The following is a 71,942-nucleotide window of genomic DNA, read 5'->3' as shown; positions in this document are numbered from 1 at the left end:
CAAAGTTCCAGATACTACTGCCTTCCCCTGGGTCACAGGTTAGTACTCCAGTTCTTTATTACCATCTGGGAGAGGAATTTTACACTTAGTCTTCTTGGACACTGAGGACTAAGCATCATTCTGAAGACAATACATCTGCAGGGGCTGAAATTCTGTCCTGAGCCACCAGTGGCTAAGAAATCTGCACAATTTCTTGAGGACTTTAGTTAAATGCAGTTTAACCTTTCTGTGCCAGCTGGGTGTAAAAACTGCAGTGCTGGTTGCAGCAAGACACACTGGTCATACACTATTTCTATGTCAAGAAAATTCAAAAAACAAGTTGCTTTTAAAAACTTCATATTTTTCCATGGGCTTTATTTTCAGAGAACAAAGACATGTTTGAAGAAATGGCAAAGGTATATATAGCATATATATATATGTATACACATATATATATATATACACACATATATAGTGCATGTCTCTTTAAAGGCATACTGCAATGGGATTTAGGCCCAGCATGTAGCTGGAGCATTGGTCTATTTACAAACTTAATACTCTATAAGGAAAAAATACCTGTTGCATATTTTCTCCATACTATTTCCATGTGTAAAACTGAATGTCACTTCTGTGCTAGTTCTCTTGGTTTATGCTCCTAATCACAGAATTAGCTGGGTCCAAAATTTTTGCTGAAATAATGATGTCAAGGAGGAGTCGATAATACACAGCTCTCAGAAACACAGTCATGCTTGCAAATGCTGCTGGGATGGCAAAATTGTTTTTGGTATTGCTGCTTCTGTTCAGAAAACTGGAACAAGCTCTAGTGGGAAATCACTTTATTTTGGTGCAAGCAGTGATTCTTCATGAGGGTTTGCCAGGATTTCTTTAGAAATAAAAGCCCTCTTCTAGTGTAGACAAAGACTTTGCAGTTGATTTTTTTCCTTTTTGGCTGAGATGTCTTACAATTCCACGTTGTATTTGCATGTCTTGACTCTAATGACATTCTAGTTAAAAGTAAAAAAATTTCTTGTTGCCCGGTTTGATTAAGTGCAGAAATTAGATACAGTTTGTTTTAAAAAGAACTTTTAATTGTAGCTCAAAATAGAGTGAAATGGCATAAAAACTGATGTCACGGTCCAAAAATACTATTCTATTTTGAGCATCTAAACTATGTCTGGTCTTATAAATGTTCAGATTATCATAAAAGTAAAAGAGAATCAGAAGAACGCTGAAAGTGCTCTTTTATAGATTGGGTGAAATCCATAATTTGCGTAACAAAAAGATGCCCTTTGAAGATATGCTTGCTGTTAAAACTGAGATACTGTTGCATACTTGTCTAAAAAGGAGTTAGCAAACATTTTCCTTTTTATCCAGCTGCAGTCAATTAAATAGTGCAAGAAGGCTATCAATTAATATGAATTAAAGTTGTTTGTGGGAAATGTAACACGTGAGTTGAGCATTTTCAGAAACATTATACCTGAGAATGTACTCAGGTCTACGAGCAATTTGTGCACAAATACTTTGTTCCCATGGTCCTTTCAACACGGGTATACTTCTTCCAATGCTGTTTAATGCAGTGACACCAGTGATGTAACATTTATGTCAAAAAGTGGGGGTATCAGCTTTCTGGGAGCACCCCTTGCAAAGGAATCATGTGGACAAGACACAAGTAGCCCTAATCCTCTGCTCCCAGCCAGTGAGCTGATACAGGTGAGAGAGCTTTGGGCATAAGTTGGAGTGTACTCAAGAGCTAGCGCCAGGAGGGAATCCCTTTTTGAAATGTAATAGTGCAGAGCTTCCTGAGTTCAGACCCTTGCTGTGGCTGCTGGAAAGGTAATCCCCTACTATCTCTGACTGTCTGGGGAGCCATCTACACCCCCTCACCTTCTCCTGCCCCAAAGTGCATACTGCTTGATGATGCTCCACTACTGTGCAGTAGATTCAGTGCAGATGAACTGAGAAGAGCATTCCCTGTGTCTCCTTTAGTTTGTCGGTGAAAAAGGAGATGCAATTTATCTCAAACATCTTCTGTAGGAGGAAATTAAATCTATGTGAAACTGCAGCCTAGCTTAAGGGACTGAAAACAGAGGCAATGGCCAGAATTTGCCAGCACTAGAAAACAACTGCTGGGGCTGCAGTGCACAGTGCTCCTCATTGACAGTGGTGTAAATTTAATCAATCCTGTTCTCTACCTCCCTTTTTGTATTACAGTAATACTTCAGCTCAGCTAGTTCCCTGCCTAGATCCACAATGTGGCCCCACAGAGCTCTGCCTAGCACAACGGAGGGGACAGAGCCAAGTAAGTCATAGACAAGGTTGCAGCTTACCGACACCCAGCTACACCCTGTCTCACTGGGTTACAAGCACTCCGAGAGAATGAAGTGTGACAGTGTGCACCAGTGGAGGAATTTACCTACAGATACAGTTCCTAGGCTTGCTGCCTCCACCAGGACATTCTCTTCAACCCGCATCACTGTCAATGGAAGGATGACTGTTCAGGCAAGATACTTTGGGAAGTACAGTGGGATGTTTCAGTGGGAAATGGAGTGAAAGGGCATCTGCAACCCGCAGTCTTTGTCCTGTGTTGGTTTTAATGCAAAGAAAGCAGAGGAGCTTCAGAGAGGAGTGTGTATCTCTGGAAATGCCATGAGGCACATTGGAAATGAATGTAGCACATGCTGGAGATGCTCACAGACTGTTCTGGAAGGCTAATACCTCGCTCTATGTTGCCCTCACTAGCCACAGAACACACAGAAGGTCAGTACACCTTATAGCTGGACACAGCATGGCACAGAGAAACTTCACCAAATTTCTCCAGTGAGGCAGTGCAAGTGGAGTCCAAAATCCCAGTGCCATATGGCAGTTGCAGGTTCCTTTTTTTCCCACTGAGCAAGGAGACTTGCAGACCTGTTTAAGACTGTGCCAGTCACAGCTGAAAGCAGCAAAGGGATATGAAACGTAGCCGGTAGTGATAAAGATCTGGACAGGTCTGTGCTTGTAACTGGGTCTCCATGTCCAAATATTTGGTTAGTTTTGCTTTGGATTTATTTAGAGAGAAAACTCATTGATTGTATTTGTCCACCTTATTGTTTTTTAGACATTTTAAGGAAATGCCTGTTAACCTTTGAGACTAAACAGGACATGCAACTTTCACATAATTTCAGCCACCTAAAAGTGAGATATCTGTCTAAACCAGTTGTCTACATTCCCTTTGAGGAGGAGAAAGACGCCTCCAGAGGACAGTTCATCCTACCTGCAACAGGTTGAGTGACTGTCACTCCAGAGGTGCCCACATTTCTGTACTAGATATAGACAGCAACTAGTTGTCTAGCTTAGACACAGGTGAATCTTAGCCTCAGCTGGCTCATTTTAATGGAGATCCTGTCTTCATTAAGTAACTAAGAGAAGCAAAACTCAATGAGATTTCAATCAATAACATTTTATCCACTGTAGCTGACCACACAGCAATATGACATAAATACAAAATGAATGTGATGCCAAATTGATTTTTGCCTTTTTTCTTTTATCTATTTTCTATATTCTTTACACATACATTTGCAGCTCTGTAGCCTCTCATAGTATTCGTAGCTAGCATTTTACCTACTCTACTAGACAGAAAGACAAACTCGCCAGCACTTCCAAGCTGGAGGTCCAAGGTTAGATTCTCAGGGAAGTCAAGGTTGAAACTAGCTCTCCGAGACACATTTTCATAAACAAAAATTAGATCCTATCTAAAAGAGAGAGAATTCAAAGACGGTTGAACCAGGAGAGAATTGTCTCACCACTCAGTCTCCAATTGCGGATTTTTGTCAGATATGCTAATGTGCTAAAACATATAAAAATTGTATATGCATTATGCTATGGGTGCATATTCAGCGTTTTCCATCTGAATTGTGCACTTAAGGATCCTTATAAAGGTAACCCCTTTTTATCACCTAACAGTGTCTGGCTCATCATTTTAGGACCAGTGAAAAAGCATCAGATGGACAGCTGATTTGCTGATCAAGGACCCTGCTATTGGTTTGAACATAGGCTGCAGTTTTCTCTTGGATCAGCGACTGATAGTATCAGCCAAACTAACCCAAAGGCTGTGATGTGTTGCAAGTTCTGGATACACCCAGTGTTTGTTTGCAGGATTTCTGAAGTGATTGAAAAGGAACTTGACACTTTCATGTTCTTCCAGGCTTGTAAGGGTCAAAATGACATATCCTTGATCATATGATTATGTTAGAGAAACTGAGAAATCATCTGTGAAAGAAGATGAAAGAAAACTTCTAAATATTGTTTATATTTTGTGCAGGTTTCTGCTTATAAGCTGAATAGTGGCTGTGCAGTGAGAATTACTAACATGGCATCAAAGTTCTACAGATAAAAATGCCCCAAGACTCAACCCCAGGTTGAGACTCTGACTCAGATTCAGCTAACAGCACCTCTTAAATTTGCCTTTGAAAGGAGCTACCCTACCGTGTTATTTTGATTTGTCACTGTCATAAATCCAGTGCATGTTGTCATAGACTACTGAGTGGACATTTGCCACAGCCACATCCTAATTACTATATTAATTTTATCTCCAAAGCCCCAAACCAAATGATCCACTTCGAACACAGGAACTTGAGCAAAATCTGGGAGGGAATTGCTGCCTGCTCTCTGAGGTAAGCAAGCTGTTCCTGGGCTGACATCTGTGTTAACAATGGGCCATATGCAGGCTGTACAGAGAGAGCTGGTAACACACCCGAGATCATGCATTTCACAGACTGTACCTATAACTGACATCTTGTATAACACTTAATATAAGGTTAAATAGAGGCAGCAGCCACCTGGACTGGGCACAAAACCATCAACCAGCTGACCTGAGGCAAGGAAAACAACTCCAAGATAACCAAACTAACCACTCCTAGGAGGAGCTGACTGATGCCTTCCATTGTTTCAACCACCCTGGCTATTTAGGTGTGCACCTACAATGGGGAAATTACCTGTAAGTACCTTCACACCTGGCTTCAGACAGAGGCATCATGGCATTTACTTTGGTATTTTGGCTCCTGTAGAAAAAAAGTGTTTGCTTGCGTGAGATGCTGCCTTTAGCAGCAAGCCAGTGTAATTTCCTTCTCACTGCTTGTTCTCATTGCTTTTCCTCCCTCAGTTTGGCAATAGACCAGTTCACAAAGCTGCACAGTAAACCAGATCACAAACCAGATTAGGGTGAAAAGCAGCCTTTTCTGTGGTTCCTCAAAATATCTGTGACAGCAAAACAAAGAGCTAGCACGTTAAAGTGCCTCAAAAGGGGACAGAAATAGGGCAAGAAGGGACAGGAACTTCCTAAGCCTATTTCACGGCCAGTGTCTCACAAACCAGTGTTACAAACATAGGCCTGAATGACACGGGAGTAGTTTGGGATGGACACAGAAACCATGCTATCAGCTGTGAAAACCCAGTCCCAGTGGATGCACCTCCCCTCAGCAAGAAAGGCTGTATGCCTAGAGGGGTAATAGGCTCATAGAATGCAAAGCTGACATTTACATTTGCATTATTTCCAACAAGGAGCAGATGGCAAAGGGATGCTCTGTAATTTCCATCTGAACCCCAAAGAATCCATAATCTCCATTTTAGTTGGGCACTTTCTGGCCCTAAATCAGTGCTGTGCGCTGCCGGGTGACAACGGCTCCCTCCTCAAAGGCAGCTGCCTTTCAGCAGGGGATGGCTCTATGGGCAGTCAATTAACGACCCTGACTTTCAGATATAAATGTCTGTAAGACTTCTAACAGGCAAAAGTGAAATCAGGGCTTTTCCACTGCACGTACAAAAAGCTGGTGAGCTCTGAAAACTCAACTTGGTACAGATGCTGGAAGTTGCCTCCTAATAGGTGAGTGTGGGAACCTGTACACAAATGGGAGCCTGGCACGGGGCCCACAGCTGGGATATGGGCTTTACCAGCAGTGCTCTCAAATTCAGAAGCAGATACAATACACAAGAGGGAACCAACTTAACACACCAGGATAAAACCAGATACGGTCTTTAGATTTTTTTTTTTACACTAATGCAGTTGTTTATACTGCATATCAGGCAGATTTGTAGGGAGAAGTGTTTAGAAGCATCTAGATAAATTCCACACTTAAGTAATCATCATTTTAATATCAACTCCCTAAAAGAACTGAGATAAATTAGGAAAGGGATCACACAAAACATATTCTGAAACTCATTTGTCTGAATTTGAGCATACTGAATTGATATGACCCTAGTAAATATGCTCAAAGTCAGAAGAGGAGGAGAAAAAATGATGAGTAACCATCCTATTTAACAGAATATCCAAATTCACAAACCTTCTACATCTAGATGATTTCATTAGTATCAGCAGGCTTTACAATACCTGTATCACGGGGACAAATATCATTTCTACTGCTGAGCAGCTTCACTAACTGTTTTTTTTTCCTTCTGGTTATCCAGGCAAACTGAGTCATCAAAATGCAAATTTATCAAGGTGCAATCCCTTGGTGTGGGCCTTTCCAGGTGCTGGGCAGTGAGCATTCACTGTGGAGGAAAGTGTCTGCAAAAGCTCACTTATGCTACATAACAGGCTGCTTACTGAAATTTCCATCTCATTGCACCATCCCATTTTGAAAATTCTTATCAAAAAGTCTGAAAAACTTTCTACAGGTGAAAAAAGAGAGGACTGGATGATAAATGTGATGGGCATGACCTTCTTAATGAGGAGGCATCTTTGACAACCCTTAACTCTTCCAATGCTGTGTATGTTTACCAACACTGTGGGCTTGGGTATTATAATATATACTGCATTCACAAATACACAGAGCTGAAAAAAAATAAAAAGATCTCAAAGCCTCTGGCAGCACAAGATAGCTGTAGGAAAATGGAATAAGACTGATAGGAAAATAATCTCTTAGAGACTTTTGGTTACCAAGAACTGTGAAGCCAGACAGTAATGAAAGCCTAAATACATACATACCTGCTGTGTGGCCCCTGAAGACACCGCAGCACTGCCTTGGTAAGGGTCACCTACTCCAGAGAGAGGGGCAACAGCATTTACAGCATTTTACTTTAATACGGATTACTGAAAAAGGTTGCAGGGGCAGAAGTGAGAGGCAAAGTTACCTCTGTGGATACTTGATCCATCTGTAGCAAAGTGCAAGGCTAGCTTTCCCAATGATCGGAGTTGATGGAGATGCTAACTAGTAAGTGTCTTGCTCTCTAATTAGTTCAGCTGCCCATGGTCATCCTGGGAATTGAACAAAACTGAGCTGAAACTGAGACAAGATTTGTGGAGAGGCAGCCAAGGAGACCAAGCTTCTGGGTCTTACTATGAAAAATAGTAAATGGGTCACATGTGCAGTCTGTTTACTGTTCTAAGAACTGTCTTCTCTGAAATAAATAACAGCTGTTTTTAAGGCCAAACACTGATATCCTTGTTCCAGACAAGGTGCTAGGGCTGTGACAAATCCACCTTGCTTTGTACAAGGAGACAGGCAGAGCAGGCACTGCCGATGGGATGAGGAGAGAGCAGGAGGCTCATATGATGCTCTTCTGACAAAGGCTGAAGGCTCTGCAACAGACATGTGAGAGCAGCACTAGCAGGAGGAGTCAAAACAGGCTGCTTGCCCATAAAGTACAACCCAAATTAGTAGCAAATTTTAAAGCTGAATAAGGGGGAACTGACAGATTTCTTCAAACTACGCAAAGCTATAAACAAAATGGTACCCAAAGAGCTTTGAAGATACCTTGCAAAGCTAAAAAGCAGCCAAGCAATTTATGATACACCTAAAGAATGCTTAATTAAAATAGGTTAAAGAAAGACACTTTGAGAGGCAAGGTGACAAACAAGTCATGATAAAAAATCCAAGCTTTTTAGTTCATCTACTCAGGGAACACAGGCTAGAGAAACACTCTCTTCTCCACATCACGCTTTTGACATATATTATCACAATCAAGGCAGCTCCTTTGCTTTTGTTTTAGTTTTCTTCTTATTTGAGCCCCAGATTTATATGCAAAATAGTGCAATTTAGCAAACATGTCAAAGGAGTCAACTGGACCTCACATGGCTTTAATCACCTCAGAGAAAAATGCCTGACAAGCCCCTGTCTAGCCATTTATTTAGATTTCAGATATGGCACAGCACTGTAAGAAAACACAGAAGCACTCTTTATAAACTGCAAAGCAAAGTTAGTTCTTGTCACGAGGTTCAGAGCCTGGATATGTTTTCAGCAACCAAGGCATTAATATCCTGTGGGGAGCAGGCAGAGAGGGCAAGGACAAGGCTCTCTGGGTCTGCAGCCTGAAGCTGCTGTGTATGTGAAGGCCAGGGAAGAATAGGTAGGGCAGCAAGCTGAGAAAGGAGAATGAGTTTGAGGAAGCCACATCAGCTGTTACTCCACAATTCTTTTGATATGCTCAACTCATTAAAAAAAAACCCCAACAACAACCCAGCAACAAAATTAAGTAAGACAAAACAACACTTGAAAAGACCTAGGTTGCTGCATGGAGTCAATTCTCAACAGTGGCCTGTGCAAATAAAGCTGCAAGCGATAAAGGCAAGAACTACATTTGGCAGTTCATAAAGACAAATCTCTTTTCTTAGTAAGATTGCAGGCTATAAACTAACAAAAATGCTATCAAGAAGATTAGAGCCTTTATTTTCCACTTAAGCTTAGACTGATAAAACAGTTTTTACAATAGCGTGCTATGCATGTGATAATACAAGATGTCTTCAAAAACAGCATATATTTCAAGCTTCAATGACGACTCTATCTAGGCTCTTGACATTCAGTGCTGGAAAAATCTTTAATTAACGAGGATGGCAATGCCGGTTTAAGATCACAGGCACAATGGGACTTAGTGAGTGTTCTACACAATTGGATTAAAAGGGAATAAGACACACCTCCTGCTTTAGTAATACTGAATGGATTCAGTTTGAAGATTCATATTCCAGGGAGAATGAGATAAAGGTGTCCACTTTATCTGAATTTATTTTAGTGTCATCCCTCTAAAAATAGCAGAAATTTCATCAGTTAAACTGCATGGAAAACATTATAATCCTGCTGTCTACAGATGAAGTCTTAGGATGTATGCCTATCAAATGCTACCAGTTTTCTCCACTTACCCACCCTAACCTGTCAGCGTGAAGAGCAGAAGACTAGAGATCAATAAAAAAAGTGCAGTGGGATGTCCCAAAATCTCAAGGTTTCTAGAAAATAGGTCCAGATGGATTATACCTTGCTGTACCAACAGTTTAGACCAGCAGATTTCACATACTTTTTATTATTTTTTTAATTAATAAAACAAGATGCTGAGAAAATTCCCAGCTACAGTTTTGTCAATTAGGATCAAGATACAGCAGAGTGCTGAGTATATATTTTTGCACAGTGGTCATATGACATTCCCAACAGCCACTCTTCAGAAATGCTGTTTTAGATGAATGCACAAGGCAGAAATTTAACCACTTTTCACTTTTAAAAAGCTTAACAAACTTTTATGCCCATGATTAGATAGCTTTTACAGCAACATTGGTAAATCAATATGTGTTTCTAACTCTCATAATTTCTAAAAGCCTTCAGGAATCACAGAGGAGTTAATTCTGGAGCTGTCTGGCTTGCTGGGGCTGCCAGTTTATATGAAAGAGCCATGCTCCAGCCTAAAGTCTGTCAATCTGCAATTTAGAAAAAGGAAAGTACAACCCTATAGAAAAAGTTGTTATCACAGGGTTATCAGGAAGGATTCTAGCCAGCATTGATTGGCTATATCAGAAGAGTATTTTCCTCTCTTCTCAATAGATACATTTTGTCACAGATAAAATAGATTCTAAGATTATTTATGCTGCAAAAAAGGTTTTCATAGGTCTGACAAATAAATTGTTTGAAACCATCAAACTAGCTAATTTCTAAATGCATTTCCATTCAGATACAGAAATGACAAGTCCTTCATTAGAGCACCAGTCTTTCAATGACATTAGCTTAATCTTACCAATATTATCGATCTATTCAATGTTTACTTCAGCAAGCACTCCCATGAATGTGTAAAAACAATCTTTTGAATTGACTTTTTAAAGGTGCTTATCCACAAATGTTAAGTCACTTTCAGGATTTCAAGCTGAAGTGAACTTTTCAAATATAATTTCACATATTTCTCCAAGCTTATCATTCTTATCTCCAAATCTGTATCATGTCCAAAGCCTGTAGATCTCTCTTGTCTCTCTTTTCATTCCACACTCCCCCAAATGTCAACCTACTGCAAGTTGTCTCCAGCAGACGATGAGGAGAGATGGCATTACCTGTCCTAACATACTGCCACAGTACCACAGTGACAACCAAAGAGAGGAACATGTGAGGCTGGCTGCAAAGCCAAAGAAGAACCTTTCTAATTTATGCTCACGTATTTTGGACAAAGGTAGGAAAAAGACCTAAGAGAAACCTCCACTGCTTAAGAAACTTTCTTTTGCTTCTATAATGAAAAGAGCATATAGACAAGAGAACTTAGAGCATTCCGTGCAATACGTTGGAAAGGGCAACTGCATTTGTCATTACAATTATTAAAAATAAATGAAGGGGCAAGGTTAAAAGCAATTCACCTTTGTTTCCCAGTGACTGCTGCTATTTATAGTCAGTCAAAGCACGTGAAGAATACTGTTGCCACTTTGATTTTGAGATCTAACGTTGAGCTAATGCTTGTGAAAATGAGGCATATGATGCAGAGCCACGCGGAGTTTGGCTTCATGTGATCAGGGATGTGCAGGACCTAAAGGCAGGCCACTAACTGAAAGAGCACTAATCAAGGAGAACAGGGAGAAACCTGCCACAATAACAACATCACATGTTCCTTGATAATGCTTTAGTGAAAACCTCTTATAGTATACTGTGTGCTGCCTTTGCCTCCTTAAGAAATTAAACTGTAAATGCATCAAGTATTTATATAAAAAAATTCCAGCTCACTTTTTTTCTCCTACAGAAACAAAATCCAGAGACACCTGGAAAATCGGGGAGACAGTAAAAAACTAAGTATTTCAGTTATTTTTTCCTCCCTAAGATTAATTTGATGAGGCTAGCACCTAGTAAAAATTATGATTTTAAAACGTAATTTGATTTTGAAATTGTTGGTGTGCTAACAAAAAAGTATTCCATTTTGCAGCAGAGGAAGGATTCACCCATCAAAAGAGACTGGCTGTCAGAGATGAAAGAGAGTAAAGAAATGGAGAGAGCCATTTAAACATATAAGACAAGACTTTCATCTCATGCTGGACCATGTGGGACAGCGCTATTAACCTTGGAAAAAAATCTGACAGGAGTGAAACAGAAAGGAAGAGGAAGAAAAAAAAAAAAAAGGAATATTTTACCTGCAATAATTTTTTCTGATCTGTACTGACACATTTCAAGAAGTCTACATTTATACTTTTCCTTGGGTGAAAGTTTTGCCATATGTCCTCTACATCTTTCTGTACATCCAGAAGTGTTGTTACGGGTTTTCTGACAGTCTGTGTGTCCTTCGCCCACCTGCCTGTTCAGGTGCTGCCTATGGATACCTTGGGCAGGGCATGGCTGGTGAATGCATGCACGACTCCTTTGCCTGGGTCACCCGTATACCTTTCTTTCGCCTCAGCAGTGTGTGACACTGCCTGCCAAAGCAGTGTTAAAGGTAGACATTTGTGTAGTTTGTGTTATTTCTGCCTGAAGAGCAGCTCCACTCCAGTTCTGCTGCTACAGAAGCGAGTGCTCCCAGATCCTCGTCAGTCGTCTCATCAGTGCTTAAAAAACTCTCTCTGTGGGATTCCACAGCCCCTTCTCCGCAATGCATTTGTAGTCTAAATCCTCCTTGCTCTTCGCAAGTGCCTTCCTTACATTTAAGTGACTTCTTTTCTGTTTTTTTTTTCTCTGAGAATCAAATGGATTACTTTTTATCTTGCCCTTGAGGGACATGAAAAACAATCGCTCACAATCCTTTTCTTAAGGACCCTTTCCACGTTTAAGCTCCCTGTCAGTTTTCTATTTTCCAGGCACTTCTTTCAAGTCTTCGCTTTGTGTCACAGCATATACTTTTAAGTCTCACTCCAGGTGCTCTGGCCCTTAATAGGTGGTGACCCACAGCGGGCTCTCAGCGGTGCGAGCCAGGGCGGAGGCGATCCCCTTGGTGCCTCTAGAAACTGCTATGACACCTCCAGGAGCGATCAGTGAGGACTTCAAAGCTAGGCAAATGGCTTTGTACCTGCCCTTTAAGGGATGCTTTCTCCGTTTCCAGCTCCCGTACCCAGCCCGGCCGCTCCCCCCACCTTTCTCCGGTCCACGTTCCACTTGGGCTTACGCAGCCCCACGGCCCCGATCCCTCGGGTGCTCGGCATGGCAGAATGCTGCCCGTGAGGAGAGCAGCTCTCCCCGAAGACAGCACTGCGCACACATTCGCCCACTGGGCTCTGCCCTTCTTTCTTAAATCATTTTGTTTAGGGCTTCACGGCGAGCCCAAACGAGGCACCGCGGAGCGCGGCCCTTCCCCGGGGGGCGGGGGAGCTCCTCACCTGCGCCCATCCCCGCGGCGCCGGGGCGGGGGCGCGGCGCGGGGCGGGGCGGGGCCGGCTCTACTCCGCTCCCTCCCGCGGGGGCTCGGGCATCTCCGCGCCGGGCGCTGCGAGCGGCAGCCGCGCCGGGATGGAGGGCGCGATCCTCGCCCGGGAGCTGGCACGCACCGTGCTGCTGCTGCTGAGCCTCTTCCCCGCAGGTGGGAGCCGCGGGCGCGGGCGGGCGTGGAGCCCCGCGGGGCCGGGATCGGCACGGGCGGCGGCGGGGAAAACTTCGGCGCTGGCAGCCCCTTCCCACGGGGCAGCGCCGCGCCGGGGGTCGGGCTGTAGCCCGCGGTGTGCCTGACATCGCCCCGCGCTGCCCTTGTGGGACGCCCCGCCGGGGAAAATAAAGTCCTTTGTCTGCCGTGCGCGGGTATCCGGGGCTGGGAGAGGGGCCGGCAGCGAACCCCTCCATCCTCCTCCATCTCCCCGGCCGGGCTGTTTTGACAATAAACTATCTGGGGATCAGTACAAAATGTCCCCGCGCTTAAGTGCTCGTTGAACAATGGGCAGGAACGAGCGGCCGCCGCCAGGTGTCCAGCGTTGTGCAGCGGGGTGCAGCCTCCCCGGGGAGCCAGGTGGGCTCGGTGCCTTCTGCGCCCGCCGGCGGGCCGGTGCCCCGGGTGCGGGGATCGCCGCGGGACAGGGCATCAGGGCTGGTCTGCTCCGGCACTGACGTCCTTCGCGGTGAAGAGGAGGGCGATGGGTGCCTTTCAGGCCTTCGGGTGGTCAGCTGGTGCTAAAACTTTGGTATGTCGTAGGTTCCCTTCCACTCCTTTCTAAAAAAGGGATCTACTTGCCTGACCTCACAGCCCTGGAGCACAGGTCTAATGGTTTTAAATACTGCATCTGGCTGCAGCTCTGGGCAATTTGGCACATGGCTTTCAGAGCCGCCGTGCATCTCCTTGCATCGTTTGTAGGCTTAGGAGGGTTTTTGCGGTGCCCAGGGGAAGGTGCTGTAAGGAGGTCGCTGCTAGACCTGGGGAGGAATTTGGTCCTGGGCACTGAAGTCTGAAAGGAGATAATGTGAAAGGTTCTTCTGCTGCTTAGCTAGGAACGAACTGAGTATCCAGGGAAGCGGTGCACAGCGATAGGTGTTAAACGTCTGCTGCCACCACCAGAGAGAAGCCTTGCAGAGCACCCTCCGTGACAGACGGGGAGGGTTCCGCCATCCTCTGCCCATGGGAGCAAATAGCACTAAAACACCAGGAATTAACAGTAGTGACAATTTACACTTCTTCACTGCAGAGCACTTCACTTCATCATGTCTTAGTGGCTTTGTTTAGGTAACTTTTTGTGTTTGCTGCCTTTTGTTTATTGGTAATCTGTGTAAGTGTGGTATCTGGCAATTTGGACTTTTCTATTTAGAAGTACCCACACAGGGCTGCAAAATGCTGTGGCCACGGGAGTGGGAAAGTCTCCTACCAATAAGTTATTCCTAGAAAGACATTTTTTAAGTGTTGAAATTATTAATACCTGCCAGCTTTCTTTACTTCATGTATTTCTTGCCTGCACTTTAAGGTTATCCTTCGTCATATAGTTAGACTGTCCTTAAGGAAAGCTTGGGAAACAGGTCACACTGGCAGCATCTCCTGTAAGACAGAGGTGCAGTTTCCAGACTACTGGAGAAGCAAGGAGGGAACCTTTCTTATGATCCTTCCTCTCATTCTGGGTTTACACACTTGTGGGAGACTTCAGGGACACATCAGACGAAAACTTGTTGAACAAAAACACACCATGTTGTAAGAAATAACTTGCTGCTGCAAAAGACAGCTGTCCTTGGGTATGTATGTGCATCATCTGTGTATCATGCAGATGTAGGAGTATTCTGGGCTAGTTTTGTGGTGCTGGAGGAGGTATCAGAGTGATGGTTTGTGTCCTGGCAGTGGCATAGGAACATCAGAAGTGACAGGCAGGACAGAGCTGACGTGCTGTTCTGGATTGCTGCAGAGCTACTGTGACCCTGTGCTACTTTTGGTTTTGCCTCAGTGTAGACACTTGGCTGGGATGATCTCCCACAGTCCCTGTTGAGACCTATCCTGTTTATCAGTATACAGATTTATAATAAGTATCTTTCTTTGGCTGTTGGTCAAGAGCTTCTTCCTTTGGTTGCAAACTGGGAAGGAGGATGTAGAAAACAGCTTAACATAGCTTCTCAAAGGGTAAACCATTCATCTCTTCTGTCCATAGTCTGTCCCTACTTTTTCTTTTTCTTGCATCCTAACATACTTACACACTTCCTTCCATTTGGGGCTTGCCTAGTCCTCATTTTGATGGAATATTCTGGAATGAGCTTTTCTCTCTGCTTCTCCTGTCCTCCCTCAAGGCTCACTTTGTCCCCCACCATCCAGTACTCTGCCTGAGTCTCTTGCATTTCCATCTTGTGGTCATGGAAGACTGGACATGGTTCCTTTCAGCATCTATCAGTGCAACTTTTTTTTTTTTCCAATCAGCTGCAGAGTAATAGGAGACTCTTCCTGTGCCCAGAGGGAAGAATGTCTGTTTTCATGATGCTCCGTGCTACCTGTCAGCCATGAAGGAGGAAGATTGAATTTGACGAGGATTCTGATTGCTGTCAGTCACTGGCTTGAGCGCCCTCAAACCATCTGAGTATCCTTCCCTCCCCACTCCTGTTTCCATTTCTGTTCTCTCCTTCTCCTTTTCCTCCCTCCCCTGTGGCAGTGCAGAGTCTCCTGTGCAGAAATATGGCCTAAGGCCACTGTCAGGAGCAGAATGGAAATGTCAAAGATTGCTCAATATTCAGCTCTTTTTCCTTGCATTACCACTGGGAACCCTCTCCCAGCAAGTGCGTAAGTGATTTTTGTTCAGGCTTTATAATAAAGAATGTGACAAATTTGGCAAGAAGTGAGACTCCCATTTGCATCCTGTTTAAATACCATTCATAGAGACTGAAGGCATTTCCATGTGCTTATTTTGCCAGAGAGAGCCTCTTGTCAACAAATGACTGCAGCTGTAGTACTGTTGGGTTGTATTGGCTCTCTGTGGGTTTTCCATCTTGTTTCAGCTCTCCCAGTGATTGTCCAAACAGTAACACTTCTTTGCAGGTGCCTGAATTAAGCAAAGGATCCTGAGTCACCTCCAGAAGGGACATGCTGCACCAGGACACAGGTGGAATTGGAAGGGATATGTCTTTAGCACATGTAAACATGAGCTAGGACAGGTCTTGGGAGGAACATCTGAGTCATATTCCAGTCAGTAAGAGGTTCTCCTAGTGAAGCGTGTCCTTTTTGTTCTCTGGTCTGTTCTGAGAGACTAATGGTATCCTATAGTCTTTGGATTTCTGTCTGAACTATAATTTGTTGTTACTGCAAGCTATTAGAAAGATTTTTAAGGCGTATCTGGAGCTGTCAAACTGAATACCAAATATTAGGCATTTGTAGTTTGAAGGAAAGCTGTTTCCTGGTCTGAACAGTAAACAGTCTGATGGAATCTGAAGGTAAGGAACAAAATCTGGATGAAACAAGAACCACACAGCATCAAAGAGTTTCAACAACATATATGTTTATCTACAATACACAATGACTGATATAATCTCCTATCAGTCTTGTAGAAGAGAGGCAGTAATTGCTCAAGGTTAAGCCACTTTTCAGCTTTATTTCTCTGTCCACAAAGATGAATGCCATTGCAGAGATCAAGTGCTACACATTGTCTTGCTCTATGGATGGTGACACATGATTTTACAGATGTTGTTTTCTTTTTCATCTAGTACAAACATCTTCCAGGATTTTGACTCATTTCCTTAAGTCTCTTTCAGCTGTTCAGAGAATGGCTAGAGGAAATGAGGTCTGATATCCTAATGCATTGCATTTACTGTAAGTACTCTCTCACTTTAAGTACAAAGCTTTACCTTTTTAAAATTTCTGAATGTCTTTCTGACTGCTCCTGTGCACAAGAAACAACTTGCAGATGTTTCTGTCCCTTAGAAACTCAGCTCCCCTGGTTGAGACTTTTCAGCTGTAAAAGGGCTCAAGGTGTTCATTGTAACCTTAGGCAGGAGAGAAGAGCTGATGCTAAGGCATCTAATGAAAGCCTGTTACATCTTTTGGTCATTTATTAAAAAAGTCTGAAGAGAATGCACATAGACATTATGAGACCTTGACATAAAAGGAAATTTAAAAATTACTAATATTCTTCTATATTATGGTATTCTGTAGTATTGTGCTTGGCTTTTTCAGTGGCTTTTAGGAAACTAGAAGGTTTTTTCCCAATAGGACCCTGTTTGACAATGAATCCTGCAAACAGTCATAAATGAACGTAATTTTACGCGTGTGAGCAGTCTCCTTGGCTGGCTGCCAAACCTAATGACAACTGAAGTGTATTGTTTGTCCACTGGCCAAGATTGCTGCCGTTAGTGATAAAAGCGTAAGGAGAGTGTAAACATCTGTGTTTGAGGGGAGAATGTGACTCCTATTTTCTAGGGGATACCAATTAGAAAGCACAGTAAATGTTATTCTCTCAGTGGATTTACTCTTGGGGATTATGTTGATTTATTCTGAAAACACAGGTTTTCAGATTTAATGGACTTTTAATGATATTTTTCATGTTGCAAAAGATTTTTTAACAGCACATAAGGCTCTTGACTTTTAACAGCAAACAGGCATGTAAATAACAGAAAAGTTTCTAATGTTGCTACCATGCTATGCGACTTCTGGGCTGCTCCATAGTGATCATTCCTGGAAATTGAACTAAAATGAAGCCTCACTGGGTAACATTATGAGCTACAGAGGTTTTTTGTTACTGGGGGGGGGGGGGGGGGCTGACTGCATTAAATGTGTATAATTTTAAATGTCATCTTGACAGTTGAATCTGTAATCATGTAACACAATCATTAAATATTTGATGTGGCGAAGAATTCTCTGGTCATCTAGGCACTGACAGTTGTAAATCTAAGTGATAAAGAGGATGCATGGGCTGATTTAAGTTAAGAAGAGATGAAAACTGTGGCAGGCAAATGTGAAAATCAGAGAGATGCATTTCTTACAGGTTCTTTGCAAGCATGGCAAATGCCAGGTTAGTCCTACATCTCCTCTCTTTTCCTATCAGTCATGTTAAACTAAGCAGTGCTCCTCTGCTCATGCTGGGTGGCCATGCTCCTCATGAGGGACCAGAGGGCTGGAGCACATCTCCTGTGAAGACAGGCTGAGAGAGCTGGGGTTGTTCAGCCTGGAGAAGAGAAGGCTGGAGTGGGTTTGTTTTACAGAAAGGCATTGTGCAAAAGCCACACAGAAAAAAGAAGTCAAGCTTGTTGGTTATAACTTGTCATTCAGAGCCTGCATGCTTTGAAGGGGTGGAAAATCCCAGTGAGCTGTGTAATAGAAATGTTTGGGGTGTTCACATACCTAAGCCGTTCAGAACTAACTAGATTCCTGCTGACGGGTATCATGAGATTTAAAACTTGCACATGGCTCTCTTACTTAATCTGGTTTTTGTTTGGGAGTTAATGTCTGCACTGATGTCACATGTTGAAGGTTTTGCCTGCAGCCCTCAGGACTGGAAGCTTCATTCTTGCTGATGAAATCTGAGTTTCTCATGCATTCATCTTCCTGCAGCTGGTTTTCTAAGAGACATGGCAAGTCTTAGGAAGCTCCCATAGAACTCTATGAGTAAGGCTGGAGGATACCTGCAGAGATCTGGTCTGTCCCCAGCTCTTCCTTGTAGTCAGATGGAGCAAATCTCCCCACACAGACTTTTGTTCTAACCTGCTCTAAGGCAGATTTGTGCTGCAGAGTCTACCACCTGTTTTTTCTCGTAAATAGTTATTAAAGGTTAAAAGCTTCTCCTGATATCTAATCTCCCTTGCTGGTTGCTTAATTCCATCTTTTTATTCTCCTGGTCTTTTAGATATAAGTAACTGCTCATCACCATCCTTTCTATAATAATACTGTAGGCATTGACAATGTAAACACTTTGGCTTCTCTTTTCTATGATAAACCTTTTCCAACATTTTCTTTTGGAGTATCTTTTGTAACTCCTCCCCCTCCTGCTCTTCTCAGCCCTCTCAGACTTGTTTGCATTTCCTCCAGATATGATGTGTAAAATTGACATCTGACTGCAGATGAGAAATGCAGTTTCCAGGTTCAATAGTTACCTCCCCCTGTACTATGTGCTTCAATTTGATTCAAAGCATTGTAAATCTGATTTTAATCATGATTTGCATCAGCCAACAGTGAGCCTCATTTTAACTGTTTTGCATTTGTACTTAATCATTTTGCAAAGAAAGGTTTAACCTCCTTTATTACCACTGAGAGTTTTAATTAAATATAGCCTTTGCAGTTAATGTTATACTTACTTTGATTAATCACTGTGCCTGTATTTAAGCAATTATGTAGCTTGTTATATATACACTGGTCTTGATTCTTCATGTGTATGTTTTAGTATGAAAATAGAAAATGCTGACATTTATTGTGTTAGATAATTGATTTTTACCGATGATTTGCATTGATTACAGTGAAGAAAACAAGAATTCTGAAATGTTCTTCCGTTAGATAAAGAAATAGCACCACATAGAAGCCAGCCAATTCAGAAGAAAAAACTCATTGAGAAATGTTTTGAAATAAAGAATTAATGCCTGAAAGGCCTATCTGTAGTCAAAACTGGTGGTTTCTAATCACTATGCTACAAAAATTTTGAACTAGTCCACGTCATGTTCTCCTTATTCTTTGAATAGCAATAGAGAGAAACACTAATGGTTTTTTTCAGCTCCAGATCAGTAGCTCCTCTTTAAATGGACTAGTTGCTTAATTGAGTTGTACTGAATGAACTGAAATAAAGAAAATATTTTCTGTGCACATGCTAGGAAACTCCAGATGCCAAAGGCTGGTTTGTTGCTGCAGCACAACCTGCCTAAAGGTGCTCAGGAACTGACTTTGATGAATCCAGTAGTTAGATTATCTTTAAAATGTTGACAGCAAATGTACAGCTTGAATAAATTTTTTCTTTTATTTTTTTAATAATTAGGGGAGCTGTAAGTTTAAATTTATGTTGTTGTATTTTCAAAATCACTGTTGAGTATATTTACCTTTTAAAAGGAAAATTTGCATTACAAAAATGCTGTGGTTTTACTTTTCATGTAATATTAAATTAAATATGCAGCTTAATAGGGTATTTTTACCTGAAATGGTTCTGTTTGTATGCCTTGTATACAATTCTGTGCTAGGACCTGATATTGAGGCGTTCATTTTCTGCTGCTCAGTGGCTGGCTGATTCTCTCCTTCACTTTTGGTGCTTCTTTGTTTGCTACTGTCTATGTCATGGAAGTGCTTTCTATGCCTGGATGAGCATAACTTTTTAACTTTAAAAAGAAATTTTATTATCTTCCACAAAATACAAGCTTCCTCCCAGTAGTGTTCACTTTAACACAAGCTGTTAAGGTTTCCTATTCCATAGCATGTCTGACTTCCAGGTATTATACATAAAACTGCTGACTTTGCAGTAGTATTAATGTTATCATACCTAGGTTTTGAGGTATGTAGCACAATAAAAGAGGTCAAATGGAAGGAGCAGAAGTAAGCCCTGTGGTCTCCTCCTATAAGCTAGATATATTCAGAGGAGATCCTGAAATGGGACTCCCTGTTTAAGCAGGCACTCAGGCTGCACTCACATTAAGTAGTCTTATAATTTGTTTATTTATGTGTATCTCTCCTGGAGCAGGAAGGAGGACTACTTTTCAGTAAGCAGCTACCTCTGTATATGCAATTTGTGATAAGGCTTATAAGTAAACTAGAAAATAAAGTACAATTTAAAAGCAAAAACTCCACGTTGGACTTCGGCTGATATTAGAGATGAAGTTCAACAGCTGAGTTACTTACCTCATTGCCAGAAGACTGAGGAAATGAAACCGAATTGTCAGAAATATATCCAAGTCTCTGTATTCAAAGCACTTCTATTTGAGACAACATTAGTGACAGATGTTGCTGGGTGTTAGTGTGATTATCTGAGGTGAAATTTTTCACCTGAGGGTGTTCTGAAAAATGTGCCAATGACTCCTCCAGAAGCTGTCCTAGTCATAGCTTGAGAAGGCATATGCAAAGGTACTTCTGTAATATGCTGGGTACCTCACTAAAAAACTACTTACTAGATTTGGTGTTGTCTGTAAAACAACCCTTTTACAAGAATTTTTTACCAACATCTTAATAGAAAAGTTTTAAGTGTAATTTAGACAAGGGAAATCTAACTTCTTGCACACTTACCAAAAATCTCTGAATAGATACACGTAATTTATATGGGCAAATACGGAAATACCCTAAAACCTGCTTCTTACATGGATCCTGTGCCATGTGCCTGCATGACATGATGCAATGACTTTTATTTTGGTAACACAACAGTATAAATACCCTGTCTTATTACTAAACCCAGAATTTTTCTCATTAATCTATCAGTTCTTTCAGTGAAGGAAAAGAGAATACAAAGTATTATGTACATAAAAGACAACTGTGTCTTTTCTGCAAAATTTGGTGAACATGTTAATCTGAAGGTCTTGTTTATTGCTGTAATCTTCTAGGAAAACGTACTGAACTAAATATCTAGAGAAAGTAAAAAGCAGTGTTCCTCTTTGTGGTATTTAATGTGGTCCATCATACAAGCAGTGATAACATAATTATGCAATTATTGGTATATTTTCCCCTCTGGAGGCCTTATGTAGATGATTACCAGTGCACCTTTTAATGAAATTGCTACTATTTGATAAAATTACTGCCAAGACTTGAAATAATTAGAATTCGCATTGCCAAAAGTCTTACATCTCCTTCCTCAGTTGAGCCTTTTCCAAATAGGCATTAATTCAGATGGCAAAACGATTCACTGTTCTCCATTTTTCTCATTTCTCTTCATTAAAACTACCTTTTTACTGCATTTCAGAAAGCATGCTTTCAAGCCTGTGTTGCTCATTACAAGGAACATTCGTTCAAAATGGAAGTTGAAAGACACTGCACCTTTTAATGTAAATGTCAGCAAAGAGAAGTGAGAAGAAAGAGTCATTAAAGGAATAGAAGGGGCGCATGACAGCTGAATATGAATACGCTATGCATTAGTGTGCTTTTTGGTTCCTTCTAATCATTCTCCACACTTACCTTATAATTTGTTTATTTATGTGTCTAACAGCTGACAAAACTAACTGTGGGAACAGCTGGTTAATAAGTAATTTTGGAAATTAGAGGGAAGAAGGCAATAATTCAGAGTAAGGATCAGTCTAAATGTATAAATCTCAATACTGGCAAGTGTTGTGGCATACAGTTGCTTTTTTTTTTTTGCAAATCTACTTGTGTGCGTACATATATACATATTTATGTCCTCTGTATTTCTCTTTGAATAAGAATTATCAGGTAGTTGTTGTAAGCACAGACCATTCTAGCTTAAAAAAAACCAAACCTGGCAGATCAGTCATGCATGGGGTTTGGTTTTATTCATTGATACATTGCCTGTAGATTCCTTCCACGGTGGGAAGTTTAGGTAGAAGAGACTATAGTGCGTCAGTGTAATATAGTGAAATGGATCAATCACCTAGTGCAGGTTGTCACACATACTGCTTCGAGGTAAGTGACTGGGCTACTGTAGTGCACGTGGTACTCCTTCAAAAAACAAACCCCAAAACAACAGAAAAAGCCCCAAAGCCATGACTTCTCAAGAAAAGAGGATTCAGGGAGGTACCGTACTCAGCCTTGGAAAGAAACGTGGTGTTTGATCCTGCTGTAGCCATTTAGTATGTGTGCTAGACTAGAATTATATTCAGCTACATGTCTGCCTTTGACAAATGCCTCTATTTGCACAGTGAGGGATGCCTGTCAGAAAGGGCAAGGTGCTCAGCAGGCAGGAGCAATAGCCTGTTTGCATGTCTGGATTTTCCTCACCTCAGCAAGGGAAATAAAGCCAGTGGGGAAGAGGAAGGTGTGTCTGTCTCTGGAAGGTGCAGTTGCTTTCCCCAGTCCCTGGCCTTGAGGGAGTGTTGCACTTGCATGCATAGGGCAGCTCTCACATGGTTTTGGAGGTCATGTGAGGAATCTGCTCTGCTAAGCCTGCTTCTGAAGTACTGAGCTGTTAGCTACATCACTAATTGGTGTGACAAGACCCCCTGCAGGAGGATCTGCTGGCTTCCGCCCACAAGCCAGCGATTGTCCCAGGTGCTCATGCTTGTCCTGCCTGAAGAGCCTGTGAATGTCTCTCGGAGAGTGGGATGTACAGGGTCTATAGAGCTGGCTGGATTTGTCATCTTGCCACCTGTCTCTGATACTGGCTCTTCCTGATTCATCACATCTTGTTCGGAGGGCTGCATATATAACCTCTGTCCAGGTGTACCTGGGTGTGCCCTCAGTCTCCTGAGCTCTCTTCTCTGCAAGTGGTAAGCACCACGTGCCTCTTAACTTGTTCTGTGAAGTGCCTTGCCAGGGCATGAGGTGTGTCATGAGGCAGGTCCATGTAGGTTCAAATGCAGACTGTGGAGCTGAAAGCTTACTGTGGGGCATCACTGCAAAGGGGGGTGTCTCACAGCCACAGCCTCTGTAGTTCCCCATGCTTTACTGATGATAAAGACAACCTTTGTTCTAACCTCCTGCCACTTCCTCTCTTGGGTTTGCCATGGGTGGGAATCAGCTGGCTGGTTCCACACTTGCTCTTTGTGTGGGAGATCTCCATTTCTCCTTAATGCTATTTGCAGATGGAGTCAGCTTGGCTGCGCCTTTGAGTGCTGCACTGGCGAGCTCCCTCCTCCTGCTCTCTACAGTGCCCTTCCTTTGCCCCCTTCCCTTTCAGGGTGAGGGGGCAAGCAGGGCTGGGTGGGAAGACAGGGGTTGCCCTCATGCAGCTGGGTAAAAGTCAAAGCCCTCATTAATCCTCTCCATTGGTTTTCTGCTTAGTAATATGTAGCTTCTGAGAATCCAAAACTTCAGAGCGAGCACAAGCTTGTGAGCTCTTAGTATCTGCTTGGAAAACACAGCATTGAAGAGTCTGTTGGTCAGCAGATAGCACTGACCCTGTGAGATGGGTTAGAAACCAAACCGCTTAGTTCTGCAGGGAAACTTGATCAGCCTAGACTTAAGTATGTGTCCAGTGACAGATAATTTTTCAGTCTCTGAAAAGAAGTTGAGGCAGAGGAGACAGTCAGCAAGGATTTGTGTCATTCAGATATGCCGAGAGTCCGTGACACTTGCAGGGACAGTCATGTCTTGGGTATTTTTTGTTCTATGTCTTTGAGGAAGACACTAGTGTGGGTGTTGGTGTGTATAGTTTATTTTGCTAGCCACCTTTTCCCCCACAGCCTGGCTGAAATGGGATCTGATGTAGCTTTCAGATCAAGTAATTTAAAACTGACATTTGCCATTGCTAAACTTTTCATTTAGCATAAGGGAGAGTGTCTGTTTAGTGAAGTGGAATAAAACAAGTAAGCATATGATAGCATGTCTCCTTTGAAAAATCTGGGAGACTTATACATCAGAATAAATTTTAAGTTGTTTCAGTGTGGTTAACATGCAAGTTTGACACTTTATCTTTTTCCTTGGGGCATGAAATGGCAGGACAAAGAAAATGTAATTGAAAGGATCTACATTCATGTCCATCATAGCATATGTCAACTGTCATAGTGGCTTTAACAAATAGGAGACAGAGTTGGAAGGGTGATACTCTTCAATTAGACCTGTGTGTAAATACTCTAGAGAAGATTGAGTAGGCTTCTGGCTAGGACCTCTGCACTTGTGTAAAAGAGATGGTTTTGCTTCTGCTCTTCTTTCAGACCTGCAGGGGACTTGTGTGTCTGAAAACATGTTCATTTTTTCCAGCAGTGCTGGGTATGCTAAAAGAGGATATTACTTCCCTGCAAGCCATGTCTTGCTGATATCCCTGGACCATTGCATCTACAGCAGTGCTACTACTTTAACTGATAAAGCATATCTCTTGTTTCTGCTCTCTTATGTTGTTGTAGATGAAAAACCACGGTGAGTGAGGTCTGTGTGATAGCCCTTGAGTGAAGGCAGTGCCCAGAATGCATAGGCACTGAAAAAAATAGTCTCTCCAATTGTATCCAATCCCCACAATCTTAGACGAAAGTTGTGGACATTGTGTCACTTGACGTTTAGCTCCTCTGTGCATTTATGATAGAAAAGCATTAACTGCTTTAGAAATCATGGTCATCGTCAGGTCATAGTCAGGTCATTGTTTTCGTTGTGCAGTGTTTGTACAGCTTACATGATGATGACTATGAAAGTTATGGACAGCTGCGAGGGGGGAAGGCAGAAGCTCAGAAGAGCCTGCCATGCCCTTTCAATGTGCCCCAGCCCTTGAGGAGGCAGGGTGAGGGATTTGCCCTTGCTGAGCAGCAATGAACCTGTTGGCAGGGCGCTGCCAGTCCCGTGGACTTGGCAGAGAGGCTGGTACTGGATGTGAGCAGTTTGTGACTGCACTGCAAAGCTGTGCTGTGCCTCTGTCCTGGGAGATGTTTGACACAACTTTGAAGTGGAAGGGCATGGGATAAGGCACAGGGTTTTTTGTTTTTATTTTTCTTTGGAAGCAATCTGTTGTGTTACAGAGCTGCCACAAACTTCTTGTTCCTTTTAATGTTTAGATAAGAGTTGAAAGAGGAAGCAGCCACAGAGAGACTAACCTGTTGGCCTAAGGTTGTGCAGGAAATCTGTGGCAGAGCTGGGAATAAAATCCACAGTGCTTGACTCTTCATCTTATTCCATGGCAGTCCCACATCCTTTGTTTGCTTGGCAGCTGGAGATGGTTTCCAGTTGCTTGCAAGCTTGATGTGGACTTGCACCTGATGTGCTTTTCCATGCTACAGCAGTGTTGTTCTGAGGCTGAAAAGCTCCAGCATAAACTGTATTTTTTTTTCCCCAGGATGGTTCACTCCTTAGCCAGAGCTTTTGTTGTTTGCACATCCCTTAATTGTTACAGGAGCATTCTGCTGTCCTTAATCATATCCCTGCAATTTGACCTGCATTTCCTATCAGTATTATCTAGAGCTGTTTGAATTTCTAATTCCTCCAGCCTGGTTTTCCAGATGTTCCTTCTGCATGCAGAATTCACAACTGCTGTACTCCTCCTCTTTCCTTCCTCTTCCTTCATTTTAATATATTCATATATTCTTTTTCAGTTACACAGCCTTGTTTACAAGTGATCCCAGCATTGTAGTTTTTAACTCAAGTTTGTTATATTACAAGGAGAAGTTAGGGTTGTGGAAGCGAAGCTCTTCAGCTGTAGGACTCAAATTTAGTACATCCAAAATGGATCTTTGGCTGTCCAACTCTGAGCTTAGCAGTTTATTTTAGTTTTTCTAAATTGTGACTTATTAAATATTTGCCATTATCAGTGTGTTTTTGTTAGCATATAGTAACTACACGCTGTAGTTGCCCTTGAGGACAACTCTAGAGGATCATCCAGAATCCCAGTGTGGTACTCTGGCTGTGCAGTGTATGGGGAATGTTGAGTGTGTCATGGTGGGATCCACATTCTGTGATCAACAGTGGGATTATCTGCCCCACTTGAGACCACAGGACCCATGTGGGCAGAAGACAGGTTTCCTCTCTTCTCCTTGCCCTGAGTTGTTCCCCTGCTCAGGTGGACCTCACTGAGATGGGGACACTCAGCTGAATATTGAAGTAGTAGTCCACCTCCTTTTCAAAGGTGTAAAGAGGTGGAGAGAGAATGGAGAAATGCCCAGGTGTGGGGCAGATAACAGATTAAGGATGCATACGCATGCCTGGAAAACTTCCGTGGGGACATAGCAGTGTGTTCCTCCATCTCATTGCTCATTATAGTCCTGCTAGTGACTCGTAAAGCCATGATCCCACCTGGGCTGAACACAGAGCTCTGGTAGGAGACAGCAAACACTGTATCCCATGGGGTTTGGCACTTGGGAGATCTCTTTTCTCTGGCATATATACTGCCAACACAATTGATTCCTGAATTAGGAGTCTTGGTGTCATGGCTATGATTACATGGTCGATGTTACTGGAGTCCCTGAGAGCAACAGGGGCCTGGAAAGAGCCCTATCACTCGGGTGCCATACAGATAGAGCAGTCTCAGATGTGAGTCTGGGAGAAGATGATGAGAGAGCAGATGGACACATGCTGTGGGGATTAGTACACCAGATTACAAGTTGTTAGTTAAACTCTCAGATTTCTGTCACTTAATTATTCCTCTAAAAAGAAGATAGAAAGTCATTCTCATCTTTCTAAACACCATTTTAATTCTCTTTTTAAAGACAGCTGATATTTTGGTGCATAATATGAAGCAAATCTAATAGTCATTGTGTTTACAACTGGTTGTCCTTACACTGTCATAGTTTCCTTGAAGAGACATTATTTTCAGAAGGCAAAAGAAGAAAACCCTTTACACTCTGGGAATCCTTTGCACAAGGCATTATTCAGTTTGTAAATTGTTTTGCTGAGAATTCATAGACTGCGTAAAAGGAACCATAGCAAAATCATCTCAAAATATGAGTGATACTTCACCACAAGTGTGCTTATTTCCTCTTCTTTTTTTTTTTTTTTTTTTCCCAGTTCTGGTACATAACATATTTCTTGTTCATCTGGACAGGTCATGCTCCGCTGTGTTGTTTACTACCTTCAAAAACTTTTCAGTAACTTACTAGATAGTTCTGATAGTAAGTGTTGCAGAAATTTGAGCTCCTAACTTGAATGGATAGGATGAGAGCTAGGGGAAAGAGTATGTAAGAGTAATAAATATTCAATAAAAAGATGAAATTATGTTTTTCTAATCTTTCTGGCAATTATTTTTTGTGGGATACTTTTTTATATGTTGAGTCATGTGAGTTTATGTAGGGGATTGATTAGTGGAACTCATGGAAAATTTCTGGTGGTGCTGGAAAAACAGGTGCTGGTGGACTCGTCTGTTGGGTTTAGCACTGGTAAATCTTCATCCAGGGGAGATGGGGAGAGGACAAAGGCTTCCTCCAAAACCTAGACCACAGACAAAGTAATTAGTCTGTGCAGGTGGTCTGACCTTGCTTTGCTTCCTACTCTGTGGTGGATTTGTCAGGAAGAGGAGCAGTTACCTGACCTGGTCTTAATCCAGTATATAGCTTAAGAATGACTAAAGCCGTGAGATGAGTGAATTAAGTCTGGAGTGTATAACCTCACCCCAACTACTTATCCAGTTGTTTTTCTTGAACGTCTGTTGTTATCTGTGTGGGTAGGGAAATTCAGCCTCTGAATGGAGCTGCAGAGTGTGTTTTTGCATGCAAGTGGTGTTGGGTTTTGAAAAACGTTCCCCCTGGCTCAGGCATGGCCATTAGATGTCCAGTCCAGCTGTGCAGTGCTGTTCTGTCCTGTGCATCAGAGGGACATGGCAGTGAGTATTTGTAGGACTATTGAGCTGGCCTTCATGAAGGGAAGCGTTTGTTACTGCAGAACCTGTCCGAATTTACACACAACGCAGTGATGTGTATGGTTTGACAGATCCATCCTCGCGTAGTAGGTCAATTACAACATTAATCTTTACACTGCTACCTCTAACAGGTCCGTTTTCCTCTGCAAACCTGTTGGTTTTGACCTTCAGATCCCCTTGTGCCCTAGGGTTGGGTGCCTAGGTGGGTTTGGGAAGAAGGAGAGGCCCGATGTCTGTCTGCAGGACTTTACAGGCCGGTTTTGTCTGGGCAGTTTGGAGCCTACACTTAGGCTGTGTGTCATTATTGGGCTGTATAAATACCCAGGAGGGAAGTGGAGGGAGCAGTTCAGCAAGCCAGGCTGGCTTGGCATTTCCTCAGGGGCAAGTAAATGAGTTTGTTCTCTGTGTAGCCCTGGACACTTGGAATGAAGCCACCTCTTGCTGCAGCTGAGGCTGCTGCGAAGGAGGGGGAGCACGGCTCGGGCCAGCGGGCTGGTGTGCTCATCCCTGCTGCCTGCATCGTGCCAGGGCTTGGGAGCTGAGGCCAGGCCACAGCAGCACATCCCCTCGTGCTGGTGAAGGAGAGCTGCCCTGTGGCATGATGAGGGCATATGCTGGTATTTGCTCCATGGCAGGGGCTGTGTGACCTGCTCAGGACTGTGCTCCTTGAGACAACGGGCAGTGGGGGCCATCCCAGTCCAGCTACATGTGCACCTCCCTGGCGGAGCCCGGGCTGAGACCTTGCTGGCTGCAGGCATGGAGTGATTCCAGTGAAGGTTGTCCACATCTTTTGCTTTCTCCATCTTCCCTGACTCGTCTGTGAAGCTAGTGCCAGAATAGCTATACCACACCACACTTCTGCTGTCTTATGCAGCTCATGTAATTTGTCACTTGAAGTGCCCTGTGGTCTGTGGGAAGCAGCAGAGAAGTCTTCCAAAGACAACCCCATGAAGGACTTGCATGGTCTTTCAGGAGCCCTTCTCAGAGATCTTTGTCTTCTGTCTTCTCACATGCCAAAAGTTACTGGCTCTGATCTGAGGGGTTTGAAAATCAGAGGTTTTTTGCCTCAGCCCTGCAGTCAGGCACATCTTTGCCCAGGGCAAAGGATTTTTCCAGCGTTCCTGTCTACTGTGCCATTGCTGACTTGGGACTTGTGCTTCTGCGACCTTGGACTTTCACTCTTCTTGTTCGAGCTACTGTACCACAGCTCAGACACACACCTACACTTTGAGGTAGCAGATTTGAAATTAATAGGGTTTTTTTTCTGCATTTTTCTGGTGATTTTTATTTTTAGGGTGGTTGTTTGTGCATTCAGTCATGGAAGCATATATGCAGGATTAGTGGACCTCATGTGGAAAATTACTTGGTGACACTGGAAGAATGAGTGCCAGTTGAGTTTAACACTGATAAATTCTAATTCCAAGGAGGGCTCCTTCCAGACTACAAACAAAGTAATTAGTCTCTGCAGGTGGTCTGACCTTGCTTTGCTTCCTACTCTGTGGTGGATTTGTCAGGAAGAGGAGCAGTTACCTGACCTGGTCTTAATCCAGTATATAGTTTAAGAATGACTAAAGCCGTGAGATGAGTGAATTAAGTCTGGAGTGTATAACCTCACCCCAACTACTTATCCAGTTGTTTTTCTTGAACGTCTGTTGTTATCTGTGTGGGTAGGGAAATTCAGCCTCTGAATGGAGGTGCAGAGTGTGTTTTTGCATGCAAGTAGTATTTTCACTGGCATGACTCTGCTACTCCACATGGATGTTGTACAGTCTTGTACAACTCTGTGACATGAGCTAACAGCACAGTCATTGTAAGCTAAGGATCACTTGTAGGACTGAAGAGCTACTCTGAAAGGGGAAGGGTTTGTTACTGCAAGATCACCTCAATATTTGCGTATGTTCTTCTGATGTGCAAGTAGGTCCATAACTGAGAATTTCTCTGGATTTTTGACTGTGAACTTCATTTTTGTAGGCTCACTAAGACTTTCAAACCATGGGTATGCTAACTCAGCAACCCCCTGATTGGCTTACCCTAACAGTAGAGCCAGAAAAGCCTGAATGTGCTCCTTTCTCTGTGTAGACAGTTGGGAAGTAGTTGGGAACTGTGAACTGGAGCTGCCGATTCTACAGAGCTTTATTTTGTAAGAACTTTTAAAACACTGTGTTATGGCGTGTTCAGTGAAAAAGAAGCTAAATGGTCAATTAGAGCAGCTTTGGTGACTGGGAGTTTGGTGCCTCAGTGAAACTAATTTGGTGGTGTTGGGATGAAAACTTGAAGAATATTTTGCATGATTTTTTTTTTTTTAACGTGAGAAATGTTGAATTGGCACTTCAGGTAAAGAAATAAGCAAGTGTGGAAAGCATGTACTGATGCCTTCATTAAACTGGACACTTCTAATTCACGAGTGTGAGTGGAGCATCTGAATACATGAGAGCAGTTATAAAAAGATAACTCTTGAGCAAGGAAAACTTCAGTTCTTGGCAACATACTGAGTAAATGACAAAGAATGATTAAAAGTGTTGCCATGTAGGATCAGACTCATATGTTCTTGAATTTAATTTTTAAATAGCTTGGGTCTGTTCCCATTCAAAAGCCAAAACATTGCAGAGAGTGGTGCATCTGAAACTTTAATTTCAAAAGGTTTTTTAGAGGCCAGTTTCCACCTGCACAGGTTATTTTCTCTGTGTGCCAAAGGTCTCACAAGCCAAAAGGTGTCTGTAGAATAACATAGTGCCATTCCAGCTTAGTATTTTTAAGAAATAATTCCCAAAATATTAGTTGCATGTATACAGCTATAAATAAAATTTTGCTGCAGAAGAAAAGAGAGTGTTGTATTGACAGACATTCTATTCTGTGCTTTTTTTTCCAGGTGGTTCGCTGTCCCATGTAGAGTCTTTACAGGTTGTGAATAAAGGGGAGGAATTCAGGTTGACGTGCAACGAGGAGGGACCTGTGACATGGAATTTCCAGAACTCAGACCCATCGGCAAAAGCACGGAGTTCCAGTGAGAAAGAGTGGCACACCAGAAATGCAACAGTCAGAGACATAGGCAGATACACATGCAGAAGCAAAGGGAGTATTGTCTCCTCTTACTATGTTTTTGTTAAAGGTAAATATCAATGAAGGCATTATTTTTGCTTCCTCAGCCCCCCATCTTCACTCCCAAAATAAGAGGACAGTAAATGTTGGAGGAGGGAATGAGTTTGAAGTTCAGAGGCAGAACACAGTTGGGTAGAAGAAATCTTCTTCCCTGTCCAGTAGGAAGAAACCTCACTCTCTGCTTTGCTTGCAATGGCCTTTGTCAGCAGCACAAAGTTCTGGATGACTTCTTCTCTACATCCCCGTTAATTTTGTGGTCGTGCTTATCTGAGCTCCCTTTCTAGACGCTACCTAAGTGACCTGAGTCTGTTGTGTGAGTCAGTTATACTGTGAAGAAGTAAGAAATAAGTAGAAATGTCTTTTTAATTCTGTGCCATCCATCAGTATGGAGTCATGTAAGGTTTGGTCCCAAGCTTTTAATTTACTGAGGCAGTTAGCCTAAAGGATTTGGTCTTTTGAGACTGTCCTCCGAGGCTTAAGCCAGCAAACAGTGATGATTCCTCTGCCTCCAGCTTCTGATCTACCTTGTGACTGATCAGAAATGTTTCAGACAGGAAAAAAGTGCTTCTGCTCTGACACATTTCTCAATCCTTTATTGCTCTTCTTTGTGCAGTGTTTTCTTCAGATTCCTTCTCTTCTGATTTATGTCTGCATCAGCTGCCCCCAAGTTCACAGTTTACCATGCCTGGCACTCCATTTACTTTCCAAGGAAAATGGTTATTTTGCTTCCCCTTCCCATAAATCTGGTGGTCTCCTAAACAGTTAATAGAAAAAAGGTCCTATGGTATCCACTTTCTTGAAGACAGCATTACTTGGCCAACAGGGGTTGTCTCAAAAGAGCCTCCTCTGAACCCCGCTAGTCCTTTGAGAATTACTGCAAGGTTGTTCTCTGAGACAGGGAGATACCAGCATAGCAAAGCGCAGCACAGCGAAGGTTATTTTCTCCAGGGAAGATATCTGGTATAGTGGCCACACAATTTAAAGAGTGCTCCTTTAACTGCTCTGGGTTCTCCAAATAGCCATGCAGCTACCATGGATAAGTTTTCTTGACTTTCTGTTTTTCTCTGAGACTATGACTAAAGGAAATCTGACATGTATTTTACCTATATGTGGTAAATAGTGTTGACTTTACCTACCATGATTTTTTTCCTGAAGGTCATGGTAATTATCCCAGATAGCTATGATCATAGAGATGTTTTTGTTTTCCATTACATGAGTGACTCCTTCACCTTAGGATAGCAGGCAGCTCTCCTGAGCATGCTTACCACACATCAGGGAAGTTGTGTGGCCCTCATACAACACGTTGCTATCTTTTTTGTCTCAGTTGTGTGAAAAACGTGCCACCTTCACTTTGACAAGTTCCTGGCAGTGAAATAAGTATGTTTGTGAGGTTGACCATCATTTTGCAATAGGCGTGGTTTAATGACGTCTTATACCACCTGTAAGATGCTGTCGTATGCTCTGCTGCTTGTGGGGTTGCCACAAACACCCCTTATACTTTTCTGCTTGTAAAACTGGGAGTGAAGAGAGAGTAGGACCAAGGACCTTGATCCTGCATAGTGACACATAAAATGGTGGCATCTGTTGATATCTTACGTTCTTCTGAACCTACAAAATCCAAATTTCTTCTGTTTCTGTGACCAAGGATGACACAGTGTTGACAGACTGTGGATGTGTACCTTTTTCACCTTTCTGTTACGGCAGAAAGCACCTGTGTTGTATCTATAAAAGCAGCTTTTATCCTAATCCAAGCAAGCCCAGTTCAGACTCCTGCATAAGACAGAAAAATGTCTTGATTTTGATCTCAAGTCTTTTCAGAAGGAAGCAATGATAAGCACCACTATATCTTGTGTTGGAAACCTGCAGTATGCCCAGAAGGCAAGTGCAACCCAAGATGTCCCTGGCGTAGAAGGCTATGAAGGAAGAACATGAGCATGAACAGCCTTGTTTTTGTCTGGATTCCCCATAGGAAGTCCTTTCATGTCTTCTGACTGTGCTAGTCCCTTCAAGAGGGGAATTGAAGATGCAAGGGGTGCACCTCAACGATGTTACCTTCTCCAGTCAAGACCTTCCCCGCAGTTTCAGCTGTTAGTGAAACAGGTCTTTGTTCTTTCTATTTTCAAAAATTTCTCTTTTTTTTGGAGTTGTGGGGAGCCATACTTTCTGCATAATGAAGATATCTTGGTTCTGTCTGTATTGGAGAAAAGGGGACTGAGTAGAAAGCAATCAGGTATGTCTGTTAGCAGGGACATTTAGATGAGCACTTTTAATCCATCCTCTTCCTGCTCAGCTAGTCATAGCATTTCTTTTAAGGTCTCTATGTGCAAAATGTCACATTTTGATTCTGTTCAGAAATGCTTTACTTTTTTTTTCATTTCTTAGTAGTCTCCATCCTCTAATTCTAGACTGATGCTTCAAAACCTGTAGTTTGTGGGGGCTTCTTGGGTGGTAGTATCAAATTCAGCCAAAGCTACACCCTCACTCTAAGCTAGAAACCAGCCAGTAACTTCTCTGTTCAGTGATGAGGAACCCCTTGATATAGTGAATTGCTTACATAAACATCCCAGGCTTCATTTTCAGCCTGGTACTTCTTGTCTTAAACCAAATGCACATTGTCCATTATCTTAACCAAATTCTCGCAGTCTTCCTTGTTAAGCCATGGTTTGTTGATCTGTAATCATTCAGGTTGTAAGCATGTTTGTAAAAAGGAAAGAAAACCTTCCTCTTTTTTTTTGTTTTTTTAATTCATTCTCCTCTGTAGAGAGGGCAGATGGAATCTGAAATAAACTTTTACAGAGTGTTTGTCATCACACATTCCTTTATTTATGTGTTTGCCAGCTTCTTAGTATTTCAAGGTCATGACATATCATGGGCTTCAACTTTGGTTGTAAAAGTGTTTGAAGTACTATATGTTTGTGTGCTGTGGTTGGCCGAGATGAAATGCTATAGGAAAGTTACCTTGTGAAAGATGTGATGATGATTTTTCAATCAGATATGCTGTTTGTATGCCCAATTTTTCTTCTAAGGAGGCTAAAAATAATCTCTGCTTTCAGGGAGCTGAGAGAAAGAGAGAAGTTGTTTGCTGCTTCCTCTGGTAACAATGTGTGTTCATTTAGATTATGTATTTTACAGAAGTGAAAAACCATAATTTAGGTGCTTTTCAACTTCCATTTGCTCATAAATTTCTTCCAAATCCTCCCGTGGGCATGAAACTTTACAGCCCTGCCACTAGCTAAAAGCAAATTACTTTTAGTGATCTGTGAAAATCTGTTTACTGTTGTGGGGATATTTTGGACCTAAACAAGGCAAAAAACTCCCTCCATCTCCAAATAAAAAAGCAGTAAGCTTATTTTTAGTGCGAATGATTCTTTAGTGTACCTGGTATTGAATGCTACTGCACGTCTCCTGTCATGCTGCTCTTTTAGGACAAAATTTAATGTCTCTTGGTAAACATGAATTAGGCAATACTCAGTTTTACTGGCTGAAAAGAAACTCTCTTTGACAAGTGCCCAGTTGTAGAGTTAGGGTCATCAGAAGTTCCCATGCCAGCTTCTCTGACAGATCTTTGTGTTTCTTCATAGATCCAAATGTGCTCTTTCTTGTTGATTCTCTGATCTACGGAAAGGAAGACAGTGACATCCTGCTAGTGTGCCCACTAACAGATCCAAATGTTGCGAATTTCACACTGAAAAAATGTGATGGCAAACGTCTCCCCAGAAATATGACGTTCATTCCCAATCCCCAGAAGGGCATTGTTATAAAGAACTTACAGAGGTCATTCAAGGGCTGCTACCAGTGCTTGGCCAAGCACAATGGAGTTGAGAAGATATCAGAGAAGATTTTCCTGAATGTGAGACCAGGTAACACAGGATTTTTGCCTTCTTGTAGAGAGCCTGATTTTACTCCTCACCTCCCAGGAGATGTAGAGGAAGGGCTGTGTGTGAAGCCTCACTGCTGTCCAAAGGAAAGTGGTGAGCTTAGAAAGCTTGTTTTGGGCCAGTTGTGTCAGGGCACAGATTGATCTCGTGACACTTAACTTGTGGCTGTGCTCAGAAGGTTTGGCTATGATGAGTTTTGCTTTCTGTTCCTGGTGATTTCCAGGCGTTTTTTTCATCATTATAAGAAATGTGGGTTATGCTGTTAAATTCTGAGGGCAAACCAGCACCCTGAGGTTTGGACAGGTTTAAGCAGGCAAAATTATTTTGGTGCCTGACTCCTTTGTACGTTGCCCACAAGTGACAGTAGAAGGAGCTGATTGATGGCATTAAAGAAAAGGGATTTGGTGGAGAAGCAGAGCTTGTGAAAGGAGAAGGTCTTTGTCTTCTTATTATTGAGTGAAGATGATCACAACAGCTGTGTGCATAGATCATGATGGGGACTGCGTTGTGGCTGAGCTGCTGCATGCAGCACTACACTTGGCAAACCTGTTGGTGATACCCTACACTTGACCTTCAGACCCCCTTGTGCCCTAGGGCTGGGTGCCTAGGTGGGTTTGGGAAGAAGGAGAGGCCCGATGTCTGTCTGCAGGACTTTACAGGCCAGTTTTGTCTGGGCAGTTTGGAGCCTACACTTAGGCTGTGTGTCATTATTGGGCTGTATAAACACCCAGGAGGGAAGTGGAGGGAGCAGTTCAGCAAGCCAGGCTGGCTTGGCATTTCCTCAGGGGCAAGTAAATGAGTTTGTTCTCTGTGTAGCCCTGGACACTTGGAATGAAGCCACCTCTTGCTGCAGCTGAGGCTGCTGCCGAAGGAGGGGGAGCACGGCTCGGGCCAGCGGGCTGGTGTGCTCATCCCTGCTGCCTGCATCGTGCCAGGGCTTGGGAGCTGAGGCCAGGCCACAGCAGCACATCCCCTCGTGCTGGTGAAGGAGAGCTGCCCTGTGGCATGATGAGGGCATATGCTGGTATTTGCTCCATGTGTGACCTGCCCATTCTCCTTGGTGGTGGGGCAAGAGGTTGAGCAGTGGGGACCATCTCAAGTGCGGAGTCTGCTGTGGCAAGTTTAAATCTTCTTTTCCTGATGATTTGGAAATTCTCATACAATGAACTTTAATAACTACTAAATGTCAATTAATGAGAACAAAAGTTTAATCAGTACAGGCAGCTCTGGCATTCTTCTTTGACAAACAAAAATCAAATCCATTCTTGCTGTGTGTCGTTTGTTCTGTAACAAGTGGGGTTTTTTTCAACTGTTTCTTCAGTGATGGCCAAAGAAAGAAACCAGCTGGTTGATATAACTGATTTTTCTCTGACATAGGAAGATGGAGGCTGTAGTATTGGACTTTTTTACAGGATAAAAATCTCTAGTGGTGTGATTCAGTGATGACTTCAGATGGAAGGGTGCTGACCTGGTACCATTGTCAGCAAACCACTGATGGTGGGCAACCATAGGTGGCTGAGGGCACCTTGTCATTTTGCCCACCTTCTCCATTAGGAAGGAAGCGTGCAATAAGTAGAAGCATCTGCTGAAATCCATCAGCAGCATTGTCACTCAGTATTGTATTTGCTGTGCTATAGTGTTCAGTCCTTATTGAGTTCACCAGGTAAAACTCCCACTTTCTCCTTGGCTCAACATTTAAACATGTTGGAGATGCTTTGGTGCGTAATGTGTTTGTAGTTATAACCATGCCACTCAGACCCTCAGGTGTGAGCTTCTGGTGCAGAAAGACTGAAGAGGCATCCATGAAACAGGGAGCTGTGCAGGAGTACTCAGACACACATCAGCTACGACAGCACAGGGAGTGTTTATGTACAGCCCTTCTCAAAACAATGAGGAGCTTTATGGACTTCGGGCTTTTTTTTGGATGTCGAGAAATGTTTCTGGCAGATGAGAACACAGAATGCCTTCTGCACTGGCATCCTCCTGTCTCTTGGGTATGCTGAATGCTGAGGGGGATTTTTGTGTGAGCCTTTATATCTGAAGAGAGCAAACATGTTTCTTTGTTCTCTTCTGTAGCTTCTTACAGCAACATGAGGAAAACATTATTGTTAAAGTACGAATGCCTGACAAGCATGGTGTTTTCCTAAGTTTTGTACAGTTTACCTAAGACAACTACAAAAGTTGTGTCAGAGGTAGAAAGAGAGTCTGAAGACCTTATCTGCATTTACAGTTTGTCTTCCTGTGTAAAAGCCCTAGTGGGAAATTAACTGGAGTATAATAAAATGGGAAAAATTGAAGAAAGGATGAAGAAAATGGAAAAACAAGCCATGAACAGAACAGAGGGAGAGCTGAAGAGCTTTGCAGAGGCAGGAGATACGTAGTCCTCAGATACACCTGACTGTTGATGAAAGACATCCTGAAGCAGAACAGGGTACAGCTACCCCACGTCTGCATGTCACCACCTGATTCTTGGGTGACAAACTGTGAGCCATCACTGTGAGCAGAGGTTGAGGTGCTTTCAGGCACAGATGTGCAGAAGTCCTTGAGCTGTACCTGTCCTTCCTAGGCTGTCCATCAGAGCTTTTCAGGGACTTGTCACACAGTACTTTCTGTTGGCTGTAATGTTTTGTAATTAAAATTTGCAGTTAGTGCTGGGCTGCTGTTCTTCAGTGACTGATACTTACCATGTTTTCAGTTCCAGAGTGCTGCTTTTTAATCACTGTCATGAAACGAATTGTCTCACTGATGGTTCAACATCATTCAAGTTTATTCATGCAAGTTGCTATGCTCTAACAAGTATTATCTAACTCTTAAGTGTAATTTGATGCGAGGTTGAGGCAGAAATGTGCTTATTGTAAAGGAACAACTGTGTAATACGTTTAAAAAAATTTAATACATATCAGAATCTTGATTTTATTGGAAAGTTAATTAATGACTGTTGATTTTTATCCCCCTCGGAAGAGCTGAGACTAATGAAAAGTAATAAACTTCTAAATTGTTTTCCAGTTCACAAAACTCTTCCTGTCATCACCTTATCAAAAAGCTATGAGCTTCTCAAAGAAGGGGAAGAATTTGAAGTTACATGCATAATCACAGATGTGGATAGCAGTGTACAAGCTAGTTGGATTTCTCACAAAAGTGGGGTAAGTTCCTTTAATTGTATCGTGTGTCTCAGCACAGTTCACAGACTCTCTGTAGACATTCACATGCTTGTCTTGGGTACCTGATGCTGTGTTGATTTTGATTTGTTGCATTTACAAAGATTCAGTATCCCACAGACTGGTGAGAGGGCAACAGCTGTCCTGTGCCCATGAGGATGGCTGGGACGAAAAGCATCTGCATGGGCTTCTCTTCTCAAAAAGAATTTAAAGTTAGGCTCTTCAATGTGAAGTTTAGGTGACCTCTGTTGGGTTTCCTAAATACGGAAGCGTGGAGTGCCTACACATCACATTGCAATCAATGGGAGCTGCAAATATCAACACATGGACTGCAAATTACATATTCTAGTTGTTATCATTAACAGTAAATACCTGCTAATTAGCATGGGGTTGTGTGTGTGACAGGAATAGTAGTAAGCATTCGCAGGAATGATTAATTCATTTAAATTACATGGTGTGCCTCACTAACTGGAAAAGCTCTGAAAAATGAACCAGTGAACTGGCTTCTGTCTGCCAGTGATAGATGAAGTTACTGACTGCATCACCAGATTAAATTATTGAGAGGCTCAGTGCTCCAGGAGAGTTTGATACTGCAACTATTCTGCAGAAGAGAGGCAGAAAGATTCCCTTTCCTGGTAAGCCAGTGTGCTGCCAGCTCTGTCTTTGAAATGAGCAGTACACATTGGGTTGTTTTTGAGAATGCTTCTTGATCTTCTGGGTATACCCTGAAATTTAAATTAATTAAAGGCCCTTGTGAAGACCTTTTAGTAACTCCTACAATATACACTCCCATGCTAATTGACTGATCTTTTACTGCTAATGGTAGTGACCAGAATATGTAATTCTCAGCCCATGTATATGGAAGAAAAGCCTCCTGTGATATTTGGATAAATTACATCTCCTTGGGCACATAACGAACAGGAGTCTGTTCCCTGGGGCTGGGCATGCCATGCTTAGCTAATCCACCAGCTCTGGTAAAGCTGTTCTTGCTAAGTGCTTGCTGCTCCAGAAATCCCACCCTGCAGCTCTGAACATTGAGAAGGTCTAAGTGACACAAAGGTGGCTTGGGACATGCAGATCCGCTTTTGTTCCTGTGCCAGGACCTTTATCTGAGAATTTAATTTCTTCTCTCATTCCCCTCCCTTTCCTGTGTAACAGATTGATGAAATTCCCTTCATTTTTTGTGCTTTATAATTTTTTATTTAATGTGTAAAAGCCACAAGGAAAGTATTTTCCCAATAAGTTTGACTTTTCTGTCCTTTCTAGTAAATAGTAGGAGTTGCTGTCTTTGAAATACTATCAAATTGAATTTTGTGTTGAAGGAGAACACATAAATTTCATATTTAAGTAGATTTGGAATTACATTTTGTCCTGAATAGATGAGAGGAAAAAGACTGAAATGCTTTTTCCATGTATGACTGAAGTTACCACCGCTTTGGAAAATTAGGAGACTGGTTACTAACAAGCACATCCATACTAAATACACTTCTCTTGTGATTATTATAACTCAGGAGAAATCAAAATTGCATTGAGAAGCTTTAATTTATCTAGAAGCTCTTGGAACATCCAAGAATTGCAGTAATTCAATTAGAAAATCATAACAAGTCCAGGTCTGCGTTTGGATTAATCAGTGTAAATTTTATCAGTCTTCCCAACCATACCGAACATTCTCACAGAGACTCAAGTCAATATCTCAAAGCATTTATTTTTTCTACGCATATGTATAGAATCATGACATATTTAAGAGAATGAAATTTCCAGTTGCTTTTAAGATTAATAAATTTAGATTTCTATGGACCAAGAATCAGAGTGGGTACCAGAGGAAGGATGCTGTGTATAGTCTGCTGCCGGTAGGGCTCTGTGCAGCATGCCTGCAATCAGGAGATGCTGTGGCCTTGGGACATAGAGCAACACAGTTAAAATGAAGCCCCAAGACTTTAAATTGTCTCTTGTCATTCTCCGGGAAGCATTGCAGCCATTAGAGAGTCTGCTGAACTTCAGGCACCGCTTGAGTGGTGAACCACACTTCTGAGTTGCAATGACTTCATACAAGAGCTGCAGCTTCTGAGCATTAGGAAAATCAGGATCCAGTGGTCATTTTGCATCAAGCCCTACAGTTAGAAGTGCTGTTCGTGCAAATAAAACCTTCAGTTGGTTTTTCACCTTCTCAGTATTGGAAATGTAGGCAGAATGAGCTGGGTCTGACCTTGGGTGCAACAGACTTGTCATTAGGTAATGGGAACATGTGAAGAAGCTACAGCTATAGTTCTTTGGCTTGGGCTGGTCTCCTCCATTTGGAACTCTTGGGGCAGGTGAGCACAGCCCCAAATTCACCCCAGCCACACCCCATGTCCCCCCACATTCTTGCCTTAGAAGGGAGCTTGTGGGGGAAAAAAAAAAAAACAAGGGGAGGGGATAAGACTTAGGAGAGGACATTATCTCCCAAAGGCAGCTGATCACACACTTGTTTTGCATGGAGAGATTCTAGTGACAGGTTTGGCGTGCTGGCTTATTATTCCAGTTTAAAGTTATGAATATTAATATAGCAAAGTTATAATTACTCCTATTTTTAATTTATCTAGGAAAGATGATGCATACACAGTGTTTTAGATGTTAATTGTTTTTTACCGACAGATTGTTACAAGCAAAAGCAGAAATTTGGGTGATTATGGATATGAAAGGAAATTAACATTGAACATCCGTTCAGTGGGAGTTAATGATTCTGGAGAATTCACATGCCAAGCAGAAAACGCTTTTGGAAAAACCAATGCCACAGTAACCTTGAAAGCTCTAGGTAAATGCTTCTTGTAGAAATCTTAACATTTCTAAGAGCAGGAGATGAAAAGTGAGAACACTGGGGAGTCTCTCTTCGTTCTCTCTCTTTTTCCTCAAACCTCAGTGAGTAAAGTTGCTTTTCTGTAAAGGTTATTGCTGACTGGTACCATATGGGATGGTTCAGGAAGTTGTGGTGCGTATGGCTGCCTTAATTTCTATAACCCTTTGCTCGTTATTCTAAAGTGATACTAGAACAACCACCCAACAGTGTTTCTGTCCCTCTGGTGTCTCATCCTTCCGAATTCAATCTAAAATTTAAACGGGTTTTAACAAAGCAGCTAATTTACCTTTGCCTGGTACTGTCCCTATGCTTAAGTAATTTGGCAGCACAAGCGCAAAGCACATCTTCAGTACCTGCCTTCCAAGCATGGGGAATTTCACTGACAGCGTGTCAATGTTTTTTACGTAGAAGCTATATTTATACCTCTATTTAAAATAATGCTGTGAGCAATGTCATGGTGTACATAGACAGCATGAAATTGTTCCGGAGGTCACCCCCTTGTTAAACCCACTATCCATCACTTCTACATGTTTTGGATCATGTCCCTAAACAGTGAGCAAACTCCCTTCCTCCTCTTGTTTAATAACAGATGTGTTTAGAGTCTACTATATATTAACTTGGATGACACACAGTGCCTTTTGAATTTTAAAGCTGCTGAAATCTGATCATTTGATAAATTGAGTACAATTAAGAACATGTTGGTATAGTTAATAAGATCATTCTGGTCTGTGTAGTTGCTACAACTGTTCCAGTACCGTACCATTCAAGGGTTTAGTAACTGAGGGAAGTGTAGCCTTGGATTCTTTTTTTCCTTTTCAAATCTGTTTTTCTGCTGCACAGACACGCACTCCGGCAACACTGCTTGTTTTGCTCTCCCTGGTAGCGTAAAGAAAACAGAAGTGTTTGACCCGTGTGGGTCAGATCTTGAGCAAATAGGCAGAGGTTTGAGTGCCCTTAACCTTGTTGTGCTGGTCGAGTGGTAGGGCTCACAATGACAGGGATGTTTTCCTCATTTTTTTTACAGGAGAGACTACATTCATATGTAAAAGAGTGAAACAGTGTGAAGTATGAAAGAAAATCTTCTCCCCAAGGGGATCAGTGTGAAAGCTTTTATTATAAGAGGAGGGAAGTTCTTAACTACAGAAATTCTTAGTACTACTACATATGCAAATGTAGCTTTAAAAAGGATTGACTTTGGAAAGTCTGGGGTTTAAAATAAAGCATGGCACTATAAAAAGTAGGAAATAAGATTTTTATTTAGTAAAATGCAAGGTTTGTATTTAATAAAAAATGCCAGAGAAAAAGTGGAATCTTTCCTTTCTGAGATAGTTTTCTCTCTCCACCCTCTCAAGTTTGACTTAAAATAAAATAAGCTCCAACTTTTGGATACCTTTCACCATTTATTGTCAAACTGACTATCTTCACCTGAAGTGTGCCAGCTCCCAGAGTCCTAGGAAGTGCTGTATGGTGTGTACATAGAGGGAGATCTGGAATTGCATCAGATACTACATCACTATGGCTTTAACATTAGCCAAAGGTTTTACAGGAAATAATGTGTATTTTTTGTAAATTCCTAGTTACATTTTCTAGCAGTTAATTTATCTAATTATAGAAGGTACTAGAACTGTATTACAGGGACCGATAGCATCATAATAAAATTTTATTTGAAGGCTGTTGGGTCTGATTTTGAATATAGCGTGCATAGGGAATCCTGTGTTTATACAGACAACTGAAAAAAGCATTACAAACCTTCCGTTTTCAGATTTGAAATATTTTTCTCTTTTCTGATGATGGAGACCATTTCAGAGCGTACCTGCCTGCTGTGAATTTACTTCATCCTTTCTTCTTCAAAGCATCTGTCAAGTGCTCTGGCAGATCCATATGCTTTCACCAAGCCCCACTGGCTCTGGTTTTCCCAAGCTCGGGTGCCCAGCTGGCCACGGCAGTTTGATTACTAGAAAGTGGGAAGAAGCAGGGATCTGAGATTGACTTCAGGTCTAAATTCAAGCTCTCAGTAAATGTGTTTCCTAGTAATTGCAATCTGCCTGTCAAACTGATAATTCCCTTATGAATTTCTGTAATAGGACTGAAAAAATAGTCTTTTTAAAGTGAATCCTCAATCTGATGGGTTTATTAATGAAATTAAAACCACTACAGCAAAGATGTTGTTAGACATGATATTTTGGAATGGAACTGCGCAGTGATAAATAGTATCTGCCAAATGAAAGATTAAGACCCAGCAGCAGATGTACAGAAATGCCTTAGTTTAAGATTATTGGTATCTAGGCCTGTGGACATTTTTCTCTAATTACAGCTTTTAATAGCTTCATTTGTAATGTTGTTCTTAATTACACTTGACAAAGAAACCTTTAATACTCTAGTATACTGTAATAAATGATTTTAGCTTGCTTTTTTTGTAATGTTTTTTTCATACCAGACAGTTAGCAAGTCAAATTTTTGGAAAAATAGAAATACTTGAGTAGAATCAAATACATGCTTGCATTTTTCCAAAAGTATATAGAGAGTATTTTTCACCACAAGATGGAATTATTTATGGTAAAGCACTCAAGGCTGCTTTAAGTCCTGTGCCTCATGCTTACATGTAGCTAGTAGCCTTGGGTTTGGCAGGTGAGGGTCTGAGTTCTGCTCTGCAGATAAGATTTCCTGTTTCACAGTTGTATGTTTGATCACTGATCTTGAAGTCGTCTAAGTGTGGTTAGAGTACTCACAATTTTCTAAATGGCCCTGAAATTGTTTTTCTTCTCCTCATATGACCATCAGCTAAAGGATTTGTCCGTTTGTTTGCAACAATGAATACCACAATAGATATAAATGCAGGACAAAATGGAAACTTAACAGTTGAATATGAGGCATATCCAAAACCGAAGGAAGAAGTCTGGATGTACATGAACGAAACATTACAGAATTCCTCAGACCATGATGTCAAGTTCAAGACTGTGGGCAATAACAGGTAATATGCATGGCTGTAAATATCGATTTCACTTTGGAACAGCAGACTAGGGTCTGCTCTGGAAAGAGGAAAGTGGGGATGGTGAGAAAATTGTGACTATAAAAGATGTAGAATGTGTGGCTTGCCACAGTAACTGGTGTAAAGTCTGCCGACCTAGATTTGGATTAGCGTCGCGCTAACCACACCATCTGAGGACCAGCATGCTGTATACTCACGACTCACCTACATTGCTGTCCAAGAGCAAAAATGAGAATTAGGGTCGTTTGTGTGCAGAAACTCCCTCCACTGCCACAGCAGACCCCAAGTGCTCTGGATAAAAGCTTATGCTTTTATTTCTGCTGGGCACTGTTCTCTCCTAATCCCTTGTCTTCCCAAAATCCAGTGAAGCACCTAGAACATGTGGCCTAGGTTGTGAATCTGGGTCCCCTCCTCAGTGAGAAGAGGAGCAGGTGGTGATGCATGCATGTGGTCTGAGCCTGATGCTGAGCTGCTACCCAGACACACATCTGGGTGTTAGAAGTGGCAAAACTGCTGGATGTTGGAATTGCAGTCGCAGTCATAATGTAAGATAGGAGTGTTTGCATGGACGATGTGTGCAGAAAATGCCCTTCTTATTTTCCGTGCAGCAATTGCCTGTTCAGAGCAAGTTGTGTGTCTTAGTAATGCTTAAATTTTTCCTTTACAGTTACACAAGTGAACTTCACCTTACACGATTAAAAGGAACAGAAGGAGGCATTTACACATTTTTTGTGTCCAACTCTGATGCCAGCTCCTCTGTAACATTTAATGTCTATGTGAAAAGTAAGTAAAGTGAACAGTCTGAAATATTTCATTATCACAGTCATTGTATTTTATACAACATAATGTATGCACAAGATGTCACAGTGTGGTTCAGCATATGAGAGGCTTTCTGAAGTGAAGCACATGCTGGAAAACTAAATGTCAAGATATAAAAGTGCAGAGTACTCACACAAATCCACCTACTATCCAGCATGACCTTACATTCTAGCAAATGTATTCCAGAGATTACCAGAGAGCAGCTAGGTTGTTTGTACAGAAAAAAACCTGTAGCACCTGGAAACATGATCTCAAAAATAAGTATGTATCATAAACTTTTTATAATTCCAGGCGGAGCAGGATACACAGGGTTTATAATTTGCATTTTTGGCAACCAGTTAAGCTTTTGTCCTTAATTTGTTTGAGTTGGATGCAGAGTTTGAAAGCTTGTCAGGAGAATTATTCACATTTAGATGCCTTTTGGCATCTAAATACTTCTGTATAATAATATAAATCACCATTGTTTTAGAGAAATCTGCATAGCTTTACAAATGTGTGTGTTGTCATCTTTGGGACACGCTCGTTACGGAAGAGCATTGGCCTCAGTTCCAAATAGCATTCCTCAAGAAAATGCCAAACTTCAAAATTAATTCAATGAAACCTTCCGAAAACCCTGTCCTTAGTGGAGCCATCCTCTTAGAGCCTTTCATGCTCTCAGCAGACAAATATTGGCTGCTGCTAAAGGCCAAGCTTAAGGAAAATTAAACCAAGAGGGGACTTTGAGCCCAGCAAGAGGAACTGTATCGAAAGTAAGTGAATGCGCTGCAAATGTGGTTTTGTGTTGCTGCTATGCTTTAGCAGCAATGTGTCCTTCTTCAGGCACAGTTTTGTGTGGAGGACTGTCAAGATTTCCACAAATGCATCAAGTCCTAGCTATTAATTTCTGAATTCTTCACATTTATCATTGAAGATCAACATTTGTAGCATCTCTATTAGCAATGACATAGTTTGGATCTAGAAATGTCACTTGGGCTCCTTTCAGAACATGGTATTTCTTCCTTCATCCATGAATGTTGACACTTGTATTGTGCCTTCTGTGTTTCCTAGCTCTGATTTCTGAGATAAGGGCACTAGTGATCTCAGATGTCCTTTGTTTCAGTGAATGAATGTGGGTCACAGTCATGAGGGATAATTCTAGTATTTAAAAGATTAGTGGAGCAAATTGTTGAGCCAGAAATGTAATTTCACTGAAGGAATGGGAGAAACTGCAGGTTGCCTGTAGTCTGGGCACAAGAACTAAAAAAATACTGTCTCACAGTTTTGGCATTATCAGGTTTCAGTTCTCAATGCAGATTGTCATGTTGCTGCTTTTGAGGCATGTGCTACTTAATAAAAGCTGAAAATCCCTGTGGATCGTGGTTAGGAAACCAGACCAGGAAGAGAATAGAGAAGCAGAATGGGCAAGGCAAGAGGGAGCATAGACACTTTTGTTCTTCTGAATGGCTTGTCCCTACAACCAGCAGCATTCAAGTCTGTTTCCTTCTTTCTTCAACTACTGGTCTTGTAAGCAGCAAGATCAGTCTTGGGATGCCGTGAGGACACTTAAGCAGTCTCATGGAGCCCATGTTGTCATGCACTGTGGCCCTGGGTGGATTGCAGCCATTGCTGAAGCAGTTGGATTTGATGCACTTGACTCAAAAAGTTTCTTTTGGCATTTTGACTAAGCTCCTGCAAACATTTTTTCATTTTGAAAAAAAGAAACTAATAGATTGGCCTTTCTAGGGGTTGTTTTAGACAAAAATAACCTGTTTTCACTGGCTTGCAAAATGCTCATTATTTAGCTGTGAAACACAAACTGCATGACAACATACCATATTATTTGACATAGCAGAGTGACTGCCAAAGGTGAGTCATGTGTGGGTGGGTCAGATCCTGATTTAATGGTGCATCCTCACCTGGCATTGTTGTCAGGGATTTTGCATAAATTGCTTAGATGTAGCTCGTGATGTTTACATGTCTGGCTTGGGCATGTAATCAGCAGAAAGTAACCAAACAGGTAAAACAGGATTCATAATCAGGAGAATGTCTTCACATAAACAAATATCGATGCTGAAGCATTTGCTGAAAGAAATGAAAAACCCAGTGTAGAAATACTTGCCTTGGATTTAAACATATTTAGCAATTGCATATGCTAATCTGAAACAATACTGTATTGCTTTTAAAATAGTGTAGTAATTCATAATAAATGTATGGAGAGAAGGAGCACTAAAATTAGGAGCCAGAAAGAAAATTACAGCTTGACAAGCAGCATACTGTACTCAGTTACACTTAAGAAACTGTAGAAATCTCCAGAGTGGCAAGGTATGGTGTATCTAGCAATTAGCAGAGGAATCTTCCAACTACTACCTGAATTTAATGCAAAATAATATCTCAGCTTAATTACAGTCAACAAAATATTATCTATGTGGTTGGGGCTCCTGCTGCAAAGAGAAAACTGGTCATGGTATTATAGATCACATGAAGCCAAGCTCAGCTGTTTTCCTGTCATTGGACTATGCAGTGAACAATAAGGAGTCACCACGATACTGTAGAAAGATTTGTTCCAATCCAGAAAATGTAGCTTCAGTGGGGAAAAAAACTCTCTCTTTGTCTGGGATGACTGACAGTACCTATTAAGTGTTACTTTTTAGACATTTACTTCGTTAACAATGAAGAAAGGGAAACTGGCAATAGAAAGCAATTAAACTCAGAATTTCATTATACAGAACATTGAATTAAAATAGGAGTGACCTCTTATAAGTCATCTTTGATACACTCAGAATTGACATAAATAAAAGCTGAAAAGTGATTAATAAACTTAATGAAATTAGAAGTTTAAGACATTTAATGCCTGATTACAGAAGGCAGAATGCATATATGCTGAACAATGTAACAAAATGTTTAATATTTAGGGGATTAAAGTCAGAACAGTAAGCAACATCTGGTCATTAGGAGTCTGCCTGATAGCCGGAGTGGTAATTAGGCAGCAAAAGTCATAAAATCTAGCACAGTAAAATCCCTTTTAAAAAGAAGATGTGCAAGACAGCTCGGCACCTGTTTGCAAAAGGCAGTCCATCTTCACTCCAGCATCCCCTGGAGCACCTGCACTGGTGGTTGAGGAAGGTGCTCTGGCTGCCAGAAAGGGGTGCAGGTGCTGAGACGCGTGCGTGCCTGAGCTGCCAAAGGAGCAGCCAGTGGGAATGGCAGTAGCAGCCATCTCAGTCCCCTTGGGTACTGGCATGGGGGGACCTCTTTGCTGCCTCAAGTGAAATGTGTCCCTTAATATCTCTGAGCCAGGGAGGCTTGGGAGCCCTCGGTGCTGGTGAGGAGATGCTGATCACTCTAGTTGCTACATCAAAGTGCTTCACCAGGCACATGACAGGTAGAGCTGCTCTTAGGTCAGCACTTCTCAGAGGCTGCTACAGCTCAGCTTCCCCTGGCACCAAGGCTGGACCACACTGCCTGGGCTGGACAGCCTGTCATCTCCTTCACTGTCGCAGGATGAGTGCATGTGGGCTCGCGGCCATGCAGACAGGCTTTTATTGCACTAGGTTTTTACACTGGAAAGAGCGTGACTAATTGTGGGCATTTTCGTTTCCCTCACTCAGCTTCAGATGTTACACGCAGACCAACTCTGGCGCAGTATTTTTTCCAGGGCCTAATGCGCATATGCCTCTTATATTTGACTTCTCAGTTATCTCATTTCTTGACTTACATTGTACTGTAATGTTGCCTAAAATGCAGCATAAACCTAAACAAATAGCACATGGGTTGTAGTTTAGCTAATTATAATTTCACAATCCAGCCATTTTGATTGGAATTTCAGAAATGTGAATTACATGTATTCTGTGAGCATTGAGGCTGGGTTGACATGCTGTGTGCTCTCAGAGAGTTCTTCACCAAATGAGTAATGCTGAAAATCAGTCTCAACATTTTGCAACAATGTTTGGTTCTTGGTATTTTGCATAAAACACAACATGCAGATTCAGAAATGAAAGAACATTCAGTTCCTGTAACGTGAGTCACGAGGAGGTGGTACGTGATTGAGAATATTATCTGTTTTATTGCCTCTAATTTAATCAGTGAGTAGAATATTCTATTCATTAAAAACTAATGCTGTGCAGTCTTTGTACATGGGTTTTATCTGAAATAAATCTATGTTTTCCCACTGCTTCACCACTTTCTAGAATTAGAAGTTCATCTTACATTTCTGTAAAGCTGTATTAACTGATAATGGGCTCTTCACTTGTATCTGTCAGGTGAGCAGCATCATTGCAATGTAGTCTTTTATAGTTGCTTTCACTAACTTCTGTTTAGGTGATCTTGCAAGGAAGCTAAGGTTGTTAAGGGAAGGAAGGAAGGTCAGTAATTCCAGTTTCACCAGGAAAAACCCCTTGCTGTGTTAGTGGTGCTCTTGGCTGAAGCTTCTGGCATTGGACTAACAACTCTGAAGTCCACCTGACTGCACTGGTTTCCTGCCATACTTGAAACAGGGGCTCCTAAACCAACTGCAGGACTAGCTCTGTTCAGGATGTGACAAAAGGCATTGGCCAGATGAATTGCTTTCTAAACTACCGGAGCAATCACAAATTCTCATTTGGAAAACTAGTACGTTTAGCCAAGTATTGGCTTCTTGTACGTGCGGTGTTTCAGAGAATCAGGCAGTTGGGCATTTCAGTAGCGATATCTTAGAGGGATGTATCCTATGTGGGGAGGTCTGCACTGGTTGCCTTGCAGCGTAGTTCCTTTCCTGGCTGCAGTGGTAATATTGAATACGCAGGGCAGATGTAAGAGGGATGTGGTTTGACAGATTTAGTACACTTCTAACTGTGAAGAAACTGTCCTTTTTACAGGTGGGTAAAGTCATGCTGTGCAGGAATGGGAACTTTATTGTTCCAAGCACAGGCTTCTTTGGGTTGTTCAAGCTCTTAGCTTTGCTGGTTTAGGATCTTTCATCAAATCAAATACTCAGGGGGAGATAAGGTATTCTTCTGACATTCAGCCCAAGTACTCAGTGTAAGAACTAATATTTTCACAGATACTCGATTTTTGCAGGACACCAGTTCAGACACAAACATCCTTGAGCATAAAAAGGTCTTGCTCACCTGAGTGATTCCATGCATGATAAGGCACACAGCTTGCTGGTGTGAAGAGCAAATGGCAATGCAAATCCTGTGTTCCCCTAATAGATGACTATTGCTTTTCTTTATTACAGCAAAACCTGAGATTCTCACTCTGGATATACTTAGCAATGGTATTCTCCAGTGCGTAGCAGCTGGATTCCCAGCCCCTACCATATACTGGTATTTTTGCCCAGGAACTGAGCAGAGGTGAGTTAAGTAAACAAGAGTCTCCAAAGGTTATTTATGTGCGACACACCCAATTGCTAATTAAAAATTAAGAACATGGAATGACTTCGTAATAGTTATATTCGAATGTTGCACTGTGTCTTTCATCCTTTTTGGCATTGCCTTATTTGCAGTAGTTTGTGAGAAGGTAGGGATATGTTTCGTTATTCTCCTTTGCATTCTCTCCTTGAAAGGGGAATAACCAACACTTTCTGCTGCGTAAAAGTGAAAGCCAAACTTTCTGCTGCAAGCTAACTATGGTTTGTATCAGCTTGGCCCCAAATGACACATGTTCTATGTGCAATTTCACAGGGTGGCAATCACAGAATCACTTGTGAATATGGCTGTTATAATTTGTTTCATTGTGTAATGAAGTAATTTTTCCAGACATAATGTAATTAGATTTCTGTTCACATGAAACATATGACAAGTAAACAAGTCTAGAGTTGTTACAAATAAAGCCGGATGTTTTTAAAAGCAGGCATTTTAAAGAAGATTGTAGAGTTTCACTGTGAAGTGGAGCATTTGTGAAGCAAGTTTCAAGGTTTTTCTTGACTTCCCTCATAGTAATAGACCTCGTACTAGCAAGTCATGGGTCTCCTTCCCACCAGTGTAATTTGTTTTATGTCTAAAATAATTGTTATTTCCTTAATGGTTTCAAATAGTACCTTTTTTAAAATCTTAGATGTGTGCTTATGTAGTAAATATGTGACATATGAAGGAGAAGCAACATCTTGGGAGAAAAGAACTGGCTGTTTTCTGACTGCATATAAGCTTGGTGGTGCTTTATGTACATCATGGACTTTTTTTGTGCAGTAATAAGATGATGCTTGGGGAACATTTACAGAAGTGGGTATAGACCACAACTGCTTGACACTGAAGTTGAAAATGAATGTTGAATGGTATAAAACCCACAGAGAAGTTACAGACCTGTAGGTATGTCTAATCAAAAGCAAATGCAGACACCGTGGTCTCTAGTGGGGCCAGGGTAGGTGTAAGTATCCATTTCTCCCACTACATACAAGACCATGAGACCCCATGAGTCGGCTGTTTCAAGGTTAATATCTTCAGCCAAATCCCTTTGTAGACCAGTGTAGTTCCATTCTCTGTTGGTCTGGCACTTCAGGTAGCAATCCATTGCAGGTAACTGTTGGTATTGTTTCTCCAGGTGTTTTGATTCACCAACAATATCCCCCATGGATGTCAAAATTGGTTACACAAATTCATCAGCACTGTCATTTGAGCGAATCCTGGTTGAAAGCACCATTAACGCCAGCATGTTCAGGAGCACCGGCACCGTGTGCTGTGAGGCCTCCAGCAATGGGGACAGGAGCTCTGCTTTCTTCAACTTTGCTATTAAAGGTAACGTCCGGACTGAATGAGACCACAAAACATGGATGGTGTTTAGCTCTTCCTGTAAAAGGATTTTAAGTGTTTTTGCCATAAGAAAGTTTACAGTACTGTGGCTGAGCACGTGATAACGTACTACATTGCATGTTCTGCCTGTCAAAGTATTGCTTTAATTTTTCAGTGACTATTGTGGTACTGTCTTTTTAAGGCACCTGTTCTGCAGTGCAGTAGGTATGTGGGTTTCTTCTGTCTGTGCAGCACAGAGGAAAACCACTTACAGCATTACTCTGGCTTTCCCTCTCTCTCTCCCTTTTGTTTTCCTGTCATTGTCTGTTTTGAGTATTCAGGCCATCACTTCTTTTTTTAAAAGAATGATTGCATTTTATTTTAGGTTTTTACAATATCTCAGGAAAAATGCTGTCCCCAGCTTGCCTGGAGCTTCAGTGTCCTGCTGCTATAAAAGAAGTAACAGCAACAACATGCTGCAAAAGGGCTTATGAGTTTTGTAGTGGTATTTGTAGGTTTGTGGGGGAGAAAAAACCACTAGAACATAGATGATTTGAAATGTGTTTGTAAAGCTGTGCTCTTCTTTGCAAAACCAAATGTTCTGCTTATTTTTTTTTCCGTTACAGCCAGATAGAACATACAAACAAATACGCCAGATTTGGGGCAGATGGGTTGTAGTGGAATGGTATTTCTTCACTACTTGACACAACCTCTCCATGTGAAGACTCTGCTGTAGGGATCATACGTAGGTGGGGGGCAAAGGGGAAGAGAAAAAATTGGGACTTCAGTTAAAAGCTTCTTTCTTTAACCTAACTTGACTGAGATCATGCAAACCCCTTGCATTACCTGATCTTAGTGCCAAACCTCGTGAATTAATGAAGCTGAGACTCCGAAGGCATGAACTGGGTGGTTTCTGTGCCAGCTCCATCTCCCACAGCTCTTTCAGGAAAGACATTCTGACACACCTGGAGCACATCTGGGAAAGTCAAAACTCCAAACTGTATTTTACAAAGAAGAACCAAGGAAAGGTGCTCACCTGCATCTTTTTAATTTAGTTTTTCTCGTTCAGTATTTTAAGGAGAATTTTCTGTTTCTTTCCAGAGCAAATCCGTACCCATACCCTTTTCACCCCTCTACTAACTGCATTTGGAGTTGCTGCAGGACTGATGTGCATCATAGTCATGATTCTGGTGTACATATATTTGCAGGTAAAATCAGAAGCCCCTTTGCCCAAGTTAAAAAAGCGTGTGTGAGCTGCTTGCAGAGTCCTCAGTAGTCACAGCTGGTCTCTTTCTTTTCCAGAAACCCAAGTACGAAGTTCAGTGGAAAGTTGTTGAAGAAATAAATGGAAACAACTATGTTTACATAGATCCAACGCAACTTCCTTATGATCACAAATGGGAATTTCCTAGAAACCGTTTGAGTTTTGGTTAGTTTAGATTTATTTAACTTCATCTGCAAGGTGAAACCTTCAGGTCTCATATGAGACTTTGGTCAAACACAGCAGGGTTTTGTCACAAAGATGTTGTGCAATAATGCAGATAATGATAATTGCTCATTCTTGCCTTGGGACAAAAGGCAAGCAGACATGTCTGCAATAGCTTCCTTGATATCATATAATAAGATGTTGAGCCCTACAGGAGGAAGTACTCAGAGTTGTTACAGAGTATTTTGTTTGCTTTATTAGGTAAAACCCTTGGCGCTGGAGCTTTTGGAAAAGTTGTTGAAGCCACTGCTTATGGTTTATTTAAGTCTGATGCTGCTATGACAGTAGCAGTAAAGATGTTGAAAAGTAAGTTGCTGTAGTACACGATACCATTTTTTCTCTCTTCTCTCTTGGTTGGTGTGTTACATACTGAACATTGTGCTTTGCCTTGCAGCAAGTGCCCATTTAACGGAAAGGGAAGCCTTGATGTCAGAGCTTAAAGTGCTGAGCTACCTTGGAAACCACATCAACATCGTGAATCTGCTTGGAGCTTGCACTATTGGAGGTGGGGTTGTCTACAGATTATTGGTTGTTTCTGTTCTTTTTTATTGCCGGGAGGATGAACTTTGTGAAGAAGAATCCAAGGTGCAGCTCTAAGTGTAGAAATCTTAAATACATTTCATGCTTAGACATGTTGCAGATCATCATGATTATCATCTGTGATTTACTGAATCTAGATTTTAGATTCATTTTAAAAACAGTAGTAAGACTACTGTAGCTTCAGCTGAACAAGAAGGTTGCTTTTATTCTCTTTCATGTGAACCATTGTGTGCTTTCTTCTGGAGAGATGACAAAATGTACCGTATAAACTTTTTCCTCCATCACATTGTTTCTCATTAATGAGAACTGGTTCCTTGTTGGTATCCTAGGTGAAGTCAACAGGCTTGTCTTCCGTAGCCTTCCAGCCTTCTGTTTAAATGTATCTGCTGCAAATATATCTGCTAAGGAACCACTAAAGGTACAAATTCTAAGCAGCAGAAAGTTGAGAAAAGTAGTTTTGGAAATAAAGAATTGCAAAACCCTAATGTTTCACATTTAGTATAAACTTCATAAGTTTGTTTTCATACATAATAAAAGCTACAAAACCCCTGAAGTGTCAATAGAGAGTGATAGAAACTTGTATTTTTAATTTATACTCATTTTAATATGAAAGATGGTACTGCTTCTTACACATTTTTCAAAGAAAAGGGGCTTGTAAAAATTCATAGTTTTAGACAAAGGCAAAGCATTTCTCACAATTAATGATTTAAAAATAGGATGAAACTATTTTGTTCAGGCAGCCAGCTAAGTAGACTCACTGGCCCAAGTGCATGTTTCTCTCAGTGGAAAAAATGTGGTGTCTGTAAGAAAATCACACCACAAACACTTGTTTTGCTTTGTGAAAGCTATAATTTTTAACTGTAGAGAAATGGAAATAAACCAGTGAGGTTAGGCAACAATGATACAGAGTAAACTTAGAGATGAAATAACACGCAGTGTAATTACATATTCGAGCTCTGTAGCTGGAGTCATTCACTCAAAAGACATATATTTGATCTATAAACATCCTTGCTGAAGATGACTTGATTCCCTTTTCTGATTTCATTTTAATATTCTAAGACCTTGTGCAGTGTAGTTTTCTGTTGCAGCAGGCTGTTCTGTTTGAATGATTTTTCCTATTATACTGCAGAATATAACACTCTACATCATTTCCAAAACATTACTGAAGTAGTGTGAAGCTCTACTGTAAACAGAAGTGAATCAAAAGGATTAATGTTTGAAGCTTGAATTACTCTTAATGTTTGGAACAAATAACTTCCTTCAGGAAGTGAGCAAAATCAAACAGATGTGTCTGGCCAGAACCATTATCGCATGAAGAAAAAGACTTATTTGTTTAATTTTTGTACAATCCAATGCTGTTGAGGGGCAGAACATTAATTGGGACACAGCTTTAGCTGGACCACAGTTGTTCATCTGTGAAAGGGAAGATGCTCGGTTACTTTTCTATAACTTTTCAAGTCTAGACAGTGCTAGGCAGTGTGATTTTTTTTAATAGTCCAGCCTGTGTGCTTCACTGAATGCTAGCTTTATGAAGGGTTTTCTGCTTTAAAAACAATACTCACCAGCTTTCTAAACCTTACATGCATCTACAGGTCCCACTCTAGTCATTACAGAATATTGCTGTTATGGTGATCTTTTAAATTTTCTGAGACGGAAACGAGATTCATTTATTTGTCCAAAACATGAAGAACATGCAGATGCAGCTGTTTATGAGAACCTTTTGCATCAGTCAGAGCCTGCAGCGTAAGTATGACCCGCTGAAATGTACTTGTGTTTTTAGAAGATTGGGAAGGAGGAGATATCAAAGTTTATTAGAGATAAGAGGTGTGGAGAAACATTTAATGCAGCAGGCTTTGGAGATTCTTGGCTGCACAAGAAAACAATTTAATTAATAGGCTATTTGTTCAGGGGGTGGTTTATTCCAACAGAGTGTCATTATATACAGAGTGGATTGTATGCGCTCTGTTTTACTTCTTTATCAAATTTCTGCAGTTATTTCGTGCACTTCCTTGGCTCCAATCTTTGTACATATTTGTGTTTATTGATATTGTTAAACTTCAGTAGTGCTTATTTAGCAGCTTGAATGACAGCTTCCCCGGTGTCGGGCTGTTAGTGCCCTGAGTTCTCCCAAGTTCCTGCCTTCAGAAATCACTTTTTACAAAGTCAAACCACTGTCTTACAATGTCAGCGGCAGGCTGCCACTGACAGCTCACTACATTTTGTGGTGAAACAACCTGTGTCATGACTCTGAGATTGCTCTTGTACTTAATTCATCTGTATATTTTTAACTGCTGTGTTTTATATACCATCCCAGAGTTCTTTCCAAGGGCGTTTCCAAGCAGATTTCCTTCCGTTTGCAAAGTGAGAGAGACAGCTTACCAAAACCTAGAGGCTATTACAATATCTGCCCATTCTACATTTTAGTCTGTTTATTGCCCCAGTGGGCCCATTACTTTGTGTTGGCAGTCACAAAAGAAGCAGGCAGACCCAAGGAGTTGGAAAAGTTCTTTATCCCAGCAAGGTGTAGCCCTGGTGAAGCTGTTTGTGCTGTGGCAATAAATGGATAGCTGGTGATGCCCCAGAGAGGTTGGGACCGCTGTGGAGATGAACATAAGGCTGTGATTTGCCATTGGAGGTTGTGCCCTCTGTTCAGTGAAGGGATCTTGCTGTTTAAGCACAGTTCATAAATTGAGTTATTAGCAGCAGAGTGTTTACAAAATTCTCGTGGTAGTGTTTACTGCTGCTGAATGTGTCAGATGTGTTTATGATGGTAACTAAAGCTATTGGTGATCTCATTGCTCCTTCCTATGTTAGCTCTGTGGCTGCATTTATTGTTCTTAAACTAAGCAGATGTTTCAGGCTAAGGAAGTATATGAATTCCAATGGCAATGAAGTGAAAAATGCCAAAGTACATCCATCATTTCTAAAGGTGCCTAACTGTATATTTATAAACCATATAGTATGAAAATCTGTACATTTGAATTATATATAGAAATAAGAAAATTTAAACTTAAAAGAATGTAGCAGATGGCTGTCCCAAGCCTCGGCTGATTTTTTGAAATACATATGAATCCCCTATGGAACTTGGGAATTTCTGAATTTAACATTTTTTACCATTTGTCTTCTGCATTTCAATTGCCAATTGAGCTGCTGAAATATTCTGGTAGAAGTTGGCCTAAGGAGAAAAAGGAAGCACTAGCAGATCCTGTGAAACATCTGGATGTTAATTTATAGAGAGTGAGGTCTGTATAAACAGTATTCATGTGAAAGGTTTTGCTTGCTCACCTGAGCCAAACTCAAACTTTGAGGTGTATCATTAACTGTACCAACAAACCTCTCTTTCTGTACAGGCATTTCCTCATTTTTTTCACACACCCATGAATTTCCAATCAATTGATCATTTGTAAAGCAATTATTCAGAAGGTTGGCCTGATGTTGGCTTTTTTCTTGGATGGCTTTTGGGACCTTTTTCACTAAACTATGTTTCTTTTGTTCTGCTGCCTCTTACAGTGATGTTGCCAATGAGTACATGGACATGAAACCAGGAGTGTCATATGCAGTCCCACCAAAGGCTGACAAAAAACGACCTGTGAAGTCTGGTGAGTTCAGTGGCAAGGAATTCTGTTTGCTGGTGGGAGTGCAGGAAGAGGGGTTTCATGGATTTGTTCAGTTTTAGCATATTTGTCTTTTGTGAATGGGGATGCTTAAAACTCAGTAATAGGTGTGAGAAGGCTTGAAAAAGAACAGTATGCTCAATTACAGTGTCTTGTATTTCTTCACACTTAAATGGAGTATCAGGATTATTTTTTTCCTTTTTGGTGATGGGCTATTTATGTGATTCTAGACTGTTACTTACTCCAGTCACTGTTTTGTTTAATGTCAAAACAACTCTACATGATTTCTACATGATTACACTTGCTTAACTCAAAAGCTGTTGTTGTTTATATTGTGTAGGATCCTACACTGATCAGGATGTTACCCTTGCTATGCCGGAAGATGACGAACTTGCTTTAGATGTAGAAGATCTGCTGAGCTTTTCTTACCAGGTGGCAAAGGGCATGAGCTTCCTTGCCTCCAAAAACGTAAGTTAAGAATTTTTCAGAGATGGACAGAAGCAGTAGATTTGTAATTTATTTTATCATCAGTTTCAGTGTTTTAATGTGATCCATGTGTTTAAATGCTGAATATGTCTATGTTCTTTTCAACAAGCACTGTGAACTGATAGGCTCCCTCTCATACCTGAAGCTTTACCTAGAGTTGGAGTTGTATACTGTGCTTATTGGCCAAAAGTGATGTTTTATATACCATAAAACAGAAGTCAGTGTGAAGCAGTGCTGTTGTGTATCTGCTGTTCAGGCTAGTAGAATCAGAGCAAAGGTATCTATTTGCATGAATTTTAAGCAATGCTGCACTTGCTACTTCTCTCATGTAGAAAATGCTGCCTTAAAAAGGGGAGACACCACGATGTGTGCTTTTTTTTGTAAGCAGGGCTTAATTCACAGGAAATATCTTGATTTTTAGTTTTCTGGAAAGATAAAATCAGCTGAGAGACCCACAAAGAATATTCATTGATTACACTGAGCATAATAGACATTCCTCTGCGTTTTGTAGGAGAGGTGTTGCATAACAGAAAGGGATTTATAAAGAAGTCTTAAGCACAGCATAATTAGTATCTTCCTATGGTTATTCTTACATTTTATTTCAAAAATGCCATTTAACATGTAAACATTATGACTAATGTAGCTACTACAAGTGTACCTTATTTAATAAAGTGCAAAAGCAAACTTAGGCAATTTAAGGAAAGGAAGGCAGGCCTGGACTCCTGTGTTCCTGTTGGGAAATATGTCTTGAACTCTGCTGTGAGGAAAGTGCACATTAAAACTTGCTTTTGCACTTGTTTTTTTTTGTCCCACTGTTCTTTCTTCCAAACCAAACCATGAACTTCCTTTAGTTTATTTTTCATCTATCAACACATTCAAAACAGGCCTGATATGCAAACATATCATATTACAGACGATGCACAGGTTCACCATGCTCCTGCATCCTTCGCTGTTGAGGACATCCAGTGCTTATATTCTGTATTTCTTCTGTTTTCCTAAAGAGTAGCCCACAGATCCACTATGTATTATTCCTGGTGACTTTTTCTTTATAGTCTTTCCATTTTTACAGACACCGTGGCACTGAATAGCAAAGGCAGTAAAGAATATAACATCATCTCACCCTGAGGATGGGAAGTAATTCACAGTATTGCTTTGGCAGTGCCGAGTTAACATCTGCATCACAGAATTAACTTGCAGTGCACTAATATGTTACTGGTCCTCTTTAGTTGTTGTATACTTACATTCTTTTAGCTCCAGCATGTAAATTAGTTAATGCAGAGTGGGCTGATGGATAAGGTGCCTCAGATTGCCTCATCTTTGAGGCAGGAGGGTCCGTGAAGACCAGCACGCAGAGTGCCCAGCTGCTCTTCCGCAGCTTGCTTGTGTGTCAAGGCTGCGCAGGAATGGGGTCAGGAGCTTGTTCTGGGAGGGTAACTGCCTTAAGCACACGGTGCCTTAATCACAAGACAGAGCTTCATCCCTTGGACAAAGTCTCTATTCATTGCGAACTGCACTGGTTCTGGAGGGACAAGGCAGAGTCATACTGACTCTTGGCCATCGCTTTGCCTTACTGCTTCAGTGCTGTATGACAGCTTTACATATGCAAAGTGCAGAATGCGTTGTATAAGGAGGTGAATGAGAGCCCACCAAAACAGTGGAACTATTAAAAATAGTTCCTTGTGTAAGCATGCCGAAGGGACAGAGATTAAGTTACTTGTGCAATTTGCAGTTACTTTCTGACCTTGATTTTTGTAACTCATGATATTTTGATATTTTTTGGTTAGAAATGCCAAAAGTTTTGTATTTCAAGGAAAAAAGAAAAATTGAACTATCTTCAGTTATTTTTTAGACAGCTGTGGCCTGCGTGCTAAATACTATCAGTAAAGCTGAAGCTTAATACTCTCCAGGTGAAAAAAGAAGTCACTTTTTTAGAGAATCACCTTCATTCTCTAACAAACACACATGGCCTCCACAGTTTTATACAAAGAAACACAGCTGCTGGGGAGCTCAGGCACCCTTCTGGAACTGCAGTTCCCAACACATGCTGACTGCTCAAGTAAAAACTGGAATATAAAGTGGCTAGGTCACTGAATGCATGACTGTCTGTTGAAAGATACTGGCATGTGGGAATTTCCAGTATTTTAAAATATGTAAGTCTGCTTAAGTTCTCCTAGGTACTTAATAATTCAGCTTTTCCAGAGGAGTATTTCTGTAATGGGATTCAGTTTCTGCATTTGTGTGCTTTCAAGTTGTTACCATAATTTCCCCTGTTTTCAGATTTTCAGCACTTTTCTAGAAACAACAATAGTTATTTAATAGAATATTGGGATTATTTTGGAAACAAACCACCTCTGTTTGTCCTGTATTAGGAAACAAGCCAGTGACGATTTTGATAAAAAAGATCAGAAAAAAGTGCGTTAAATTTTAGCTGCAAAGTGAAACACTGCAAAATTCAATGACTGCGATTGGTCTTTTCTAAAATAAATGCATAGACAACCTTAATAATGTGGATGGATGTAATTATTGTGAAGATACTATGTCAGAATGTTTAATCATCTGAGTAAGCTTATTAGCACATGGCTTAATTGTGATTTACAGCTTGCCTTAAAATGCATAATACAGCAAATTACATAGCTAAATAAACATGTAACCAAACAATAGTTATCAATTATCAATTAGTTATGTTTATCATAATAGTTTTGTTTATCAATTAGTTTTATCAATTAGTTTTGTTTGTTTGTCTATTATTTAGTGCATTCACAGGGATCTGGCTGCAAGAAATATTCTTCTAACTCATGGTCGAATTACAAAAATCTGTGACTTTGGCCTGGCAAGAGATATAAGGAATGACTCAAATTATGTGGTCAAAGGAAATGTAAGTATGCATGATACTTTTTATATTTGTTTTAAGTTAAGGGAGTTCCTGTTGTCTTGACGTGCAAAGAAAAGGGTTTGTTTGTTCGATGGAAATCTGGATTTTCCATTTCTGGTATATATCCATGTTGGCTGGGAGGGGAGACTTCTGACACAGATGTGTGTGCTGACAAAATCCTTGGTATATGTTTGTTACACTGGAAAATATGTGCTCATATTTGAATGTATGGTAGTGGAAGAGGTGTTTTTGCTTCACCAATATAATGTCCAGTCTTCTTATTATACCTGAATGTACTCAAAGTTACTGCTCTGTAAGTAATTGCTAGTTTTGTCATGGAAATGCTCCGGTATCCTGGTCCTAAATTTTGGAATTATTTGGGAACTTTTTCCCTGGGCATTGCACTATTTGTCCATTATTGAAATAGTTTATCTTAAAAATATCTGAATAATCAGGGGTTTGCAGCTTATCCTTTTCTGTAAGGGATCACTCCAGACAATGAAAACTGAGTTCCAAAGTGTGAATTTACTGATTAGAGCATCAATGGGAGGCAAAACCACCTTGGTTTTCTCTGATTCCATGTAGAAATCCTAACCTTGTATGTGTAACAAACACAGCTTTAGCTTGCAGCTATAGTTCAAACCCTGTAACAGCGTTGGAACAAGACAATATATTTTGATGAGCAAAGTTAAAACTTCCCATGAAGAAGAGCACAAATCTCACGGGTACCTATTAAACCTCTGGAGGGGTACAAAGGCGCTTTGAAGTGATGCCGATCACCTTGGCAGCATTTGCAGTCCCCTTTGAAGTGCCAGTGTGGTAAAAAGAGCCCTCCTACAAAATAAAATTGAGCTTGTCTGTGGTTAAACTGGAGAAGTGTGTATGAAGTATAGGTTTTTTGCATCTCAAACTGATTTTATGCTGCCTGGCTTAGTGTTTTAAGCCTGTGTCAGATAGGTGCAGCCAGTTGGCTGCCTTCAGAGTACATATGCTTTCACTTGCACTGTTTTTCAAAGGAGAAGATCCATGTTCAGCAAGGCAGCCCTCGTCCCCAGTTCAGCTGAGGGCTCCATGATCTTAATGATCAGGGCCTGGTCATCACTTGGGGACTTGACAACACATGAACTAAAGCTTACCTGTCCTGGCTTTGGCAAGCTGATAAAGACAGAAAATCCCACACCTGAGCATTTCTCACCAGAGGGGTTTGCCACTCAGTTAACTTCAGTTAATCCATAGTACCTCAAGTATCTGACATATCTCTGCTGCTGTGCTGTCACCCAGCAGGCCTTGATGTCTCAGCTACCTACAGCATCCTTATTTTAGGCTGTGGGACTGACAGGTTTATTGGTTTTCTTCAAAACAATGTCACTACCAGCAACTGATTGCTTAGAAGTTGAGGTTAGGGAGCAATAGGAGCAGAAAATGGCTGCTGTGACAGAATACTGAGTAGCATTTAGTGTAACCAATCTACTTTCAGGCACACGGGCAGGTCAAGAGCTGCTTGATCATAAAGGCTTCTGGGAGTAGGAAGTTCAGACCAGCAGCTTAGGAGGGAAATGTGCAGCTGAGTTTTTTCTGGGCTGTCCTTTAAGTTTCCTGAGTTCGTAGAATCACAGAATCATAGAATGGTTTGGGTGGGAAGGAACCTTCTAAGATCATCTAGTCCAACCTCTCTGCCATGGGCAAGGACATCTTTCACTAGATCAGGGTGCTTAGAGTGCCATCCATCCTGACCTTGAACATCTCCAGTGTTGGAAATGTTGCCCAGATGAAGTATCCACCACCTCTCTGGGCTACCTGTTACAGTGTCTCACCATCCTCATCATAATTTTTTTTTCCTTATTTTTAATTTTAATCCATGCCCTTTCTGTTTAAAACCTCTGCTCCTTGTTCAGTCATCACAGGCCCCAGTAAAAGGTCCCTTTCCATCATTCTTATAAGTCCTCTTTACATTTTGAAAGGCCACAATGAGGTCTCCCTGGAACCTTCTCTTCTGACTGAACAACCCCAGCTTTCTCAAACTTTTTTCATATGAGATGTGTTCAAGCCCTCTGATCATTGAAAGAAAGAGGTCTGGTTTCTTCCAAAGCATGACAGATGTTTAGGACAGAGGCCTGACCTGCTACTACAGTCAGACAAGGAAAGGGCAAACCAGGGAGAGGAAGGTGGAAACAAATGCAAAGGCTTTCTGTGTCCTTTCTTCTGCTCCAGTTAGCATTCACGAGGGATGTGTCTATTCCCATACAAATTTATGCAAAATCACAGAATCATAGAATTGTTTAGGTGGTAAAGACATTGAGATCATTCCCTCCAGTCGCTAACCCAGCACTACCAAGTCCACTAAACCATGTCTCTAAGCCCCACATCTCCATGTCTTTTAAATATGTCCAGGGATGGTGATGCCATCACTTCCCCAGGCAGCCTGTTCCAATGCTTGACAACCCTTTTGGTGAAGAATTTTTCCTAATATCCAGTCCAAACCTCCCCTGGCACAATTCAAGGCCATTTTCTGTGGTCCTGGGAGAAGAGACAGATCCCCACCTTGCTACAGCCTCCTTTTGGGTGGTTGCTGAGAGCACTAAGGTCTCTGCCAGCCTCCTTTTCTTCAGGATAGACAACCCCAGCTCCCCTCAGCTGCTCCCTGTTGGGCTTTATGTTCCAGACTCTTCACTACCTTCATTGCCCTTCTCTGGAAACACTCCAGCACCTGAATGTCAGTGTTGTACTGAGAGGCCCAGAGCTGGACACAGGATCTGAGGTGCAGCCTCACCAGTGCCAAGCACAGGGGGACAATCACTGCCCTGGTCCTGCTGGCCACACTATTGCTCATACAGGCCAGGATGTCTTTGACCTTCTTGGCCACCTGGCACAGCTGGCTCATGTTCAGCTGCTGTCACCAACATTCCCAGGTCCTTTTCTGCTGGAGAGTTTTCCAGCCACTCTTCCCCCTGCCTGTTGCACTGCAGGGGGTTGATGTGACCCCTGTGCAGGATCCATCACTTGGCCTTGTTGAACCTCATACAACTGGCTTGGCTCATCAGTCCAGTTTGTCCAGATACCTCTGCAGAGCTTTCCTGCCCTCCAGCAGATCAACACTTCTGCCCAATATATATATATATAAAAATAGTTATTATTTCTATTTGAATTTAAATTTTTCTGCTGATAGACTGAGGAGCTAATGCAGGTGTATTGACTGTAGATTAAAGCCTTGAAGCATCTTGACTATGTGAATCTCATTTGTGTGCCTGTGCCAGCCAGTCCACCAAAGCTTACGTGCTTAAGGAACCATGCTTACTTACATTATTTTCTTCTGACATCCTGATATCCTTTATTAACTAGACAGAAAGAATCAAACAGCATCCAGAAAATCAGAGTGCAAGGAACTGTATTAGCTTGGTAGACCCACAGAAAGATGGATCACTAGTGATGCAGCACTTGGAGAGTCTAAAATGCTGAAAGTTTTCATTTTTGGTTGGATACTTGTACTTCTTGATTTTAAAAGTATTTGATGCACATCAAAACCAGAAAAAATATTTTAGCTTGTCAATTCTTATGTCCATTGTCTTAATTTATTCCCTCTTCCCTGGAAAGGCTCGTCTTCCTGTGAAGTGGATGGCACCTGAAAGTATTTTCAATTGCGTCTACACCTTTGAGAGTGATGTCTGGTCTTACGGGATATTGCTTTGGGAGCTCTTTTCCTTAGGTAAGCTCCTTCAAGATCTCTTCTTCATTTCTGTTTCATATTGGGGTTTACTGTAGATGCAGAAATCATGTTGCTCACCTGCTCTCTCAACAGGAAGCAGCCCCTATCCAGGGATACCTGTGGACTCCAAGTTCTATAAAATGATCAAAGAGGGATACAGGATGTTCAGCCCTGAGTGTGCACCACCTGAAATGTAAGTGAGCAACCAGCACCTCTAATCATCCAAACATCAGTAAAGACGTGAAGGAAGGGAAGCTTCTATTCTTGTACCAAGGCTCATTGCACTGCCCTGTTGTCATTTTTTAAAGTTCTTGTCGTGTTTTAAATAATTCATGTACTCTAACTAGCAGAATACATGCCTGTGTTTTTACAAGCAATGAAATACGCTCATGCCTTGTGCCATCTGATCACTCTGTCATGGCACCTGCTCTCTGTCAATAAATTATTGACAGATCACAGAACATAATTAAACATTTTTACTTCAGATAAAGAAGTCAGTGAGATGTATCACCAGACTGTACAGCATTTGCATTTGTGCTGTACTTCCTGACAGCAAGAGGACTGGCTACTGATCTTCTTTATGAGACATTCCTAACTCACTATTTTGTAAATGGATTGGCATTTAACAAGCTGTCAAAGAAAACGGTGTCCAAAGCCTCCCACTAGTATTGAGTTCTCTGTTGTCCCAAACAGAGGTGTTAGCAGCACCATTCCTGTTCTTCTAGTCATTTAAAGAAGATAGGACACTTTTGTTTTAAATAATAATGCAGGAGAGATAAGAGCTCTAAGGATTTCTTCATGAGCAGTACTTAGTTGTGGTATCTTTACAGGTATGACATAATGAAGAGTTGCTGGGATGCTGATCCTTTACAGAGACCCACATTTAAACAAATTGTACAGATGATAGAGCAGCAGCTTTCAGATAATGCCCCCCGGGTAAGTTATGGATTAAGTAGTTTCAAGCAAGAGGTTATACTGGAGCTGTGAGAAGCAAAGAGCCCAGGCACTTCATTTCTAGTATTATTTATGTAGCTTTGCAGCATCAGTCCAGGTAGTAGGAATGAAGTTTGGGCTATTCCATTAGACAGTAGCTATCTAAGCCCATACCCAAAATTCACTAGCTGGAGAAGATTCTTTGCATTATTGATGTTTCTCACTCACAATAGACCTGTCACAACAATTTTGATGTTACCAAGTGCAATGGTACTGCATATATTCATCTTATCCTAAACTATGAAAACTTCTGCTAATCTGGGAAACATCTCAGAAATAAAGTATAGTTACTTTTTTATTAGGAAGCTATTGGATGAAGGGGTGGAGCCTTTAGTGTGCTCTTCTGTATCTTCTCACTTGCTTCCTCTAATACCATTTAAATAACCTTGGAGGTATGTTGTGACAAATTGTATTTGCTGCTCTTTCAGTCACTCCATGGTGAAAGCTTATTCTGAGCAGGCAATTGGACAAAACAGTCCAAAAAAGAACTGGAGGCACATCCTAAACTTGAATTTTCTCTCTCCACAACTTTGTGTGTTACTAGGGTTTACAAAAGTACGTTTAAAACCTGGTTTAAAAATAAAGCTTCCTTTTACCTTCTGGATGCCTTGGGCAGAGAGTACATGGCTTCCTGACAATTTGGAAAAAGAGGAAACTGAAAGCTGCTGGTGTTCGATTGCATCCTGTAGCATATTTTTGGCAGGTGCAGGCATTACTAAAACAAAAGCAAGAATCTTAAGGAAGAAGTATTAGTGAGGTTTCTGGGGAGCTTTGTAATAACCTGAGCTATTTTATTTTTTGAGCTCAGCTGAAATTTGGCATGCAATTGGAAGTTACAATGTTTTTAGTAATTGAGATTGAGTTTCCTGATTCTTTAAAATTGCAGTTCAGCCCAAGACCTTTTGAAACTGTTTGATTTGCAAAGAAGCTCCTGAGCTGGAACCCTTCCACAGTAGTGTGTAGTACACAGTGGGGAAAAGCTAAGAAAGGAATGCTCTCCAAGAATGTGTGAAGGGAGCAGTCTGCAGGGTACTGACACCAGTCTTTGGCTTCTGCAGGTTTATGCCAACTTCTCAACCCCACCTTCCAGTCAAGGAAATGCTCCAGATCACTCAGTGAGGATTAACTCGGTGGGCAGCAGTGCTTCATCTACTCAGCCTCTCCTGGTACGCGAAGATATTTGAGTGGCATGTGAAGGAAGAAGAGATCAGATGTGTTAGCTGTTTGTATTGTGCAGGGGCTGAGAGAGGGACAACTTCAATAATTTCTCTTTCTTTTACTCACTACTACCACTGTGTAGCTGAAACATTGTTGTAATACTGTCCTTTACCATGCACTGTTACACATAAACCTAATCTGCTGAGCACGGTTACAGGCCTCATTGCAGTGTTAATTGAAGCTGTATATATTTCGCTATATTGTGTGTATTTGCAGTAGAGAGCCAGATGTGAAGGAAAAAAAAACAACCAACAAAAGAAATCCTAAGCCAGGGTGTGGAATTAGATGACTATAGATCAAACCAAATCTGCAGTGATTCTTCTCTGGATCTGTGCCTGGAATGCATACAGTCATTTTCTAGTTAATCTTGTTTTTCTGAATTTAAGAAATAAACAAATACTAAGTTAATAGTTTTGTAAACCCTTTCCACATCCAGCCAAGCCTGAGAAGCTTTCCCAGGCAGGTATCATAGGTTGGAGGCCAGTGAGGGTGGTGTATATACCTGGGAAAAAGAGGTGAAGGAACCAAGACCCTTCCAAAGTTGTTCTGTGCAACTGGAAATCCTCCTGGGAGCTCTGGGGTTTAAACCAGAAGAGAAGGGAGGAAGAGCATGGATTTTAATTTTTATTTCCCACCTGGGCTGTCACTCTTGCTGACCAGTTGCACGGTTTCTATGGATATATGCACTACTTCCCACCGGTGCATTCCCTGCCAGGATGAAGCTGCCCGTTGCTGGGTCTCACTCCACCATGGAGCCTGAACTGCTCCTGTCCCCCCCTGCCTTGGGTGCCCAAAGACTTTGACATTTGTTTTGCTAATAGCTACATCTAAAGGTGTTCACCAAAGATAGGTGGGCCCTGTCAAAGTGGTCAAAAAAGAGGAGGAAGGCTGCTTCCAGTAAATTGTGTGTCTGGAGAAGAGGCCGTTTAACGGGTCATCTTATCTAAGTGAGAGCAGAGGCAAGGAGTGCTCTCCTGGGGGCCCTTTCTTTATCTCGTCCTACCCAGGTGAATCCTTCCCACAGGCAGTCTTGGATAGTGCTAACAGGAAAGGGCTATTTTCCTCCACCCCAAGTTGTTTCTGTGATAGTCCAGAGATGATAATGAAGAAGAGTCTAACTGGGAAGTGCCAAATTTATAAATTGCATAAAAGAATCCTTTCAGTCTTCTTTGACAGACATGAAGCTTTAGGGTCAGCATCTTTTGAGCCCAGGGCTGTGCTTAAAAGTGTTTTCTAACCCCATTTCTTCTTACCAGGAACACTGCTGGTTCTTTTCTTCCTTTGTTTCTGATCCCTAGAAATAAGTAAAGGCATTGAGAGAAGCATTTCTCAGAGGCAGAGTACTACCTGAGTACCTATTTATTTACAATGCACTTAAGCACTCTGTAACTTTTACTTTACCAGGATTTTGGTTGAGTTTACATTCATATGTGTAACTAACTGCCCAAATACAAGGTAATTGTAAATATACACACTGGTAGTATATTTTGGGTTACATTGAATACTGCGCTCTTTCTATGACTGTGCATTTGGTTTATTGTTACAGGAGTATGTCTTTCAGAGTTAAATAAAAAATTAGCCATTTGCACTGAACTTACTTAGGCTGTTGCACCTTTCCAAAGCTAGCCATTTGTTTGGATGCACTCTTATGCCTACTAGTTGTTGAGCATTTTCAGTTTAATGCTATAAAAGCTCTCTTGTAACGTGTTGGCTTTCGGAGCAACTGTAGACAAACTAGTTGTTATAGATGTCTCGGTACTTTACAGACACTTAGCTGAAAGAGGTTTGGGTTTTTTCATTCTTGAAATTTATATTTTTATAATTTGGGGGGGTTTGAAACTTATTTTGCAATGGCTTGGTGTTTTGAATGGGTTTATGCATTGTTTTTGTAAATATGGAAATGTAGCAATAATGTCCTTTTGACTATTCTCAGTCCTTGAGTCTCAAAAATATTTTTATATATATATATATGCAAAAACTATATGTATAAATATGTAAGTGTTTGAAAGTTTATGAAACACTTACGGATATGTTGCTCAGTTGTAGAATTGCAGTTAGGAAAAGTTCAAATAAATCTGTAAATATGTATTCAAATGCTACCAATGTGTATTTTGTTAAGACAGAATATTTTCACGTAAGTGTTAATAAATTCTTGGGCTGAAGCAAAATCTCAGTGTCTGGCCACACACAGGTCAAGTTTGGCATTCTGAAACACTTTTGCAAATACATGCCAAAATTTTTTACTCTTTATTTGCTATGGAAGTTCTTTACCTGTGAATTTGTGGGACAAATACTTGAAAATTTTGATGCAGCTTTGTTGTGGAAGAAAATTGCAGTTAGAATATTGATTTTGTAGACTGTTGGTGCAGTCTACATGTCATGAATAGTATTTAAAACAAAGATATCTCGGTGTTGCTTAGGATATGGCTGTAGAGGCACTTGGAGCCCCTTAAAGGCTGCAGCAATGCTGAATATTCCCCCTTCCTTAAACAAGGGTACATGCTCTTGTCCCCTCTTGCAGGCTGGCACAAGAGCTCGTGCTGGGCTGGCCGAGTGCAGCACTGCTGGGAGGCAGCAGGAGACACCTGGGGCTGCTGCGGTGGGAGGGAGGTCATAAAGGGAAAGCTTCCCTTGCTGAGCAGATACTCTGTGTCTTGGTGGGAGACCCTCTGATTTAGTCACTCCAGGTTTGACATCTGTGGCTCCCCTGCTCACACTTGTTCCTGTGCTGCGTAAGAGTTTGCCTGGTTGGTACGTGGTTTAATAGTAGGTTTAGAGCCTATAAGCGTAAGTCTGTAGAATAACCCTACTAAAACCCCTACTAACTGACATGAGAGACAGACCTCAATTGTATTGATCCTTAAACATTTCTGTTCTTTCAGCAGACTGCCTTGAAAAGCTCCCCTCCTTCAGCTTCCTTTGTAAAACAGCTTCCTTTTTTTTTTTCTTTTTTTTTCTTACACATAGGTCTTCACTCTGCTTGTTAAAACTAATTAAGAAAATTATAACCTGGTTTTGTCAGAAGCCATGAGGTACAAGCTTTGTTACAATTGGCATTGTCATTTTTTTTAATAATGCTTCAGAAGATACCAAGATGGTATCTGATTTGGAACCATTTTTTTTCCTGTATTGTCCACCCCCACATTCAAGCAGAGTAGAGTTCATACTGAGGGATTCCTGGAGCTGAATTGTACAAATAATTTGTGAATTCTCATTTAGCATAGCCAAAGGTGCTATTTTATCTATTTATTTGGTTAGCACGTCATTAATTTTATTTTCCTGAAATGTTTCCTGTTCTGAAACACCCTAGGATATTGCATCTCTGCTTTCTGAAAAAAATCTCTCTCCTGTTTTCTTATTACAAGGCTCGCAGTGATTACCTCCTCCATTCTTGCTCATGGTCAAACAGCCCATTTCCCTCTGAATTACTTTATTGTGCCAGTTCTAAGCAATAGCTTACATGGAAAAGCACATATTGGCATTAATATGTGTTTTATCTGCCCTTCAAAGCATTACTGTACCCAGATATAAAGAGCAACCAGCACCATGTTACCAGCACGGACCATTGGGACCATGGACCCTCATGGACCAAGTGTCTGAAGGTAGGGTGCAGGAGAGGGGTTCAGGATCTTTACAGTGGTGCCCAGTTACAGGACCAGAGGCACTGGGCACAAATGGCAATGTGTGAGCTTCCCTCAACATCAGGAAACACCTTTTTTTACTGTAAGGGGGACTAAGCACTGGCACAGATTGTCCCAGAGGTTATGGGGGTCTCTGTGCTTGGAGATAATCAAAACCCATGTGAACATGGTCCTGGGCAATGGGCTTAAGCAGGGGAGTTGGGCCAGATGACCTGCCTTCCAACTTCAACCCTTCTGTGATTTTGCAATCAGCCAAGGGCACTTTGGAGAATCTGAGCTGTAAAATGCACTTGGACAGAAGTAGAAAAGAAACACCTCACCCACCCCCCCACCCCCCTTATGCTGAACATTAGAGAATGACGTGTCCTCTGTTCCCTTTACTAACTAAAAAAGAAAATACTTGCAGGCTCTGGGAGAGAAGAGGAAAGATTGTGGAAATGCTAGGGTATACATGGAGTTAGTGATCAGTATCATGTGCATCAGCACCACCAGATCTTTTGTTTCTGTTTCTTCTTCCCATCTCTACATGGGTCTTTGGGAAGGCAGATGGAGATACAATGTTCCTGGGACAAGTCACCAGGGAATGACCATTCATACCCTGGACCAAACTGTTCATAGTGATCACTGGAGAAGTTGGACAACAGCATCCTTAATTCTAGTGTGCTGTAGGCTGAAACCAAAAGAGTAAAATATTTCCCTCTTCCTGTACATGGATTAGGAAACTTCCTTCTTGTCCTGTAGGGTGGTCTGAGTCTCCATAAGAGGAGAAGGAACAGTTGCATAGACTTTTTAGCTTCTCATTTAGAACTTAAGTTGTAACAAAAATGTGATAATCTACTCTGCAGTTCAGTTGTGGTTCCCAGAAACTTCTGAAATTGTGAATAATGGTTGAAGATGACCTCCAATTGCCATGTTTCCTGTGCACTAATTTCTTAGAAGATTATGCTGTAATTAGTAGTTTTCTGTCCAGAAATTGCTCTGAAGCTCTTTTTCCTGACAGATCGTCCATATTTCTTAAATTGATTATCATTCTCTCTTCTTGGTGTATCTGTTGGTTGCCAGCCAGGCAGCAGAGCTTACTTACTAGCAGCAGTCACTCCAGTTGATTTTTCTGTCTGTGCCCTTGAAATCATTTTAGCTAGGTTGTGACGGGCAGCAGAAACCAGTATACCCCAAAGGGCCCGCTGGACTTGGCGTGTGTGCTCCCCACTAAGCGCTGTCAGCAACATCAGATAAGGGCTTTGCGGGGCACATGCAGCGTTACCCAACCATCCGGTCCCCGCACGGGCAGGCGCAGCATGCAGCTGCCCTTACAGACCAGCAAACATCGGTGTGCAGCACAAGTTACCTCCAGGACTTTCTCCAGCTGCACAAAGGGCAAAATTTGTATGTTTTGAGATGTAGGAGTACCAGTGGCTGTCTGCACTTCTGTGAATTATACCCATGTATTTTTGACTGGTTCAAGTACCATTACTGGGCAGGGGGCCCTGCTCTTATGTGTGGTTGTGCATGGAGCTAGTGTGGCCATCAGAACGCTTCTCTATGGCCTAAAGGGTGCCCGCTTGGAGAGAGAGCTCCTCTCCCCACCTCAAGGGGGTTTACCCAGCAACAGAGCCTTTCTGTGCATGTGCTGCATGTGCTGTTACTGCCAAGGCATGTGTCCTTCTGGTGCTTTTCCATTCGATATCAAATACCAGACTTACAACCCACAGTTCAAGAAATAAAACTAAACAATGTTGAAGCATTAATATTTTAAAAGCAAATCAGTTCCTCACAGCAGTACATTAAAAAAGGGCAATTGCAACTTCACAGATGCTGGTTTTGGCATTTTCTCTTTTGAGTTAAAATAGCAAAGCTGATTTAAACTTATTTGTGAGATGAAAGCATATTTGTATTTTCCCCTTCAGCCATTTTTCATTCAAAAGCTGTTTGCATTTTTCTTCTTTTGCTGGGCCTAAACATTAGCTAGTTACTTCCAGAAATCAGCATTATTTGAAATTTCCCACGTTCTTGTGTAATGTATTTTGGGTTTTTAGTCATT

General features: G+C 41.5%; 1 protein-coding gene across 2 annotated transcripts; it reads left to right on the top strand.

Annotated features, from left to right (window-relative positions):
* The first annotated feature begins 12,566 nt into the window (after window positions 1–12,566).
* On the top strand, window positions 12,567–68,359 carry KIT (KIT proto-oncogene, receptor tyrosine kinase). Of its 2 annotated transcripts, XM_039551147.1 has the most exons (21): window positions 12,567–12,687; window positions 30,756–30,995; window positions 34,567–34,845; window positions 37,870–38,006; window positions 40,656–40,815; window positions 43,639–43,828; window positions 44,514–44,629; window positions 49,860–49,974; window positions 51,161–51,354; window positions 52,450–52,556; window positions 52,651–52,777; window positions 53,036–53,140; window positions 53,229–53,339; window positions 54,967–55,117; window positions 56,885–56,973; window positions 57,329–57,456; window positions 60,227–60,349; window positions 63,938–64,049; window positions 64,143–64,242; window positions 64,880–64,985; window positions 66,101–68,359. In XM_039551147.1, the coding sequence occupies exons 1-21, from the start codon at window positions 12,618–12,620 to the stop codon at window positions 66,224–66,226; spliced, it is 2,886 nt and encodes a 961-aa protein (XP_039407081.1). In that variant the 5' UTR covers window positions 12,567–12,617; the 3' UTR covers window positions 66,227–68,359. The 2 variants fall into 2 exon arrangements, with proteins under 2 accessions (XP_039407081.1, XP_039407082.1); XM_039551148.1 differs by lacking the exon at window positions 34,567–34,845.
* The last annotated feature ends 3,583 nt before the right edge of the window (window positions 68,360–71,942 follow it).

Source organism: Corvus cornix, chromosome 4 (assembly GCF_000738735.6).
Source record: "Corvus cornix cornix isolate S_Up_H32 chromosome 4, ASM73873v5, whole genome shotgun sequence".
NCBI classification, from domain to species: domain Eukaryota; kingdom Metazoa; phylum Chordata; class Aves; order Passeriformes; family Corvidae; genus Corvus; species Corvus cornix.
This window is presented reverse-complemented; position numbering and strand designations above follow the sequence as displayed.

Bases quoted from the DNA above. Each gene is read 5' to 3' on its own strand.
- KIT (XM_039551147.1), top strand. From the start codon at position 12,618: ATGGAGGGCGCGATCCTCGCCCGGGAGCTGGCACGCACCGTGCTGCTG. The intron at 52,557-52,650 runs GTAAAATCAGAA...TTTCTTTTCCAG, and splicing joins TGGTGTACATATATTTGCAG to AAACCCAAGTACGAAGTTCA. The intron at 53,340-54,966 runs GTGGGGTTGTCT...ATGCATCTACAG, and splicing joins TGGAGCTTGCACTATTGGAG to GTCCCACTCTAGTCATTACA.